The following is a 72,089-nucleotide window of genomic DNA, read 5'->3' as shown; positions in this document are numbered from 1 at the left end:
TCAAAAAGTTCTTCAACTCCAAAGAGATGCTTGAAGTCGCTAAAGCGACTCCTTCCGCCCCTTAAGAGGCAAAAACTGAAAAAAATTGAAAAAAAAAATTGCCCCCACTTTGAGGGGGTGGGAGGGGTGGAACCCGACACCCCACGGTAACGAAATATAAACTTTCGACATGCTGCGGGTATACCGGTTCACCCTGCGAAAGTCCCGTTCCATTATCTCTTATACGAAAAAAGTTATTCTTTGTGGGCAAAGTTGAAAAACAGGGTTTTTTTGATGGATTTTCATGATGAAATGGCACCATTGGCTTTTTTTCGGCCATTTTTTCGCGGTTTTTCCACCGCCACGCCCAAACGGTTTGAGATAATCTCTCGGGACCTTTTGCCCAATCTAAGTCTAGATATTACTGAGGTCCATGAAAAAAAAAATCTGGAATCGGATGAAGCACGACGTCGCTGCGCGCCGTCAAAGTTTGCTTGTCGGCGATTTTTGCCCCCTCTAACCCCCACCTCGTGCCATTTTTCTAAGCAAAGATTATAATTATAATCTTTTTGCTTACGCAAAAAGATTACAATTATTGAATCAATCTTTGCTTGGGTCGAGAAAAAGTATAGGTCCGATGGAATTTTTGTAATTTTCGGCCCGCACAGCAAAGATTAGATATGCGTCAGTCCGTTGGTGCGCGCATAATGTAAAAGAAGTGAACGAAAGAGATCAAAAGCGATCAAAAGCAATTAAAAATAATATAATTATAGCCACATTATAAGAAAGGGCAGCCTGCGGCAGCCTGTAGCAGGGCAAAACAACATTTAATCATGAAAATAACAATAATTTATAGTGATTTAAATGTATTCCAACAAGAAAATACAGTTAAAATAAGAAAAATATTAAAAATTAAAAAAACGCGCAATATTGAAATTCAGCTGGAGCAAAACCGGTTAGGCGTACAAAAAATTTTACTTTACATAAAATTTAGTCAATGTAATTGCCTAAAAAAAAGTATTTCAGCAAGAACTTGATTGGACAACTCCTTCCCCCCTAAAAAGTCCATTAAGTCCTCGGAAACGGCAAAAATCGCCGAAAATCGCGCCTTCGGCGGCAAATAACGGCGAAACGGTTCGCCGGAGGCGAATCCAACATAAGTAAAGAAATGTCCGCCTCAAAAAGTTCTTCAACTCCAAAGAGATGCTTGAAGTCGCTAAAGCGACTCCTTCCCCCTCTTAAGGGGCAAAAACTGAAAAAAATCGAAAAAAAAAATTGCCCCCACTTTGAGGGGGTGGGAGGGGTAGAACCCGACACCCCACGGTAACGAAATATAAACTTTCGACATGCTGCGGGTATACCGGATCACCCTGCGAAAGTCCCGTTCCATTATCTCTTATACAAAAAAAGTTATTCTTCGTGGGCAAAGTTGAAAAACAGGGTTTTTTTGATGGATTTTTTTGAGAATATGGCACCATTGGCTTTTTTTAGGTCATTTTTTCGCGGTTTTCGGCCCGCCACGCCCAAACGGTTTGAGATAATCTCACGGGACCTTTTGCCCAATCTAAGTCTGGATATTACTGAGGTCCATGAAAAAAAAAATCCGGAATCGGATGAAGCACGACGTCGCTACGCGCCGTCAAAGTTTGCTTGTCGGCGATTTTTGCCCCCTCCAACCCCCACCTCGCGCCATTTTTCTAAGCAAAGATTATAATTATAATCTTTTTGCTTTCAGCAAAAAGATTACAATTATTGAATCAATCTTTGCTTGGGTCGAGAAAAAGTATAGGTCCGATGGAATTATGACGTTGTAATTTTCGGCCCGCACAGCAAAGATTATAAGTATTCGTCAGTTATGTCAGTCTGTTGGTGCGCGCATAATGTAATAAAAGCAATCAAAAGTGATCAAAAGCGATAAAAAGTAATAAAAACAATATAATTATAGCCAAATTAGGCTATAAGAAAAGGCAGCCTGCGGCAGCCTGTAGCAGAGCAAAATAACATTTAATCATGACAATAACAATGATTTATAGTGATTTAAATTCATTCAAACAAGAAAATATGAATAAAATAAGAAAAATATTAAAAATTTAAAAATCGCCCAAATTTGAAATTCAGCTGGAGCAAAACCGGTTTGAGGTACAAAAAATTTTACTTTACATGAAATTTAGCTAATGCAATTGCCTACAAAAAAGTACTTCAGCAAGAACTTGATTGGACAACTCCTTCCCCCCCTAAAACTTCATTAAGTCCTCGGGAACGGCAAAAATCGCCGAAAATCACGCCTTTGGCGGCGAATAACGGCCAAACGGTTCGCCGGAGGCGAATCCAACATAAGTAAAGAAATGTCCGCCTCAAAAAGTTCTTCAACTCCAAAGAGATGCATGAAGTCGCTAAAGCGACTCCTTCCCCCTCTTAAGGGGCGAAAACTGAAATTTTTTGAAAAAAAATGACAAGGCCACTTTAAGGGCGTGGGAGGGGTGGAACCCGACACCCCACGGTCACCAAACCAAAAGTTTTGGCGCCCCGCAATGCTGAATTTTCGCCCTGCGAAAGTCCCGTTCCATTATCTCTTGTACGAAAAAAGTTATTCTTTGTGGGGGGTGTTGAAAAACAGGGTTTTTTTGATGGATTTTTTTGACAAAATGGAAGTCCGGTCATTTTTTAGGTCATTTTTTCGCGGTTTTTCCTCCGCCACGCCCAAACGGTTTGAGATAATCTCTCGGGACCAATTGCCCAATCTAAGTCTAGATATTGCTGAGGTCCATGAAAAAAAAAATCCCAGATCGGATGAAGCACGACGTCGCTACGCGCCGTCAAAAATCATCGGTCGGCGATTTTTGCCCCCTCCAACCCTCACCTCGCGCCATTTTTCTAAGCAAAGATTATAATTATAATCTTTTTGCTTTCAGCAAAAAGATTACAATTATTGGATTAATCTTTGCTTGGGTCGAGAAAAAGTATAGGTCCGATGGAAAGTGTTATCTTTTTCGGCCCGCACAGCAAAGATTTTCCAGTCCGTTGGTGCGCGCGTGAGATGAAAAGTGATCAAAAGCAACAAAATCTAAATATTTATAGCCAAATTATAAGAATAGGCAGCCTGCGGCAGCCTGTAGCAGGGCAAAATCACATTTAATTATGAAAAAACAATGATTTATAGTGATTTAAATGGATTCCAACAAGAAAATATAGATAAAATAAGTAAAATATTAAAAATTAAAAAAACGCGTAAAATTGAAATTCAGCTGGAGCAAAACCGGTTTGAGGTAAAAAAAATTTTACTTTACATGAAATTTAGCTAATGCAATTGCCTAAAAAAAAGTATTTCAGCAAGAACTTGATTGGACAACTCCTTCCCCACCTAAATGTCCATTAAATCCTCGGGAACGGCAAAAATCGCCGAAAATCACGCCTTCGGCGGCGAATGACGGCCAAACGGGCCGCCGGAGGCGGATCGAACATAAGTAAAGAAATGTCTGCCTCAAAAAGTTCTACAACTCCAAAGAGATGCATGAAGTCGCTTAAGCGACTCCTTCCCCCTCTTAAGGGGCAAAAACTGAAATTTTTTGAAAAAAAATGACAAGGCCACTTTGGGGGCGTGGGAGGGGTGGAACCCGACACCCCACGGTCACCAAACCAAAACTTTTGCCGCCCCGCAATGCTGAATTTTCGCCCTGCGAAAGTCCCGTTCCATTATCTCTTGTACAAAAAAAGTTATTCTTTGTGGGGGGTGTTGAAAAACAGGGTTTTTTTGATGGATTTTCGTGACAAAATGGTAAGCTGGCCTTTTTTTTGGTCATTTTTTCGCGGTTTTTCTTCCGCCACGCCCAAACGGTTTGAGATAATCTCTCGGGACCTTTTGCCCAATCTAAGTCTAGATATTGCTGAGGTCCATGAAAAAAAAAATCCGGAATCGGATGAAGCACGACGTCGCTACGCGCCGTTGAAAATCGCCGGTCGGCGATTTTTGCCCCCTCTAACCCCCCCCTCGCGCCTTTTTTCTGAGCAAAGATTATAATTATAATCTTTTTGCTTCGCAAAAAGATTACAATTATTGAATTAATCTTTGCTTGGGTCGAGAAAAAGTATAGGTCCGATGGAATTATGACGTTGTAATTTTCGGCCCGCACAGCAAAGATTATAGGTCCGTTGGTGCGCGCATGAGATAAAAAGTGATTAAAAGTAATGAAAACAATATAATTATAGTCAAATTATAAGTAAAGGCAGCCTGCGGCAGCCTGTAGCAGGGCAAAATAATATTTAATCATGAAAATAACAATGATTTATAGTGATTTAAATTCATTAAAACAAGAAAATACAGTTAAAATAAGAAAAATATTAAAAATTAAAAAATCGTCCAAAATTGAAATTCAGCTGGAGCAAAACCGGTTTGAGGTACAAAAAATTTTACTTCACATGAAATTTAGCCAATGTAATTGCCTACAAAAAAGTATTTCAGAAAGAACTTGATTGGACAACTCCTTCCCCCCTTAAATGTCCATTAAGTCCTCGGAAACGGCAAAAATCGCCGAAAATCACGCCTTCGGCGGCGAAAAACGGCCAAACGGTTCGCCGGAGGCGAATGAAACATAAGTGAAGAAATGTCCGCCTCAAAAAGTTCTTCAACTCCAAAGAGATGCTTGAAGTCGCTAAAGCGACTCCTTCCCCCCCTTAAAGGGCAAAAACTGAAAAAAATCGAAAAAAAAAATTGCCCCCACTTTGAGGGGGTGGGAGGGGTGGAACCCGACACCCCAGGGTCACCAAATATAAACTTTCGGCATGCTGCGGGTATACCGGTTCACCCTGCGAAAGTCCCGTTCCATTATCTCTCATACAAAAAAAGTTATTCTTCGTGGGCAAAGTTGAAAAACAGGGTTTTTTTAATGGATTTTTTTGAGAAAATGACAGGCCGGCCTTTTTTTAGGGCATTTTTTCGCGGGTTTTCCTTCGCCACGCCCAAACGGTTTGAGATAATCTCTCGGGACCTTTTGCCCAATCTAAGTCTGGATATTGCTGAGGTGCATGAAAAAAAAAATCCAAAATCGGATGAAGCACGCCGTCGCTACGCGCCGTCAAAGTTTGCTAGTCGGCGATTTTTGCCCCCTCTAACCCCCACCTCGCGCCATTTTTCTAAGCAAAGATTATAATTATAATCTTTTTGCTTACGCAAAAAGATTACAATTATTGAATTAATCTTTGCTTGGGTCGAGAAAAAGTATAGGTCCGATGGAAAGTGTTATCTTTTTCGGCCCGCACAGCAAAGATAAGTATGCGTTGGTCCGTTGGTGCGCGCATAATGTAATAAAAGTGTTTAAAAGCAGTCAAAAGCGATTGAAAGTAATGAAAACAATATAATTATAGCCACATTATAAGAAAGGGCAGCCTGCGGCAGCCTGTAGCAGTGCCAAATAACATTTAATCATGAAAATAACAATGATTTATAGTGATTTAAATGGATTCCAACAAGAAAATATGGATAAAATAAGAAAAATATTAAAAATTAAAAAATCGCCCAATTTTTAAATTCAGCTGGAGCAAAACCGGTTGGAGGTACAAAAAATTTTACTTTACATGAAATTTAGCTAATGCAATTGCCTAAAAAAAAGTATTTCAGCAAGAACTTGATTGGACAACTCCTTCCCCCCTTAAATGTCCATTAAAACCTCGGGAACGGCAAAAATCGCCGAAAATCGCGCCTTCGGCGGCGAATAACGGCGAAACGGTTCGCCGGAGGCGAATCCAACATAAGTAAAGAAATGTCCGCCTCAAAAAGTTCTTCAACTCCAAAGAGATGCATGAAGTCGCTAAAGCGACTCCTTCCCCCCCTTAAGGGGCAAAAACTGAAATTTTTTGAAAAAAAAAATTGCCCCCACTTTGAGGGGGTGGGAGGGGTGGAACCCGACACCCCACGGTAACGAAATATAAACTTTCGACATGCTGCGGGTATACCGGTTCAGCCTGCGAAAGTCCCGTTCCATTATCTCTTACGAGAAAAAAGTTATTCTTCGTGGGCAAAGTTGAAAAACAGGGTTTTTTTGATGGATTTTTTTGATGATATGGCAAGCTGGCCTTTTTTTCGGTCATTTTTTCGCGGTTTTTCCACCGCCACGCCCAAACGGTTTGAGATAACCTCACGGGACCAATTGCCCAATCTAAGTCTAGATATTGCCGAGGTCCATGAAAAAAAAAATCCCAAATCGGATGAAGCACGACGTCGCTGCGCGCCGTCAAAGTTTGCTAGTCGGCGATTTTTGCCCCCTCTAACCCTCACCTCGCGCCATTTTTCTAAGCAAAGATTATAATTATAATCTTTTTGCTTACGCAAAAAGATTACAATTATTGGATTAATCTTTGCTTGGGTCGAGAAAAAGTATAGGTCCGATGGAAAGTGTTTTCTTTTTCGGCCCGCACAGCAAAGATTTTCCAGTCCGTTGGTGCGCGCGTGAGATAAAAAGTAATCAAAAGCAACCAAAACAATATAATTTTAGCCAAATTATAAGAAAAGGCAGCCTGCGGCAGCCTGTAGCAGAGCAAAATAACATTTAATCATGAAAAAAACAATGATTTATAGTGATTTAATTTCATTCAAACAAGAAAATACAGTTAAAATAGGAAAAATATTAAAAATTAAAAAATCGCCCAAATTTAAAATTCAGCTGGAGCAAAACCGGTTGGAGGTACAAAATTTTTTATTTTACATGAAATTTAGCCAATGCAATTGCCTAAGAAAAAGTATTTCAGCAAGAACTTGATTGGACAACTCCTTCCCCCCCTAAATGCCCATTAAAACCTCGGAAACGGAAAAAATCGCCGAAAATCACGCCTTCGGCGGCGAATAACGGCCAAACGGTTCGCCGGAGGCGGATCAAACATAAGTAATGATATGTCCGCCTCAAAAAGTTCTTCAACTCCAAAGAGATGCTTGAAGTCGCTAAAGCGACTCCTTCCCCCCCTTAAGGGGCAAAAACTGAAAAAAATTGAAAAAAAAAATTGCCCCCACTTTGAGGGGGTGGGAGGGGTGGAACCCGACACCCCAGGGTCACCAAATATAAACTTTCGACATGCTGCGGGTATACCGATTCACCCTGCGAAAGTCCTGTTCCATTATCTCTCATACAAAAAAAGTTATTCTTTGTGGGCAAAGTTGAAAAACAGGGTTTTTTTGATGGATTTTCATGATGATTTTGCACGGATGCAAATTTTTAGGCCATTTTTTCGCGGTTTTCGGCCCGCCACGCCCAAACGGTTTGAGATAATCTCACGGGACCTTTTGCCCAATCTAAGTCTGGTTATTACCGAGGTCCATGAAAAAAAAAATCCGGAATCGGATGAAGCACGACGTCGCTACGCGCCGTTGAAAATCGCCGGTCGGCGATTTTTGCCCCCTCTAACCCCCCCCTCGCGCCATTTTTCTAAGCAAAGATTATAATTATAATCTTTTTGCTTTCAGCAAAAAGATTACAATTATTGGATTAATCTTTGCTTGGGTCGAGAAAAAGTATAGGTCCGATGGAAAGTGTTATCTTTTTCGGCCCGCACAGCAAAGATAAGTATGCGTTGGTCCGTTGGTGCGCGCATAATGTAATAATAGTGTTTAAAAGCAGTCAAAAGCAATTGAAAGTAATGAAAACAATATAATTTTAGCCAAATTATAAGTAAAGATTTTCCAGTCCGTTGGTGCGCGCATGAGATAAAAAGTGATCAAAAGTGATGAAAACGATATAATTATAGTCAAATTATAAGTAAAGGCAGCCTGCGGCAGCCTGTAGCAGGACAAAATAACATTTAATCATGAAAAAAACAATGATTTATAGTGATTTAAATTCATTCAAACAAGAAAATACAGTTAAAATAAGAAAATTATTAAAAATTAAAAGATCGCCCAAATTTGAAATTCAGCTGGAGCAAAACCAGTTGGACGTACAAAAAATTTTACTTTACATGAAATTTAGCTAATACAATTGCCTACAAAAAAGTACTTCAGCAAGAACTTGATTGGACAACTCCTTCCCCCCCTAAAAGTCCATTAAAACCTCGGGAACGGCAAAAATCGCCGAAAATCGCGCCTTCGGCGGCAATTAACGGCCAAACGGTTCGCCGGAGGCGAATCAAACATAACTAAAGAAATGTCCGTCTCAAAAAGTTCTTCAAGTGCAAAGAGATGTTTGAAGTCTCTAAAATGACTTCTTCCTGCCCTTTTTAAGGTAAAACCGGTTTTTTTGACATAAATTATAAAAACGCGCAAAATTAAAATTCAGCTGGAGCAAAACCGGTTGGGCGTACAAAAATTTTTACTTTACAAGAAATTTAGCTAATACAATTGCCTAGAAAAAAGTATTTCTTCAAGAACTTGATTGGACAACTCCTTCCGCCCCTAAAAGTCCATTAAGTCCTCGGGAACGGCAAAAATCGCCGAAAATCACGCCTTCGGCGGCAATTAACGGCCAAACGGTTCGCCGGAGGCGAATTCAACATAAGAAAAGAAATGTCCGCCTCAAAAAGTTCTTCAATATCATAGAGATGCTTGAAGTCAATAAAACGACTCCTTCCCTACCTTAAAGGGGAAAAACTGAAAAAACGCGATTTTCAAAAGTATGCCCACTTTGGGGGCGTGGGAGGGGTGGAACCCGACACCCCAAATTCACCAAACCAAAACTTTGGGAGGCCTGGGATGCTGAATTTTCACCCTGCGAAAGTCCCGTGTCATTATCTCTTGTACGAAAAAAGTTATTCTTCGTGGGCTAAAACGAAAACGTGTTTTTTTGATGGATTTTTTCGGTGAAATGGGACCGTTGGCTTTTTTTAGGCCATTTTTTCGCGGTTTTCGGCCCGCCACGCCAAAACGGTTTGAGATAATCTCACGGGACCTTTTGCCCAATCTAAGTCTGGTTATTACTGAGGTGCATGAAAAAAAAAATCCGAAATCGGATGAAGCACGACGTCGCTGCGCGCCGTCAAAAAATCTCAACCTGCTCATTTTGCCCCCTCCAACCCTCACCTCGCGCCATTTTTCTAAGCAAAGATTATAATTATAATCTTTTTGCTTTCAGCAAAAAGATTACAATTATTGGATTAATCTTTGCTTGGGTCGAGAAAAAGTATAGGTCCGATGGAATTTTTGTAATTTTCGGCCCGCACAGCAAAGATTATAAGTATTCGTCAGTTACGTCAGTCCGTTGGTGCGCGCGTAATGTAATAAAAGCAATCAAAAGTGATCCAAAGAGATAAAAAGTAATGAAAACGAAATAATTATAGCCAAATTATAAGCAAAGGCAGCCTGCGGCAGCCTGTAACAGGGCAAAATAACATTTAATCATGAAAAAAAACAATGATTTATAGTGATTTAAATGGATTCCAACAAGGAAATATGGATAAAATAAGAAAAATATTAAAAATTAAAAAATCGCCCAATTTTGAAATTCAGCTGGAGCAAAATCAGTTAAAGGTACAAAATTTTTTACTTTACATGAAATTTAGCCTATGCAATTGCCTACAAAAAAGTACTTCAGCAAGAACTTGATTGGACAACTCCTTCCCCCACTAAATGTCCATTAAAACCTCGGGAACGGCAAAAATCGCCGAAAATCACGCCTTCGGCGGCGAATAACGGCCAAACGGTTCGCCGGAGGCGAATCAAACATAAGTAAAGAAATGTCCGCCTCTAAAAGTTCTTTAATATCAAAGAGATGTTTAAAGTCTCTAAAATGACTCCTTCCTACCCTTTTTAGGGTAAAACCGGTTTTTTTGACAAAAATTATAAAAACGTGAAAAATTGAAATTCAGCTGGAGCAAAACCGGTTGGGCGTACAAAATTTTTTACTTTACATAAAATTTAGCCAATGCAATTGCCTAAAAAAAAGTATTTCAGCAAGATCTTGATTAGACATCTCCTTCCCCCCTTAAATGTCCATTAAAACCTCGGGAACGGCAAAAATCGCCGAAAATCGCGCCTTCGGCGGCTAATAACGGCCAAACGGTTCGCCGGAGGCGAATGAAACATAAGTAAAGAAATGTCCGCCTCAAAAAGTTCATCAACTTCAAAGAGATGTTGGAAGTCGCTAAAGCGACTCCTTCCCCCCCTTAAGGGGGAAAAACCGAAAAAACGCGATTTTCAAAAGTATGCCCACTTCGTGGGGTTGGGGGGCACTGAACCCGTCACCCCAGGGTCACCAAATATAAAGTTTAGTGATGCTGGGATGCTGAATTTTCACCCTGCGAAGGTCCCGTGTCATTATCTCTTACACAAAAAAAGTTATTCTTCGTGGGGTGAAACGAAAACGTGTTTTTTTGATGGATTTTCATGATGATTTTGCACGGATGCTATTTTTTCGGTCATTTTTTCGCGGTTTTTCCTCCGCCACGCCCAAACGGTTTGAGATAACCTCACGGGACCTTTTGCCCAACCTAAGTCTAGATATTGCCGAGGTCCATGAAAAAAAAAATCTCAAATCGGATGAAGCACGACGTCGCTACGCGCCGTCAAAGTTTGCTAGTCGGCGATTTTTGCCCCCTCTAACCCCCACCTCGCGCCATTTTTCTGAGCAAAGATTATAATTATAATCTTTTTGCTTTCAGCAAAAAGATTACAATTATTGAATTAATCTTTGCTTGGGTCGAGAAAAAGTATAGGTCCGATGGAAAGTGTTATCTTTTTCGGCCCGCACAGCAAAGATAAGTATGCGTTGGTCCGTTGGTGCGCGCATAATGTAATAAAAGTGTTTAAAAGCAGTCAAAAGCGATTGAAAGTAATGAAAACAATATAATTATAGCCACATTATAAGAAAGGGCAGCCTGCGGCAGCCTGTAGCAGGGCAAAATAACATTTAATCATGAAAATAACAATGATTTATAGTGATTTAAATTCATTCCAACAAGAAAATATAGATAAAATAAGAAAAATATTAAAAATTAAAAAATCGCCCAATTTTAAAATTCAGCTGGAGCAAAACCAGTTTGACATACAAAAAATTTTACTTTTCATGAAATTTAGCCAATGTAATTGCCTAAAAAAAAGTATTTCAGCAAGAACTTGATTGGACAACTCCTTCCCCCCTTCAATGTCCATTAAAACCTCGGGAACGGCAAAAATCGCCGAAAATCACGCCTTCGGCGGCGAATAACGGCTAAACGGTTCGCCAGAGGCGAATCCAACATTAGTAAAGAAATGTCCGTCTTGAAAAGTTCTTCAACTCCAAAGAGATGTTTGAAGTCTCTAAAACGACTTCTTCCTACCCTTTTTAAGGTAAAACCGGTTTTTTTGACGAAAATCATAAAAACGCGCCAAATTAAAATTCAGCTGGAGCAAAACCGGTTGGACGTACAAAAAATTTTACTTCACATAAAATTTAGCCAATACAATTGCCTAAAAAAAAGTACTTCAGCAAGATTTTGATTGGACAACTCCTTCCCCCCCTAAATGTCCATTAAAACCTTGGGAAGGGCAAAAATCGCCGAAAATCACGCCTTCGGCGACGAATAACGGCCAAACGGTTCGCCGGAGGCGAATCCAACATAAGTAAAGAAATGTCCGGCTCAAAAAGTTCTTCAATATCATAGAGATGCTTGAAGTCGCTAAAGCGACTCCTTCCCCCCCTTAAGGGGGAAAAACCGAAAAAACGCGATTTTCAAAAGTATGCCCACTTCGTGGGGTTGGGGGGCACTGAACCCGTCACCCCAGGGTCACCAAACCAAAACTTTAGGAGGCCTGGAATGCTGAATTTTCACCCTGCGAAGGTCCCATGTCATTATCTCTCATACGAAAAAAGTTATTCTTCGTGGGCTAAAACGAAAACGTGTTTTTTTGATGGATTTTTTTGACAAAATGGCACCATTGGCTTTTTTTAGGCCATTTTTTCGCGGTTTTTCCTCCGCCACGCCCAAACGGTTTGAGATAATCTCTCGGGACCTTTTGCCCAATCTAAGTCTAGATATTGCCGAGGTCCATGAAAAAAAAAATCTAAAATCGGATGATGCACGCCGTCGCTACGCGCCGTCAAAGTTTGCTTGTCGGCGATTTTTGCCCCTACCAACCCCCACCTCGCGCCATTTTTCTAAGCAAAGATTATAATTATAATCTTTTTGCTTTCAGCAAAAAGATTACAATTATTGGATTAATCTTTGCTTGGGTCGAGAAAAAGTATAGGTCCGATGGAAAGTGTTTTCTTTTTCGGCCCGCACAGCAAAGATAAGTATTCGTCAGTATGCGTAGGTCCGTTGGTGCGCGCATAATGAAACAAAAGCAATCAAAAGCGATCGAAAGTAATCAAAACAAAATAATTATAGCCAAATTATAAGAAAAGGCAGCCTGCGGCAGCCTGTAGCAGAGCAAAATAACATTTAATCATGAAAAAAACAATGATTTATAGTGATTTAAACAAATTCCAACAAGAAAATATGGATAAAATAAGAAAAATATTAAAAATTTAAAAATCGCCCAAATTTGAAATTCAACTGGAGCTAAACCGGTTAGAGGTACAAAAAATTTTACTTCACATGAAATTTAGCCAATACAATTGCGAACAAAAAAGTATTTCAGCATTGAATTGATTGGACAACCCCTTCCCCCCCTTAATGTCCATTAAAACCTCGGGAACGGCAAAAATCGCCGAAAATCGCGCCTTCGGCGGCGAATAACGGCCAAACGGTTCGCCGGAGGCGAAACCAACATAAGTAAAGAAATGTCCGCCTCAAAAAGTTATTGAATTCCAAAGAGATGTTGCAAGTCGCTAAAACGACTCCTTCCTACTCTTTTTAAGGTAAAACCGGTTTTTATTACAAAAATTTTAAAAACGCGCAATTTTAAAATTCCGCTGGAGCAAAACCGGTTCGACGTACAAAAAATTTTACTTTACATGAAATTTAGCCAATGCAATTGCCTAAAAAAAAGTATTTCAGCAAGAACTTGATTTGACAACTCCTTCCTCCCCTAAATGTCCATTAAAACCTCGAAAACGGCAAAAATCGCCAAAAATCACGCCTTCGGCGGCAAATAACAGCCAAACGGTTCGCCGGAGGCGAATCCAACATAAGTAAAGAAATGTCCGCCTCAAAAAGTTCTATAATATCATAGAGATGCTTAAAGTCTCTAAAACGACTCCTTCCCCTCCATAAAGGGGAAAAACTGAAAAAACGCGATTTTCAAAAGTATGCCCACTTTGGGGGTGTGGGGGGCACTGAACCCGCACCCCCCGGGTCTCCAAATATAAAGTTTAGGGATGCTGGAATGCTGAATTTTCGCTACGCGAAAGTCCCGTGTCATTATCTCTTATGAGAAAAAAGTTATTCTTTGTGGGCTAAAACGAAAACGTGTTTTTTTGATGGATTTTTTTGAGAATATGGCAAGCTGGCCTTTTTTTCAGTCATTTTTTCGCGGTTTTTCCTCCGCCACGCCCAAACGGATTGAGATAATCTCACGGGACCTTTTGCCCAATCTAAGTCTGGATATTACTGAGGTCCATGAAAAAAAAAATCCAGAATCGGATGAAGCACGACGTCGCTACGCGCCGTCAAAGTTTGCTAGTCGGCGATTTTTGCCCCCTCTAACCCTCACCTCGCGCCATTTTTCTAAGCAAAGATTATAATTATAATCTTTTTGCTTTCAGCAAAAAGATTACAATTATTGGATTAATCTTTGCTTGGGTCGAGAAAAAGTATAGGTCCGATGGAAAGTGTTATCTTTTTCGGCCCGCACAGCAAAGATTTTCCAGTCCGTTGGTGCGCACATGAGATAAAAAGTGATCAAAAGCAACCAAAACAAAATAATTTTAGCCAAATTATAAGAAAGGGCAGCCTGCGGCAGCCTGTACCAGTGCCAAATAACATTTAATCATGAAAATAACAATGATTTATAGTGATTTAAATGTATTCCAACAAGAAAATACAGTTAAAATAGGAAAAATATTAAAAATTAAAAAATCGCCCAAATTTGAAATTCAGCTGGAGCAAAACCGGTTAGGCGTACAAAATTTTTTACTTCACATGAAATTTAGCCAATGCAATTGCCTACAAAAAAGTATTCCAGCAAGAACTTGATTGGACAACTCCTTCCCCCCCTAAATGTCCATTAAAACCTCGGGAACGGCAAAATTCGCCGAAAATCGCGCCTTCGGCGGCGAATAACGGCCAAACGGTTCGCCGGAGGCGAATCCAACATAAGTAAAGAAATGTCCGCCTCAAAAAGTTCTTCAACTCCAAAGAGATACTTGAAGTCGCTAAAGCGACTCCTTCCCCCCCTTAAGGGGCAAAAACTGAAATTTTTTGAAAAAAAAAATTGCCCCCACTTTGAGGGGGTGGGAGGGGTGGAACCCGACACCCCACGGTAACGAAATATAAACTTTCGACATGCTGCGGGTATACCGGTTCACCCTGCGAAAGTCCCGTTCCATTATCTCTTATACAAAAAAAGTTATTCTTCGTGGGCAAAGTTGAAAAACAGGGTTTTTTTGATGGATTTTCACGCTGAAATGGAAGTTTGGTCATTTTTAGGGCCATTTTTTCGCGGTTTTCGGCCCGCCACGCCCAAACGGTTTGAGATAATCTCTCGGGACCTTTTGCCCAATCTAAGTCTAGATATTACCGAGGTCCATGAAAAAAAAAATCCGGAATCGGATGAAGCACGACGTCGCTGCGCGCCGTTGAAAATCGCCGGTCGGCGATTTTTGCCCCCTCTAACCCTCACCTCGCGCCATTTTTCTAAGCAAAGATTATAATTATAATCTTTTTGCTTTCAGCAAAAAGATTACAATTATTGAATTAATCTTTGCTTGGGTCGAGAAAAAGTATAGGTCCGATGGAATTATGACGTTGTAATTTTCGGCCCGCACAGCAAAGATTATAAGTATTCGTCAGTATGCATCAGTCCATTGGTGCGCGCATAATGTAATAAAAGCAATCAAAAGTGATCCAAAGCGATAAAAAGTAATGAAAACAATATAATTATAGCCAAATTAAAAGAAGAGGCAGCCTGCGGCACCTGTACCAGGGCAAAATAACATTTAATCATGAAAATAACAATGAATTACAGTGATTTAAATTCATTCAAACAAGAAAATATAGTTAAAATAAGAAAAATATTAAAAATTTAAAAATCGCCCAATTTTGAAATTCAGCTGGAGCAAAACTGGTTTGACATACAAAAACTTTTACTTCAAATAAAATTTAGCCAATGCAATTGCCTACAAAAAAGTATTTCAGCAAGATCTTGATTGGACAACTCCTTCCCCCCCTAAAAGTTCATTAAGTCCTCGGGAACGGCAAAAATCGCCGAAAATCACGCCTTCGGCGGCGAATAACGGCTAAACGGTTCGCCGGAGGCTAATCCATCATAAGTAAAGAAATGTCTGCCTTAAAAAGTTCTTCAACTTCAAAGAGATGCTTGAAGTCCCTAAAACGACTTCTTCCTACCCTTTTTAAGGTAAAACCAGTTTTTTTGACAAAAATTAAAAAATCGCCCAAAATTGAAATTCCGCTGGAGCAAAACCGGTTGGAGGTACAAAAATTTTTACTTCACATGAAATTTAGTCTATGCAATTGCCTAAAAAAAAGTATTTCAGCAAGATCTTGATTGGACAACTCCTTCCCCCTTTAAATGTCCATTAAAACCTCGAAAACGGCAAAAATCGCCGAAAATCGCGCCTTCGGCGGCGAATAACGGCCAAACGGTTCGCCGGAGGCGAATCAAACATAAGTAAAGAAATGTCTGCCTCAAAAAGTTCTTCAACTCCAAAGAGATGCTTGAAGTCGCTAAAGCGACTCCTTCCCCCCCGTAAGGGGCAAAAACTGAAATTTTTTGAAAAAAAAAATTGCCCCCACTTTGAGGGGGTGGGAGGGGTGGAACCCGACACCCCACGGTAACGAAATATAAACTTTCGACATGCTGCGGGTATACCGGTTCAGCCTGCGAAAGTCCCGTTCCATTATCTCTTACGAGAAAAAAGTTATTCTTTGTGGGCAAAGTTGAAAAACAGGGTTTTTTTGATGGATTTTTTTGAGAATATGGTAAGCTGGCCTTTTTTTAGGGCATTTTTTCGCGGTTTTTCCACCGCCACGCCCAAACGGTTTGAGATAACCTCACGGGACCTTTTGCCCAATCTAAGTCTAGATATTACTGAGGTCCATGAAAAAAAAAATCCGGAATCGGATGAAGCACGACGTCGCTACGCGCCGTCAAAGTTTGCTAGTCGGCGATTTTTGCCCCCTCTAACCCCCACCTCGCGCCATTTTTCTAAGCAAAGATTATAATTATAATCTTTTTGCTTTCAGCAAAAAGATTACAATTATTGGATTAATCTTTGCTTGGGTCGAGAAAAAGTATAGGTCCGATGGAAAGTGTTTTCTTTTTCGGCCCGCACAGCAAAGATTTTCCAGTCCGTTGGTGCGCGCGTGAAATAAAAAGTAATCAAAAGCAACCAAAACAATATGATTTAAACCAAATTATAAGAAAGGGCAGCCTGCGGCAGCCTGTAGCAGGCCAAAATAACATTTAATCATGAAAATAACAATGATTTACAATTAATTCAATTGATTACAACAAGAAAATATGGATAAAATAAGAAAAATATAAAAAATTAAAAAATCGCCCAAATTTGAAATTCAACTGAAGCAAAACCGGTTAGACGTACAAAAAATTTTACTTCACAAGAAATTTAGCCAATGCAATTGCCTAAAAAAAAGTACTTTAGCAAGAACTTGGTTGGACAACCCCTTCCGCCCCTTAATGTCCATTAAAACCTCGGGAACGGCAAAAATCGCCGAAAATCACGCCTTCGGCGGTGAATAACGGCCAAACGGATCGCCAGAGGCGAATCCAACATAAGTAAAGAAATGTCCGTCTCAAAAAGTTCTTCAACTCCAAAGAGATGTTAGAAGTCTCTAAAACGACTTCTTCCTACCTTTTTTAGGGTAAAACCGGTTTTTTTGACAAAAATTATAAAAACGCGCCAAATTAAAATTCAGCTGGAGCAAAACCGGTTGGACGTACAAAAAATTTTTCTTCACATGAAATTTAGCCAATGCAATTGCCTATAAAAAAGTATTTCAGCAAGAACTTGATTGGACAACTCCTTCCCCCCCTACATGTCCATTAAGTCCTCGGAAACGGAAAAAATCGCCGAAAATCGCGCCTGTGGCGGCGAATAACGGCCAAACGGTTCGCCGGAGGCGAATCTAACATAAGTAAAGAAATGTCCGCCTCAAAAAGTTCTTTAATATCATAGAGATGCATGAAGTCGCTAAAACGACTCCTTCCCCCTCTTAAGGGGCGAAAGCTGAAAAAACGCGATTTTCAAAAGTATGCCCACTTCGTGGGGTTGGGGGGCACTGAACCCGCCACCCCAGGGTCACCAAATATAAAGTTTAGGGATGCTGGGATGCTGAATTTTCGCTATGCGAAAGTCCCGTGTCATTATCTCTTACACGAAAAAAGTTATTCTTTGTGGGCTAAAACGAAAACGTGTTTTTTTGATGGATTTTTTCGGTGATTTTGCACGGATGCAAATTTTTAGGCCATTTTTTCGCGGTTTTTCCTCCGCCACGCCCAAACGGTTTGAGATAATCTCACGGGACCTTTTGCCCAATCTAAGTCTGGTTATTACTGAGGCCCATGAAAAAAAAAATCTCAAATCGGATGAAGCACGACGTCGCTGCGCGCCGTCAAAGTTTGCTAGTCGGCGATTTTTGCCCCCTCTAACCCCCACCTCGCGCCATTTTTCTAAGCAAAGATTATAATTATAATCTTTTTGCTTTCAGCAAAAAGATTACAATTATTGGATTAATCTTTGCTTGGGTCGAGAAAAAGTATAGGTCCGATGGAAAGTGTTATCTTTTTCGGCCCGCACAGCAAAGATTTTCCAGTCCGTTGGTGCGCGCGTGAGATAAAAAGTGATCAAAAGTGATGAAAACGATATAATTATAGCTAAATTATAAGAAAAGGCAGCCTGCGGCAGCCTGTAGCAGGGCAAAATAACATTTAATCATGAAAATAACAATGATTTATAGTGATTTAAATTCATTCCAACAAGAAAATATAGATAAAATAAGAAAAATATTAAAAATTAAAAAATCGCCCAAAATTGAAATTCAGCTGGAGCAAAACCGGTTGGGCGTACAAAATTTTTTACTTAACATGAAATTTAGCCAATGCAATTGCCTTCAAAAAATTATTTCAGCAAGAACTTGATTGGACAACTCCTTCCCCCCCTAAATGTCCATTAAAACCTCGGGAACGGCAAAAATCGCCGAAAATCACGCCTTCGGCGGCGAATAACGGCGAAACGGTTCGTCGGAGGCGAATGAAACATAAGTAAAGAAATGTCCGCCTTAAAAAGTTCTTTAAGATCAAAGAGATGTTGGAAGTCGATAAAACGACTCCTTCCTACTCTTTTTAAGGTAAAACCGGTTTTTTTGACAAAAATTAAAAAATCGCGCAAAATTAAAATTCAGCTGGAGCAAAACCGGTTCGACGTACAAAAAATTTTACTTAACATAAAATTTAGCTAATGTAATTTTCCAAAAAAAAGTATTTTAGCAAGATTTTGATTAGACAACTCCTTCCCCCCCTAAATGTCCATTAAAACCTTGGGAACGGCAAAAATCGCCAAAAATCACGCCTTCGGCGGCAAATAACGGCCAAACGGTTCGCCGGAGGCGAATCCAACATAAGTTAAGAAATGTCCGCCTAAAAAAGTTCTTCAACTCCAAAGAGATGCATGAAGTCGATAAAACGACTCCTTCTCCCCCTTTAGGGGGAAAAACTGAAAAAACGCGATTTTCAAAAGTATGCCCACTTTGTGGGGTTGGGGGGCACTGAACCCGTCACCCCAGGGTCACCAAATATAAAGTTTAGGAGGGCTGGGATGCCAAATTTTTAGCCTGCGAAGGTCCCGTGTCATTATCTCTTATGAGAAAAAAGTTATTCTTTGTGGGCTAAAACGAAAACGTGTTTTTTTGATGGATTTTTTTGATGAAATGGCACCATTGGCTTTTTTTCGGCCATTTTTTCGCGGTTTTTCCTCCGCCACGCCCAAACGGTTTGAGATAATCTCTCGGGACCTTTTGCCCAATCTAAGTCTAGATATTACTGAGGTCCATGAAAAAAAAAATCCCGAATCGGATGAAGCACGACGTCGCTACGCGCCGTCAAAGTTTGCTAGTCGGCGATTTTTGCCCCCTCTAACCCCCACCTCGCGCCATTTTTCTAAGCAAAGATTATAATTATAATCTTTTTGCTTTCAGCAAAAAGATTACAATTATTGGATTAATCTTTGCTTGGGTCGAGAAAAAGTATAGGTCCGATGGAAAGTGTTATCTTTTTCGGCCCGCACAGCAAAGATTTTCCAGTCCGTTGGTGCGCGCGTGAGATAAAAAGTGATCAAAAGTAATGAAAACGATATAATTATAGCCAAATTATAAGTAAAGGCAGCCTGCGGCAGCCTGTAGCAGGGCAAAATGACATTTAATGATGAAAAAAAACAATGATTTATAGTGATTTAAATTCATTCAAACAAGAAAATATGGATAAAATAAGAAAAATATTAAAAATTAAAAAAACGTGCAATATTGAAATTCAGCTGGAGCAAAACCGGTTAGACGTACAAAAAATTTTACTTCACAAGAAATTTAGCCAATGCAATTGCCTACAAAAATGTACTTCAGCAAGAACTTGATTGGACAACTCCTTTCCCTCCTAGCTGTCAATTAAAACTCCGAGAACGGCAAAAATCGCCGAAAATCACGCCTTCGGCGGCAAATAACGGCCAAACGGTTCGCCGGAGGCGAATGAAACATAAGTTAAGAAATGTCCGCCTCTAAAAGTTCTTCAACTCCAAAGAGATGTTTGAAGTCTCTTAAACGACTCCTTCCTACCCTTTTTAGGGTAAAACCGGTTTTTTTGACAAAAATTTTAAAAACACGCAAAATTGAAATTCAGCTGGAGCAAAACCGGTTGGTCGTACAAAAAATGTTACTTGACATGAAATTTAGCCAATACAATTGCCTAAAAAAAAGTATTTAAGCATTAACTTGATTGGACAACTCTTTCCCCCCCTAAATGTCCATTAAAACCTCGGAAACGGAAAAAATCACTGAAAATCACGCCTTCGGCGGCGAATAACGGCCAAACGGTTCGCCGGAGGCGAATGAAACATAAATAAAGAAATGTCCGCCTTAAAAAGTTCTTTAATATCATAGAGATGCTTAAAGTCTCTAAAACGACTCCTTCCTACCCTTTTTAGGGTAAAACCGGTTTTTTTGACAAAAATTAAAAAATCGCCCAAATTAGAAATTCAGCTGGAGCAAAACCAGTTGGGCGTACAACATTTTTTACTTCACATGAAATTTAGCCAATACAATTGTCTAAAAAAAAGTATTTCAGCAAAAACTTCATTGGACAACTCTTTCCCGCCCTAAAAGTCCATTAAAACATCAGGAACGGCAAAAATCGCCGAAAATCACGCCTTCGGCGGCGAATAACGGCCAAACGGTTCGCCGGAGGCGAATCAAACATAAGTAAAGAAATGTCCGCCTCAAAAAGTTCTTCAATATCATAGAGATGCTTGAAGTCTCTAAAACGACTCCTTCCCCCCCTTAAGGGGGAAAAACCGAAAAAACGCGATTTTCAAAAGTATGCCCACTTCGGGGGGTTGGGGGACACTGAACCCGTCACCCCAGGGTCACCAAATATAAAGTTTAGGAGGGCTGGGATGCCAAATTTTCACCCTGCGAAAGTCCCGTGTCATTATCTCTTACACAAAAAAAGTTATTCTTTGTGGGCTAAAACGAAAACGTGTTTTTTTGATGGATTTTTTCTCCGAAATGGCACCATTGGCTTTTTTTCGGTCATTTTTTTGCAGTTTTTCCTCCGCCACGCCCAAACGGTTTGAGATAATCTCACGGGACCTTTTGCCCAATCTAAGTCTAGATATTACCGAGGTCCATGAAAAAAAAAATCTCAAATCGGATGAAGCACGACGTCGCTACGCGCCGTCAAAAATTGTCGGTCGGCGATTTTTGCCCCCTCTAACCCTCACCTCGCGCCATTTTTCTAAGCAAAGATTATAATTATAATCTTTTTGCTTACGCAAAAAGATTACAATTATTGAATTAATCTTTGCTTGGGTCGAGAAAAAGTATAGGTCCGATGGAAAGTGTTATCTTTTTCGGCCCGCACAGCAAAGATAAGTATTCGTCAGTATGCGTAGGTCCGTTGGTGCGCGCGTATTGTAATAAAAGCAATAAAAAGGGATCAAAAGCAATCAAAACAATATAATTATTCCCAAATTATAAGAAAAGGCAGCCTGCGGCAGCCTGTAGCAGGGCAAAATAACATTTAATCATGAAAATAACAATGATTTATAGTGATTTAAATTCATTCCAACAAGAAAATATAGATAAAATAAGAGAAATATTAAAAATTAAAAAATCGCCCAAAATTGATATTCTGCTGGAGCCAAACCGGTTAGACTTACAAAATTTTTTATTTCACATAAAATTTAGCCAATACAATTGCCTACAAAAAAGAACTTCAGCAAAAACTTGATTGAACAACTCCTTCCCCCCCTAAATGTCCATTAAAACCTCGGAAACGGCAAAAATCGCCGAAAATCACGCCTTCGGCGGCGAATAACGGCTAAACGGTTCGCCGGAGGCAAATCTTACATAAGTAAAGAAATGTCCGCCTCTAAAAGTTCTTTAAGATCAAAGAGATGTTGGAAGTCGCTAAAACGACTCCTTCCTACTCTTTTTAAGGTAAAACCAGTTTTTTTGACAAAAAATAGAAAAACGCGCAAAATTGAAATTCAAGTAGAGCAAAACCGGTTGGACATACAGAAATTTTTACTTCACATGAAATTTAGCTAATACAATTGCCTACAAAAAAGTATTTCAGCAAGAACTTGATTGGACAACTCCTTCCCCCCCTAACTGTCCATTAAAACCTCGGACACGGCAAAAATCGCCGAAAATCACGCCTTCGGCGGCGAATAACGGCCAAACGGTTCGCCGGAGGCGAATCTTACATAAGTAAAGAAATGTCCGCCTCAAAAAGTTCTTCAATATCATAGAGATGCTTGAAGTCTCTAAAACGACTCCTTCCCCCCCTTAAGGGGGAAAAACCGAAAAAACGCGATTTTCAAAAGTATGCCCACTTCGTGGGGCTGGGGGGCACTGAACCCGTCACCCCAGGGTCACCAAATATAAAGTTTAGGAGGGCTGGGATGCCAAATTTTTAGCCTGCGAAGGTCCCGTGTCATTATCTCTTACGAGAAAAAAGTTATTCTTCGTGGGCTAAAACGAAAACGTGTTTTTTTGATGGATTTTTTCGGTGAAATGGCACCATTGGCTTTTTTTAGGCCATTTTTTCGCGGTTTTTCCTCCGCCACGCCCAAACGGTTTGAGATAATCTCTCGGGACCTTTTGCCCGATCTAAGTCTAGATATTACTGAGGTCCATGAAAAAAAAAATCCGGATTCCGATGAAGCACGACGTCGCTACGCGCCGTTGAAAATCGCCGGTCGGCGATTTTTGCCCCCTCTAACCCCCACCTCGCGCCATTTTTCTAAGCAAAGATTATAATTATAATCTTTTTGCTTACGCAAAAAGATTACAATTATTGAATTAATCTTTGCTTGGGTCGAGAAAAAGTATAGGTCCGATGGAAAGTGTTATCTTTTTCGGCCCGCACAGCAAAGATTTTCCAGTCCGTTGGTGCGCGCGTGAGATGAAAAGTGATCAAAAGCAACAAAATCTAAATATTTATAGCCAAATTATAAGAATAGGCAGCCTGCGGCAGCCTGTAGCAGGGCAAAATCACATTTAATTATGAAAAAACAATGATTTATAGTGATTTAAATGGATTCCAACAAGAAAATATAGATAAAATAAGTAAAATATTAAAAATTAAAAAAACGCGTAAAATTGAAATTCAGCTGGAGCAAAACCGGTTTGAGGTAAAAAAAATTTTACTTTACATGAAATTTAGCTAATGCAATTGCCTAAAAAAAAGTATTTCAGCAAGAACTTGATTGGACAACTCCTTCCCCACCTAAATGTCCATTAAATCCTCGGGAACGGCAAAAATCGCCGAAAATCACGCCTTCGGCGGCGAATGACGGCCAAACGGGCCGCCGGAGGCGGATCGAACATAAGTAAAGAAATGTCTGCCTCAAAAAGTTCTACAACTCCAAAGAGATGCATGAAGTCGCTTAAGCGACTCCTTCCCCCTCTTAAGGGGCAAAAACTGAAATTTTTTGAAAAAAAATGACAAGGCCACTTTGGGGGCGTGGGAGGGGTGGAACCCGACACCCCACGGTCACCAAACCAAAACTTTTGCCGCCCCGCAATGCTGAATTTTCGCCCTGCGAAAGTCCCGTTCCATTATCTCTTGTACAAAAAAAGTTATTCTTTGTGGGGGGTGTTGAAAAACAGGGTTTTTTTGATGGATTTTCGTGACAAAATGGTAAGCTGGCCTTTTTTTTGGTCATTTTTTCGCGGTTTTTCTTCCGCCACGCCCAAACGGTTTGAGATAATCTCTCGGGACCTTTTGCCCAATCTAAGTCTAGATATTGCTGAGGTCCATGAAAAAAAAAATCCGGAATCGGATGAAGCACGACGTCGCTACGCGCCGTTGAAAATCGCCGGTCGGCGATTTTTGCCCCCTCTAACCCCCCCCTCGCGCCTTTTTTCTGAGCAAAGATTATAATTATAATCTTTTTGCTTCGCAAAAAGATTACAATTATTGAATTAATCTTTGCTTGGGTCGAGAAAAAGTATAGGTCCGATGGAATTATGACGTTGTAATTTTCGGCCCGCACAGCAAAGATTATAGGTCCGTTGGTGCGCGCGTGAGATAAAAAGTGATCAAAGTAATGAAAACAATATAATTTTAGCCAAATTATAAGTAAAGGCAGCCTGCGGCAGCCTGTAGCAGGGCAAAATAACATTTAATCACGAAAAAAAACAATGATTTATAGTGATTTAAATTCATTCAAACAAGAAAATACAGTTAAAATAAGAAAAATATTAAAAATAAAAAAATCGCCCAAATTTGAAATTCAGCTGAAGCAAAACCGGTTGGAGATACAAAAATTATTACTGCACATGAAATTTAGCCTATGCAATTGCCTACAAAAAAGTATTTCAGCAAGAACTTGATTGGACAACTCCTTCCCCACCTAACTGTCCATTAAATCCTCGGGAACGGCAAAAATCGCCGAAAATCACGCCTTCGGCGGCGAATAACGGCCAAACGGGCCGCCGGAGGCGGATCAAACATAAGTAAAGAAATGTCCGCCTCAAAAAGTTCTACATCTCCAAATAGATGCATGAAGTCGCTAAAGCGACTCCTTCCCCCTCTTAAGGGGCGAAAACTGAAATTTTTTGAAAAAAAATGACAAGGCCACTTTAAGGGCGTGGGAGGGGTGGAACCCGACACCCCACGGTCACCAAACCAAAAGTTTTGGCGCCCCGCAATGCTGAATTTTCACCCTGCGAAAGTCCCGTTCCATTATCTCTTATACAAAAAAAGTTATTCTTCGTGGGCAAAGTTGAAAAACAGGGTTTTTTTGATGGATTTTTTCGGTGAAATGGAAGTTTGGTCATTTTTAGGGCCATTTTTTCGCGGTTTTCGGCCCGCCACGCCCAAACGGTTTGAGATAATCTCACGGGACCTTTTGCCCAATCTAAGTCTAGATATTGCTGAGGCCCATGAAAAAAAAAATCTAAAATCAGATGAAGCACGACGTCGCTACGCGCCGTCAAAAATCGTCGGTCGGCGTTTTTTGCCCCCTCTAACCCCCACCTCGTGCCATTTTTCTGAGCAAAGATTATAATTATAATCTTTTTGCTTCGCAAAAAGATCACAATTATTGAATTAATCTTTGCTTGGGTCGAGAAAAAGTATAGGTCCGATGGAAAGTGTTATCTTTTTCGGCCCGCACAGCAAAGATTTTCCAGTCCGTTGGTGCGCACATGAGATAAAAAGTGATCAAAAGCAACCAAAACAAAATAATTTTAGCCAAATTATAAGAAAGGGCAGCCTGCGGCAGCCTGTACCAGTGCCAAATAACATTTAATCATGAAAATAACAATGATTTATAGTGATTTAAATGTATTCCAACAAGAAAATACAGTTAAAATAGGAAAAATATTAAAAATTAAAAAATCGCCCAAATTTGAAATTCAGCTGGAGCAAAACCGGTTAGGCGTACAAAATTTTTTACTTCACATGAAATTTAGCCAATGCAATTGCCTACAAAAAAGTATTCCAGCAAGAACTTGATTGGACAACTCCTTCCCCCCCTAAATGTCCATTAAAACCTCGGGAACGGCAAAATTCGCCGAAAATCGCGCCTTCGGCGGCGAATAACGGCCAAACGGTTCGCCGGAGGCGAATCCAACATAAGTAAAGAAATGTCCGCCTCAAAAAGTTCTTCAACTCCAAAGAGATACTTGAAGTCGCTAAAGCGACTCCTTCCCCCCCTTAAGGGGCAAAAACTGAAATTTTTTGAAAAAAAAAATTGCCCCCACTTTGAGGGGGTGGGAGGGGTGGAACCCGACACCCCACGGTAACGAAATATAAACTTTCGACATGCTGCGGGTATACCGGTTCACCCTGCGAAAGTCCCGTTCCATTATCTCTTATACAAAAAAAGTTATTCTTCGTGGGCAAAGTTGAAAAACAGGGTTTTTTTGATGGATTTTCACGCTGAAATGGAAGTTTGGTCATTTTTAGGGCCATTTTTTCGCGGTTTTCGGCCCGCCACGCCCAAACGGTTTGAGATAATCTCTCGGGACCTTTTGCCCAATCTAAGTCTAGATATTACCGAGGTCCATGAAAAAAAAAATCCGGAATCGGATGAAGCACGACGTCGCTGCGCGCCGTTGAAAATCGCCGGTCGGCGATTTTTGCCCCCTCTAACCCTCACCTCGCGCCATTTTTCTAAGCAAAGATTATAATTATAATCTTTTTGCTTTCAGCAAAAAGATTACAATTATTGAATTAATCTTTGCTTGGGTCGAGAAAAAGTATAGGTCCGATGGAAAGTGTTATCTTTTTCGGCCCGCACAGCAAAGATTTTCCAGTCCGTTGGTGCGCGCATGAGATAAAAAGTGATCAAAAGTAATGAAAACGATATAATTATAGTCAAATTATAAGTAAAGGCAGCCTGCGGCAGCCTGTAGCAGGGCAAAATAACATTTAATCATGAAAATAACAATGATTTTTAGTGATTCAAATTCATTCAAACAAGAAAATACAGTTAAAATAGGAAAAATATTAAAAATTAAAAAATCGCCCAAAATTAAAATTCAGCTGGAGCAAAACCGGTTAAAGGTACAAAAAATTTTACTTCACATGAAATTTAGTAAATGCAATTGCCTAAAAAAAAGTACTTTAGCAAGAACTTGATTGGACAATTCCTTCCCCCCCTAAAAGTCCATTAAAATCTCGGGAACGGCAGAAATCGCCGAAAATCACGCCTTCGGCGGCGAATAACGGCCAAACGGTTCGCCGGAGGCGAATCAAACATAAGTAAAGAAATGTCCGCCTCTAAAAGTTCTTTAACTCCAAAGAGATGCTTGAAGTCGCTAAAGCGACTCCTTCTTACCCTTTTTAAGGTAAAACCGGTTTTTCTGACAAAAATTATAAAAACACGCAAAATTGAAATTCAGCTGGAGCAAAACTGGTTGGATGTACAAAAATTTTTAGTTCACATAAAATTTAGCCAATGTAATTGCCTACAAAAAAGTATTTCAGCAAGAACTTGATTGGACAACTCCTTCCCCCCTTAATGTCCATTAAAACCTCGGGAACGGCAAAAATCGCCAAAAATCACGCCTTCGGCGGCGAATAACGGCCAAACGGTTCGCCGGAGGCGAATCAAACATAAGTATAGAAATGTCCGCCTCAAAAAGTTCTTCAACTCCAAAGAGATGCTTGAAGTCGCTAAAGCGACTCCTTCCCCCTCTTAAGGGGCAAAAACTGAAAAAAATCGGAAAAAAAAATTGCCCCCACTTTGAGGGGGTGGGAGGGGTAGAACCCGACACCCCACGGTAACGAAATATAAACTTTCGGCATGCTGCGGGTATACCGGATCACCCTGCGAAAGTCCCGTTCCATTATCTCTTGTACGAAAAAAGTTATTCTTTGTGGGCAAAGTTGAAAAACAGGGTTTTTTTGATGGATTTTTTTGCTGAAATGGTAAGCTGGCCTTTTTTTCGGCCATTTTTTCGCGGTTTTTCCTCCGCCACGCCCAAACGGTTTGAGATAAACTCACGGGACCTTTTGCCCAATCTAAGTCTGGATATTGCCGAGGTCCATGAAAAAAAAAATCCGGAATCGGATGAAGCACGACGTCGCTGCGCGCCGTCAAAGTTTGCTAGTCGGCGATTTTTGCCCCCTCCAACCCTCACCTCGCGCCATTTTTCTAAGCAAAGATTATAATTATAATCTTTTTGCTTTCAGCAAAAAGATTACAATTATTGGATTAATCTTTGCTTGGGTCGAGAAAAAGTATAGGTCCGATGGAAAGTGTTATCTTTTTCGGCCCGCACAGCAAAGATAAGTATGTGCGTCAGTCCGTTGGTGCGCGCGTTATGTAATAAAAGTGTTTCAAAGCAGTCAAAAGCGATTGAAAGTGATCAAACAATATAATTTTAGCCAAAATATAAATAAAGGCAGCCTGCGGCAGCCTGTACCAGAGCAAAATAACATTCAATCATGAAAATAACAATGATTTATAGTGATTCAAATTCATTCAAACAGGAAAATACAGTTAAAATAAGAAAAATATTAGAAATTAAAAAATCGTCCAAAATTGAAATTCAGCTGGGGCAAAACCAGTTGGAGGTACAAAATTTTTTACTTCACATGAAATTTAGCCAATGCAATTGCCTACAAAAAAGAACTTCAGCAAGATTTTGATTGGACAACTCCTTCCCCCCTTAAATGTCCATTAAGTCCTCGGGAACGGCAAAAATCGCCGAAAATCACGCCTTCGGCGGCGAATAACGGCCAAACGGGCCGCCGGAGGCGGATCGAACATAAGTAAAGAAATGTCCGCCTCAAAAAGTTCTACAACTCCAAAGAGATGCATGAAGTTGCTAAAGCGACTCCTTCCCCCCTAAAGGGGGTAAAAGTGAAATTATTTGAAAAAAAATGACAAGGCCACTTTGGGGGCGTGGGAGGGGTGGAACCCGACACCCCACGGTCACCAAACCAAAACTTTTGGCGCCCCGCAATGCTGAATTTTCGCCCTGCGAAAGTCCCGTTCCATTATCTCTTGTACGAAAAAAGTTATTCTTTGTGGGCAAAGTTGAAAAACAGGGTTTTTTTGATGGATTTTTTCGGTGAAATGGCACCATTGGCTTTTTTTCGGCCATTTTTTCGCGGTTTTTCCACCGCCACGCCCAAACGGTTTGAGATAAACTCACGGGACCTTTTGCCCAATCTAAGTCTGGATATTGCCGAGGTCCATGAAAAAAAAAATCCGGAATCGGATGAAGCACGACGTCGCTACGCGCCGTCAAAGTTTGCTAGTCGGCGATTTTTGCCCCCTCTAACCCTCACCTCGCGCCATTTTTCTAAGCAAAGATTATAATTATAATCTTTTTGCTTTCAGCAAAAAGATTACAATTATTGGATTAATCTTTGCTTGGGTCGAGAAAAAGTATAGGTCCGATGGAAAGTGTTATCTTTTTCGGCCCGCACAGCAAAGATTTTCCAGTCCGTTGGTGCGCGAGTGAGATAAAAAGTGATCAAAAGTAATGAAAACGATATAATTATAGTCAAATTATAAGTAAAGGCAGCCTGCGGCAGCCTGTAGCAGGGAAAAATAACATTTAATCATGACAATAACAATGATTTATAGTGATTTAAATTCATTCAAACAAGAAAATATGGATAAAATAAGAGAAATATTAAAAATTAAAAAATCGCATAAATTTGAAATTCAGCTGGAGCAAAACCGGTTAGACGTACAAAAAATTTTACTTAACATAAAATTTAGCCAATTCAATTGCCAACAAAAAAGTATTTCAGCAAGAACTTGATTGGACAACTCCTTCTCCCCCTAAATGTCCATTAAGTCCTCGGAAACGGCAAAAATCGCCGAAAATCACGCCTTCGGCGGCGAATAACGGCCAAACGGTTCGCCGGAGGCGGATCAAACATAAGTAAAGAAATGTCCGCAATAAAAAGTTCTACAACTCCAAAGAGATGCATGAAGTCGCTAAAGCGACTCCTTCCCCCTCTTAAGGGGCGAAAACTGAAATTTTTTGAAAAAAAATGACAAGGCCACTTTGGGGGCGTGGGAGGGGTGGAACCCGACACCCCACGGTCACCAAACCAAAACTTTTGCCGCCCCGCAATGCTGAATTTTCGCCCTGCGAAAGTCCCGTTCCATTATCTCTCATACAAAAAAAGTTATTCTTTGTGGGCAAAGTTGAAAAACAGGGTTTTTTTGATGGATTTTTTTGCTGAAATGGTAAGCTGGCCTTTTTTTCGGTCATTTTTTCGCGGTTTTTCCTTCGCCACGCCCAAACGGTTTGAGATAATCTCACGGGACCTTTTGCCCAATCTAAGTCTAGATATTACTGAGGTCCATGAAAAAAAAAATCCAGAATCGGATGAAGCACGACGTCGCTACGCGCCGTCAAAGTTTGCTTGTCGGCGATTTTTGCCCCCTCTAACCCCCACCTCGTGCCATTTTTCTAAGCAAAGATTATAATTATAATCTTTTTGCTTTCAGCAAAAAGATTACAATTATTGGATTAATCTTTGCTTGGGTCGAGAAAAAGTATAGGTCCGATGGAATTATGACGTTGTAATTTTCGGCCCGCACAGCAAAGATTATAGGTCCGTTGGTGCGCGCGTGAGATAAAAAGTGATCAAAGTAATGAAAACAATATAATTTTAGCCAAATTATAAGTAAAGGCAGCCTGCGGCAGCCTGTAGCAGGGCAAAATAACATTTAATCACGAAAAAAAACAATGATTTATAGTGATTTAAATTCATTCAAACAAGAAAATACAGTTAAAATAAGAAAAATATTAAAAATAAAAAAATCGCCCAAATTTGAAATTCAGCTGAAGCAAAACCGGTTGGAGATACAAAAATTATTACTGCACATGAAATTTAGCCTATGCAATTGCCTACAAAAAAGTATTTCAGCAAGAACTTGATTGGACAACTCCTTCCCCACCTAACTGTCCATTAAATCCTCGGGAACGGCAAAAATCGCCGAAAATCACGCCTTCGGCGGCGAATAACGGCCAAACGGGCCGCCGGAGGCGGATCAAACATAAGTAAAGAAATGTCCGCCTCAAAAAGTTCTACATCTCCAAATAGATGCATGAAGTCGCTAAAGCGACTCCTTCCCCCTCTTAAGGGGCGAAAACTGAAATTTTTTGAAAAAAAATGACAAGGCCACTTTAAGGGCGTGGGAGGGGTGGAACCCGACACCCCACGGTCACCAAACCAAAAGTTTTGGCGCCCCGCAATGCTGAATTTTCACCCTGCGAAAGTCCCGTTCCATTATCTCTTATACAAAAAAAGTTATTCTTCGTGGGCAAAGTTGAAAAACAGGGTTTTTTTGATGGATTTTTTCGGTGAAATGGAAGTTTGGTCATTTTTAGGGCCATTTTTTCGCGGTTTTCGGCCCGCCACGCCCAAACGGTTTGAGATAATCTCACGGGACCTTTTGCCCAATCTAAGTCTAGATATTGCTGAGGCCCATGAAAAAAAAAATCTAAAATCAGATGAAGCACGACGTCGCTACGCGCCGTCAAAAATCGTCGGTCGGCGTTTTTTGCCCCCTCTAACCCCCACCTCGTGCCATTTTTCTGAGCAAAGATTATAATTATAATCTTTTTGCTTCGCAAAAAGATCACAATTATTGAATTAATCTTTGCTTGGGTCGAGAAAAAGTATAGGTCCGATGGAAAGTGTTATCTTTTTCGGCCCGCACAGCAAAGATTTTCCAGTCCGTTGGTGCGCGTGTGAGATAAAAAGTGATCAAAAGCAACCCAAACAATTTAATTTTAGCCAAATTATAAGAAAAGGCAGCCTGCGGCAGCCTGTAGCAGGGCAAAATAACATTTAATTATGAAAAAAACAATAATTTATAGTGATTTAAATGGATTAAAACAAGAAAATATGGATAAAATAAGAAAAATATTAAAAATTAAAAAAACGCATAAAATTGAAATTCAGCTGGAGCAAAACCAGTTTGACATACAAAAAATTTTACTTTACATGAAATTTAGCCAATGTAATTGCCTAAAAAAAAGTATTTCAGCAAGAACTTGATTGGACAACTCCTTCCCCACCTAAATGTCCATTAAATCCTCGGGAACGGCAAAAATCGCCGAAAATCACGCCTTCGGCGGCGAATAACGGCCAAACGGGCCGCCGGAGGCGGATCAAACATAAGTAAAGAAATGTCCGCCTCAAAAAGTTCTACAACTCCAAAGAGATGCATGAAGTCGCTAAAGCGACTCCTTCCCCCTCTTAAGGGGCGAAAACTGAAATTTTTTGAAAAAAAATGACAAGGCCACTTTGGGGGCGTGGGAGGGGTGGAACCCGACACCCCACGGTCACCAAACCAAAAGTTTTGGCGCCCCGCAATGCTGAATTTTCGCCCTGCGAAAGTCCCGTTCCATTATCTCTTTTACAAAAAAAGTTATTCTTTGTGGGCAAAGTTGAAAAACAGGGTTTTTTTGATGGATTTTTTCGGTGATTTTGCACGGATGCAATTTTTTTGGTCATTTTTTCGCGGTTTTTCTTCCGCCACGCCCAAACGGTTTGAGATAATCTCTCGGGACCTTTTGCCCAATCTAAGTCTAGATATTGCTGAGGTCCATGAAAAAAAAAATCCGGAATCGGATGAAGCACGACGTCGCTACGCGCCGTTGAAAATCGCCGGTCGGCGATTTTTGCCCCCTCCAACCCCCACCTCGCGCCATTTTTCTGAGCAAAGATTATAATTATAATCTTTTTGCTTTCAGCAAAAAGATTACAATTATTGGATTAATCTTTGCTTGGGTCGAGAAAAAGTATAGGTCCGATGGAAAGTGTTATCTTTTTCGGCCCGCACAGCAAAGATAAGTATGCGTCAGTATGCGTTGGTCCGTTGGTGCGCGCATAATGAAACAAAAGCAATCAAAAGTGATCAAAAGCAATTGAAAGTAATCAAAACAAAATAATTATAGCCAAATTATGAGAAAAGGCAGCCTGCGGCAGCCTGTAGCAGAGCAAAATAACATTTAATCATGAAAAAACAAATGATTTATAGTGATTTATATTGATTAGAACAAGAAAATATAGATAAAATAAGAGAAATATTAAAAATTAAAAAATCGCCCAATTTTGAAATTCAGCTGGAGCAAAACCGGTTGGAGTTACAAAATTTTTTACTTCACATGAAATTTAGCTTATGCAATTGCCTACAAAAAAGTACTTTAGCAAGAACTTGATTGGACAACTCCTTCCCCCCTTTCACGTCCATTAAGTCCTCGGGAACGGCAAAAATCGCCGAAAATCGCGCCTTCGGCGGCGAATAACGGCCAAACGGTTCGCCGGAGGCGGATTGAACATAAGTAAAGAAATGTCCGCCTCACAAAGTTCTACAACTCCAAAGAGATGCATGAAGTCGCTAAAGCGACTCCTTCCCCCCCTAAAGGGGGTAAAACTGAAATTTTTTGAAAAAAAATGACAAGGCCACTTTAGGGGCGTGGGAGGGGTGGAACCCGACACCCCACGGTCACCAAACCAAAACTTTTGCCGCCCCGCAATGCTGAATTTTTGCCCTGCGAAAGTCCCGTTCCATTATCTCTTATACAAAAAAAGTTATTCTTTGTGGGGTAAGTTGAAAAACAGGGTTTTTTTGATGGATTTTTTCTCCGAAATGACAGGCCGGCCTTTTTTAAGGGCATTTTTTCGCGGTTTTTCCTCCGCCACGCCCAAACGGTTTGAGATAATCTCACGGGACCTTTTGCCCAATCTAAGTCTGGATATTACTGAGGTCCATGAAAAAAAAAATCCGGAATCGGATGAAGCACGACGTCGCTGCGCGCCGTTGAAAATCGCCGGTCGGCGATTTTTGCCCCCTCTAACCCCCACCTCGTGCCATTTTTCTGAGCAAAGATTATAATTATAATCTTTTTGCTTTCAGCAAAAAGATCACAATTATTGGATTAATCTTTGCTTGGGTCGAGAAAAAGTATAGGTCCGATGGAAAGTGTTTTCTTTTTCGGCCCGCACAGCAAAGATTTTCCAGTCCGTTGGTGCGCGCGTGAAATAAAAAGTAATCAAAAGCAACCAAAACAATATGATTTAAACCAAATTATAAGAAAGGGCAGCCTGCGGCAGCCTGTAGCAGGCCAAAATAACATTTAATCATGAAAATAACAATGATTTACAATTAATTCAATTGATTACAACAAGAAAATATGGATAAAATAAGAAAAATATAAAAAATTAAAAAATCGCCCAAATTTGAAATTCAACTGAAGCAAAACCGGTTAGACGTACAAAAAATTTTACTTCACAAGAAATTTAGCCAATGCAATTGCCTAAAAAAAAGTACTTTAGCAAGAACTTGGTTGGACAACCCCTTCCGCCCCTTAATGTCCATTAAAACCTCGGGAACGGCAAAAATCGCCGAAAATCACGCCTTCGGCGGTGAATAACGGCCAAACGGATCGCCAGAGGCGAATCCAACATAAGTAAAGAAATGTCCGTCTCAAAAAGTTCTTCAACTCCAAAGAGATGTTAGAAGTCTCTAAAACGACTTCTTCCTACCTTTTTTAGGGTAAAACCGGTTTTTTTGACAAAAATTATAAAAACGCGCCAAATTAAAATTCAGCTGGAGCAAAACCGGTTGGACGTACAAAAAATTTTTCTTCACATGAAATTTAGCCAATGCAATTGCCTATAAAAAAGTATTTCAGCAAGAACTTGATTGGACAACTCCTTCCCCCCCTACATGTCCATTAAGTCCTCGGAAACGGAAAAAATCGCCGAAAATCGCGCCTGTGGCGGCGAATAACGGCCAAACGGTTCGCCGGAGGCGAATCTAACATAAGTAAAGAAATGTCCGCCTCAAAAAGTTCTTTAATATCATAGAGATGCATGAAGTCGCTAAAACGACTCCTTCCCCCTCTTAAGGGGCGAAAGCTGAAAAAACGCGATTTTCAAAAGTATGCCCACTTCGTGGGGTTGGGGGGCACTGAACCCGCCACCCCAGGGTCACCAAATATAAAGTTTAGGGATGCTGGGATGCTGAATTTTCGCTATGCGAAAGTCCCGTGTCATTATCTCTTACACGAAAAAAGTTATTCTTTGTGGGCTAAAACGAAAACGTGTTTTTTTGATGGATTTTTTCGGTGATTTTGCACGGATGCAAATTTTTAGGCCATTTTTTCGCGGTTTTTCCTCCGCCACGCCCAAACGGTTTGAGATAATCTCACGGGACCTTTTGCCCAATCTAAGTCTGGTTATTACTGAGGCCCATGAAAAAAAAAATCTCAAATCGGATGAAGCACGACGTCGCTGCGCGCCGTCAAAGTTTGCTAGTCGGCGATTTTTGCCCCCTCTAACCCCCACCTCGCGCCATTTTTCTAAGCAAAGATTATAATTATAATCTTTTTGCTTTCAGCAAAAAGATTACAATTATTGGATTAATCTTTGCTTGGGTCGAGAAAAAGTATAGGTCCGATGGAAAGTGTTTTCTTTTTCGGCCCGCACAGCAAAGATTTTCCAGTCCGTTGGTGCGCGCGTGAGATAAAAAGTGATCAAAAGTAATGAAAATGATATAATTATAGCCAAATTATAAATAAAGGCAGCCTGCGGCAGCCTGTACCAGAGCAAAATAACATTTAATCATGAAAATAACAATGATTTATAGTGATTCAAATTCATTCAAACAGGAAAATACAGTTAAAATAGGAAAAATATTAAAAATTAAAAAATCGCCCAAATTTGAAATTCAGCTGGAGCAAAACCGGTTAGGCGTACAAAATTTTTTACTTCACATGAAATTTAGCCAATGCAATTGCCTACAAAAAAGTATTTCTGCAAGAACTTGATTGGACAACTCCTTACCCCCCTAAATGTCCATTAAAATCTCGGGAACGGCAGAAATCGCCGAAAATCACGCCTTCGGCGGCAAATAACGGCCAAACGGTTCGCCGGAGGCGAATCCAACATAAGTAAAGAAATGTCCGCCTCTAAAAGTTCTTTAACTCCAAAGAGATGCTTGAAGTCGCTAAAGCGACTCCTTCTTACCCTTTTTAAGGTAAAACCGGTTTTTCTGACAAAAATTATAAAAACGCGCAAAATTGAAATTCAGCTGGAGCAAAACCGGTTGGGCGTACAAAATTTTTTAGTTCACATAAAATTTAGCCAATGTAATTGCCTACAAAAAAGTATTTCAGCAAGAACTTGATTGGACAACTCCTTCCCCCCTTGAAAGTCCATTAAAACCTCGGAACCGGCAAAAATCGCCGAAAATCGCGCCTTCGGCGGCGAATAACGGCCAAACGGTTCGACGGAGGCGAATCCAACATAAGTAAAGAAATGTCCGCCTCAAAAAGTTCTTCAATATCATAGAGATGTTGGAAGTCGCTAAAGCGACTCCTTCCCCCCCTTAAGGGGGAAAAACCGAAAAAACGCGATTTTCAAAAGTATGCCCACTTCGTGGGGTTGGGGGGCACTGAACCCGTCACCCCAGGGTCACCAAATATAAAGTTTAGGGATGCTGGGATGCTGAATTTTCACCCTGCGAAAGTCCCGTGTCATTATCTCTTGTACGAAAAAAGTTATTCTTCGTGGGCTAAAACGAAAACGTGTTTTTTTGATGGATTTTCATGATGATTTTGCACAGATGCTATTTTTTCGGTCATTTTTTCGCGGTTTTTCCTCCGCCACGCCTAAACGGTTTGAGATAATCTCACGGGACCTTTTGCCCAATCTAAGTCTGGATATTACTGAGGTCCATGAAAAAAAAAATCCGGAATCGGATGAAGCACGACGTCGCTACGCGCCGTTGAAAATCGCTGGTCGGCGATTTTTGCCCCCTCCAACCCTCACCTCGCGCCATTTTTCTAAGCAAAGATTATAATTATAATCTTTTTGCTTTCAGCAAAAAGATTACAATTATTGGATTAATCTTTGCTTGGGTCGAGAAAAAGTATAGGTCCGATGGAAAGTGTTATCTTTTTCGGCCCGCACAGCAAAGATTTTCCAGTCCGTTGGTGCGCGCGTGAGATAAAAAGTGATCAAAAGTAATGAAAACGATATAATTATAGTCAAATTATAAGTAAAGGCAGCCTGCGGCAGCCTGTAGCAGGGCAAAATAACATTTAATCATGAAAATAACAATGATTTATAGTGATTTAAATTGATTAAAAAAAGAAAATATAGATAGAATTAGAAAAATATTAAAAATTAAAAAATCGCCCAAAATTAAAATTCAGCTGGAGCAAAACCAGTTGGAGGTACAAAAAATTTTACTTCACATGAAATTTAGCCAATGTAATTGCCTACAAAAAAGTACTTTAGCAAGAACTTGATTGGACAATTCCTTCCCCTCTAAAAGTCCATTAAAATCTCGGGAACGGCAGAAATCGCCGAAAATCACGCCTTCGGCGGCGAATAACGGCCAAACGGTTCGCCCAAACATAAGTAAAGAAATGTCCGCCTCTAAAAGTTCTTTAACTCCAAACAGATGCTTGAAGTCCCTAAAGCGACTCCTTCTTACCCTTTTTAAGGTAAAACCGGTTTTTCTGAAAAAAATTATAAAAACACGCAAAATTGAAATTCAGCTGGAGCAAAACCAGTTGGATGTACAAAAATTTTTATTTCATATAAAATTTAGCCAATGTAATTGCCTACAAAAAAGTATTTCAGCAAGAACTTAATTGGACAACTCCTTCCCCCCTTAAAAGTCCATTAAAACCTCGGAACCGGCAAAAATCGCCGAAAATCGCGCCTTCGGCGGCGAATAACGGCCAAACGGTTCGCCGGAGGCGAATCAAACATAAGTAAAGAAATGTCCGCCTCAAAAAGTTCTTCAACTCCAAAGAGATGTTGGAAGTCGCTAAAGCGACTCCTTCCCCTCCTTAAAGGGGAAAAACTGAAAAAACGCGATTTTCAAAAGTATGCCCACTTCGTGGGGTTGGGGGGCACTGAACCCGTCACCCCAAGGTCACCAAATATAAAGTTTAGGAGGCCTGGGATGCTGAATTTTCACCCTGCGAAAGTCCCGTGTCATTATCTCTTCTACGAAAAAAGTTATTCTTCGTGGGCTAAAACGAAAACGTGTTTTTTTGATGGATTTTTTTGACAAAATGGAAGTTTGGTCATTTTTAAGGGCATTTTTTCGCGGTTTTTCCTCCGCCACGCCGAAACGGTTAGAGATAATCTCACGGGACCTTTTGCCCAATCTAAGTCTAGATATTGCCGAGGTCCATGAAAAAAAAAAATCAAGATTCGGATGAAGCACGATGTCGCTACGCGCCGTCAAAGTTTGCTTGTCGGCGATTTTTGCCCCCTCTAACCCTCACCTCGCGCCATTTTTCTAAGCAAAGATTATAATTATAATCTTTTTGCTTTCAGCAAAAAGATTACAATTATTGGATTAATCTTTGCTTGGGTCGAGAAAAAGTATAGGTCCGATGGAAAGTGTTATCTTTTTCGGCCCGCACAGCAAAGATAAGTATGCGTAGGTCCGTTGGTGCGCGCATAATGAAACAAAAGCAATCAAAAGTGATCAAAAGCGATCGAAAGTAATCAAAACAAAATAATTATAGCCAAATTATAAGAAAAGGCAGCCTGCGGCAGCCTGTAGCAGAGCAAAATAACATTTAATTATGAAAATAACATTGATTTATAGTGATTTTAATGGATTCAAACAAGAAAATGCAGTTAAAACGAGAAAATTATTAAAAATTTAAAAAATCGCTCAATTTTGAAATTCAGCTGGAGCAAAACTGGTTTGACATTCAAAAAATTTTACTTTACATGAAATTTAGCCAATGCAATTGCCTACAAAAAAGTATTTCAGCAAGAACTTGATTAGGCAACTCCTTCCCCCCCTAAATGTCCATTAAGTCCTCGGAAACGGCAAAAATCGCCGAAAATCACGCCTTCGGCGGCGAATAACGGCCAAACGGTTCGCCGGAGGCGAATCCAACATGAGTAAAGAAATGTCCACCTCAAAAAGTTCTTTAATATCATAGAGATGCTTGAAGTCTCTAAAACGACTCCTTCCTACTCTTTTTAAGGTAAAACCGGTTTTTTTGACAAAAATTAAAAAATCGCCCAAATTAGAAATTCCGCTGGAGCAAAACCGGTTGGAGGTACAAAAATTTTTACTTCACATGAAATTTAGTCTATGCAATTGCCTACAAAAAAGTATTTAAGCAGGAACTTGATTGGACAACTCCTTCCTCCCCTAAATGTCCATCAAAACCTCGGAAACGGCAAAAATCGCCGAAAATCGCGCCTTCGGCGGCGGATAACGGCCAAACGGTTCGCCGGAGGCGAATTCAACATAAGTAAAGAAATGTCCGCCTCAAAAAGTTCTGCAATATCATAGAGATGCTTGAAGTCGATAAAACGACTTCTTCCCCCCCTAAAGAGGGAAAAACTGAAAAAACGCGATTTTCAAAAGTATGCCCACTTCGTGGGGTTGGGGGGCACTGAACCCGTCACCCCAGGGTCACCAAATATAAACTTTAGGAGGCCTGGGATGCTGAATTTTCACCCTGCGAAGGTCCCGTGTCATTATCTCTTATACGAAAAAAGTTATTCTTTGTGGGCTAAAACGAAAACGTGTTTTTTTGATGGATTTTCGTGACAAATTTGCACGGATGCTTTTTTTTCGGTCATTTTTTTGCGGTTTTTCCTCCGCCACGCCCAAACGGTTTGAGATAACCTCATGGGACCTTTTGCCCAATCTAAGTCTAGATATTACTGAGGTCCATGAAAAAAAAAATCCAAAATCGGATGAAGCACGACGTCGCTACGCGCCGTTGAACTTTGCCCGTCGGCGATTTTTGCCCCCTCCAACCCTCACCTCGCGCCATTTTTCTAAGCAAAGATTATAATTATAATCTTTTTGCTTACAGCAAAAAGATTACAATTATTGATTTAATCTTTGCTTGGGTCGAGAAAAAGTATAGGTCCGATGGAAAGTGTTTTCTTTTTCGGCCCGCACAGCAAAGATTTTCCAGTCCGTTGGTGCGCGCATGAGATAAAAAGTGATCAAAAGTAATAAAAACGATATAATTATAGTCAAATTATAAGTAAAGGCAGCCTGCGGCAGCCTGTAGCAGGGCAATATAACATTTAATCATGAAAATAACAATGATTTTTAGTGATTTAAATTGATTAAAAAAAGAAAATATAGATAAAATAAGAAAAATATTAAAAATTAAAAAATCGCTCAAAATTAAAATTCAGCTGGAGCAAAACCGGTTAAAGGTACAAAAAATTTTACTTCACATGAAATTTAGTAAATGCAATTGCCTAAAAAAAAGTACTTTAGCAAGAACTTGATTGGACAATTCCTTCCCCCCCTAAAAGTCCATTAAAATCTCGGGAACAGCAGAAATCGCCGAAAATCACGCCTTCGGTGGCAAATAACGGCCAAACGGTTCGCCGGAGGCGAATCAAACATAAGTAAAGAAATGTCCGCCTCTAAAAGTTCTTTAACTCCAAAGAGATGCTTGAAGTCGCTAAAGCGACTCCTTCTTACCCTTTTTAAGGTAAAACCGGTTTTTCTGACAAAAATTATAAAAACGCGCAAAATTGAAATTCAGCTGGAGCAAAACCGGTTGGATGTACAAAAATTTTTAGTTCACATAAAATTTAGCCAATGTAATTGCCTACAAAAAAGTATTTCAGCAAGAACTTGATTGGACAACTCCTTCCCCCCTTAAAAGTCCATTAAAACCTCAGAACCGGCAAAAATCGCCGAAAATCGCGCCTTCGGCGGCGAATAACGGCCAAACGGTTCGCCGGAGGCGAATCCAACATAAGTAAAGAAATGTCCGCCTCAAAAAGTTCTTTAATATCATTGAGATGCTTGAAGTCGATAAAACGACTCCTTCCCCCCCTTAAGGGGGAAAAACTGAAAAAACGCGATTTTCAAAAGTATGCCCACTTCGTGGGGTTGGGGGGCACTGAACCCGTAACCCCAGGGTCACCAAACCAAAACTTTAGGAGGCCTGGGATGCTGAATTTTCACCCTGCGAAAGTCCCGTTCCATTATCTCTTCTACAAAAAAAGTTATTCTTTGTGGGCTAAAACGAAAACGTGTTTTTTTGATGGATTTTCATGACAAAATGGAAGTTTGGTCATTTTTTAGGCCATTTTTTCGCGGTTTTTCCTCCGCCACGCCCAAACGGTTTGAGATAATCTCTCGGGACCTTTTGCCCAATCTAAGTCTAGATATTGCTGAGGTCCATGAAAAAAAAAATCCAGAATCGGATGAAGCACGACGTCGCTACGCGCCGTTGAAAATCGCCGGTCGGCGATTTTTGCCCCCTCTAACCCTCACCTCGCGCCTTTTTTCTGAGCAAAGATTATAATTATAATCTTTTTGCTTACGCAAAAAGATTACAATTATTGAATTAATCTTTGCTTGGGTCGAGAAAAAGTATAGGTCCGATGGAAAGTGTTATCTTTTTCGGCCCGCACAGCAAAGATTTTCCAGTCCGTTGGTGCGCGCGTGAGATAAAAAGTGATCAAAAGTAATGAAAACGATATAATTATAGTCAAATTATAAGTAAAGGCAGCCTGCGGCAGCCTGTAGCAGGGCAAAATAACATTTAATCATGAAAATAACAATGATTTATAGTGATTTAAATTGATTAAAAAAAGAAAATATAGATAGAATTAGAAAAATATTAAAAATTAAAAAATCGCCCAAAATTAAAATTCAGCTGGAGCAAAACCAGTTGGAGGTACAAAAAATTTTACTTCACATGAAATTTAGCCAATGTAATTGCCTACAAAAAAGTACTTTAGCAAGAACTTGATTGGACAATTCCTTCCCCTCTAAAAGTCCATTAAAATCTCGGGAACGGCAGAAATCGCCGAAAATCACGCCTTCGGCGGCGAATAACGGCCAAACGGTTCGCCCAAACATAAGTAAAGAAATGTCCGCCTCTAAAAGTTCTTTAACTCCAAACAGATGCTTGAAGTCCCTAAAGCGACTCCTTCTTACCCTTTTTAAGGTAAAACCGGTTTTTCTGAAAAAAATTATAAAAACACGCAAAATTGAAATTCAGCTGGAGCAAAACCAGTTGGATGTACAAAAATTTTTATTTCATATAAAATTTAGCCAATGTAATTGCCTACAAAAAAGTATTTCAGCAAGAACTTAATTGGACAACTCCTTCCCCCCTTAAAAGTCCATTAAAACCTCGGAACCGGCAAAAATCGCCGAAAATCGCGCCTTCGGCGGCGAATAACGGCCAAACGGTTCGCCGGAGGCGAATCAAACATAAGTAAAGAAATGTCCGCCTCAAAAAGTTCTTCAACTCCAAAGAGATGTTGGAAGTCGCTAAAGCGACTCCTTCCCCTCCTTAAAGGGGAAAAACTGAAAAAACGCGATTTTCAAAAGTATGCCCACTTCGTGGGGTTGGGGGGCACTGAACCCGTCACCCCAAGGTCACCAAATATAAAGTTTAGGAGGCCTGGGATGCTGAATTTTCACCCTGCGAAAGTCCCGTGTCATTATCTCTTCTACGAAAAAAGTTATTCTTCGTGGGCTAAAACGAAAACGTGTTTTTTTGATGGATTTTTTTGACAAAATGGAAGTTTGGTCATTTTTAAGGGCATTTTTTCGCGGTTTTTCCTCCGCCACGCCGAAACGGTTAGAGATAATCTCACGGGACCTTTTGCCCAATCTAAGTCTAGATATTGCCGAGGTCCATGAAAAAAAAAAATCAAGATTCGGATGAAGCACGATGTCGCTACGCGCCGTCAAAGTTTGCTTGTCGGCGATTTTTGCCCCCTCTAACCCTCACCTCGCGCCATTTTTCTAAGCAAAGATTATAATTATAATCTTTTTGCTTTCAGCAAAAAGATTACAATTATTGGATTAATCTTTGCTTGGGTCGAGAAAAAGTATAGGTCCGATGGAATTATGACGTTGTAATTTTCGGCCCGCACAGCAAAGATTATAGGTCCTTTGGTGCGCGCGTGAGGTAAAAAGTGATCAAAAATAATGAATACAATATAATTTTAGCCAAATTAAAAGAAAAGGCAGCCTGCGGCAGCCTGTACCAGTGCCAAATAACATTTAATCATGAAAATAACATGATTTATAGTGATTCAAATTCATTCAAACAAGAAAATGCAGTTAAAATAAGAAAAATATTAAAAATTAAAAAATCGCCCAAAATTGAAATTCAGCTGGAGCAAAACTGGTTTGACATACAAAAATTTTTACTTTACATGAAATTTAGCCAATACAATTGCCTACAAAAAAGTACTTTAGCAAGAACTTTATTGGACAACTCCTTCTCCCCCTAAATGTCCATTAAAACTCCAAGAACGGCAAAAATCGCCGAAAATCACGCCTTCGGCGGCGAATAACGGCCAAACGGTTCGCCGGAGGCGAATCCAACATAAGTAAAGAAATGTCTGCCTTAAAAAGTTCTTCAACTCCAAAGAGATGTTTGAAGTTCCTAAAACGACTTCTTCCTACCCTTTTTAAGGTAAAACCGGTTTTTTTGACAAAAATTAAAAAATCGCCCAAATTAGAAATTCCGCTGGAGCAAAACCGGTTATGCGTACAAAAAATTTTACTTAACATAAAATTTAGCCAATGCAATTGCCTGTAAAAAAGTATTTCAGCAAGAACTTAATTGGACAACTCCTTCCCCCCCTAAAAGTCCATTAAGTCCTCGGGAACGGAAAAAATCGCCGAAAATCGCGCCTTCGGCGGCGAATAACGGCCAAACGGTTCGCCTGAGGCGGATCAAACATAAGTAAAGAAATGTCCGCCTCTAAAAGTTCTTCAACTCTAAAGAGATGTTGGAAGTCGCTAAAACGACTCCTTCCCCCCCTTAAGGGGGAAAAACCGAAAAAACGCGATTTTCAAAAGTATGCCCACTTCGTGGGGTTGGGGGGCACTGAACCCGTCACCCCAGGGTCACCAAACCAAAACTTTAGGAGGCCTGGAATGCTGAATTTTCACACTGCGAAGGTCCCATGTCATTATCTCTCATACGAAAAAAGTTATTCTTTGTGGGCTAAAACGAAAACGTGTTTTTTTGATGGATTTTCATGATGAAATGGGACCGTTGGCTTTTTTTAGGCCATTTTTTCGCGGTTTTTCCTCCGCCACGCCCAAACGGTTTGAGATAATCGCACGGGACCTTTTGCCCAATCTAAGTCTAGATATTGCTGAGGCCCATGAAAAAAAAAATCTAAAATCGGATGAAGCATGACGTCGCTACGCGCCGTCAAAAATCGTTGGTCGGCGATTTTTGCCCCCTCTAACCCCCCCCTCGCACCTTTTTTCTGAGCAAAGATTATAATTATAATCTTTTTGCTTTCAGCAAAAAGATCACAATTATTGGATTAATCTTTGCTTGGGTCGAGAAAAAGTATAGGTCCGATGGAATTATGACGTTGTAATTTTCGGCCCGCACAGCAAAGATTAGATATTCGTCAGTCCGTTGGTGCGCGCGTAATGTAAAAGAAGTGATCGAAAGAGATCAAAAGCGATCAAAAGTAATTAAAAATAATATAATAATAGCCACATTATAAGAAAGGGCAGCCTGCGGCAGCCTGTAGCAGGGCAAAATAACATCTAAACATGAAATAACAATGATTTTTAGTGATTGAAATTCATTCAAACAAGAAAATATGGATAAAATAAGAAAAATATTAAAAATTAAAAAAACGCATAAAATTGAAATTCAGCTGGAGCATAACCGGTTTGACATACAAAAAATTTTACTTCACATGAAATTTAGCTATTGCAATTGCCTACAAAAAAGTACTTTAGCAAGAACTTGATTGGACAACTCCTTCCCCACATAAATGTCCATTAAATCCTCGGGAATGGCAAAAATCGCCAAAAATCACGCCTTCGGCGGCAAATAACGGCCAAACGGGCCGCCAGAGGCGGATCAAACATAAGTAAAGAAATGTCCGCCTCAAAAAGTTCTACAACTCCAAAGAGATGCTTAAAGTCGCTAAAGCGACTCCTTGCCCCCCTTAAGGGGCAAAAACTGAAATTTTTTGAAAAAAAATGACAAGGCCACTTTGGGGGCGTGGGAGGGGTGGATCCCGACACCCTACGGTCACCAAACCAAAAGTTTTGCCGCCCCGCAATGCTGAATTTTCGCCCTGCGAAAGTCCCGTTCCATTATCTCTTATACGAAAAAAGTTATTCTTTGTGGGCAAAGTTGAAAAACAGGGTTTTTTTAATGGATTTTTTCGGTGAAATGACAGGATTGCCTTTTTTTAGGCCATTTTTTCGCGGTTTTCGGCCCGCCACGCCCAAACGGTTTGAGATAATCTCACGGGACCTTTTGCCCAATCTAAGTCTGGTTATTACCGAGGTCCATGAACAAAAAAATCTCAGATCGGATGTGGCACGACGTCGCTGCGCGCCGTCAAAAAATCTCAACCTGCTCATTTTGCCCCCTCTAACCCTCACCTCGCGCCATTTTTCTAAGCAAAGATTATAATTATAATCTTTTTGCTTTCAGCAAAAAGATTACAATTATTGAATCAATCTTTGCTTGGGTCGAGAAAAAGTATAGGTCCGATGGAAAGTGTTATCTTTTTCGGCCCGCACAGCAAAGATAAGTATGCGTAGGTCCGTTGGTGCGCGCATAATGAAACAAAAGCAATCAAAAGTGATCAAAAGCGATCGAAAGTAATCAAAACAAAATAATTATAGCCAAATTATAAGAAAAGGCAGCCTGCGGCAGCCTGTAGCAGAGCAAAATAACATTTAATTATGAAAATAACATTGATTTATAGTGATTTTAATGGATTCAAACAAGAAAATGCAGTTAAAACGAGAAAATTATTAAAAATTTAAAAAATCGCTCAATTTTGAAATTCAGCTGGAGCAAAACTGGTTTGACATTCAAAAAATTTTACTTTACATGAAATTTAGCCAATGCAATTGCCTACAAAAAAGTATTTCAGCAAGAACTTGATTAGGCAACTCCTTCCCCCCCTAAATGTCCATTAAGTCCTCGGAAACGGCAAAAATCGCCGAAAATCACGCCTTCGGCGGCGAATAACGGCCAAACGGTTCGCCGGAGGCGAATCCAACATGAGTAAAGAAATGTCCACCTCAAAAAGTTCTTTAATATCATAGAGATGCTTGAAGTCTCTAAAACGACTCCTTCCTACTCTTTTTAAGGTAAAACCGGTTTTTTTGACAAAAATTAAAAAATCGCCCAAATTAGAAATTCCGCTGGAGCAAAACCGGTTGGAGGTACAAAAATTTTTACTTCACATGAAATTTAGTCTATGCAATTGCCTACAAAAAAGTATTTAAGCAGGAACTTGATTGGACAACTCCTTCCTCCCCTAAATGTCCATCAAAACCTCGGAAACGGCAAAAATCGCCGAAAATCGCGCCTTCGGCGGCGGATAACGGCCAAACGGTTCGCCGGAGGCGAATTCAACATAAGTAAAGAAATGTCCGCCTCAAAAAGTTCTGCAATATCATAGAGATGCTTGAAGTCGATAAAACGACTTCTTCCCCCCCTAAAGAGGGAAAAACTGAAAAAACGCGATTTTCAAAAGTATGCCCACTTCGTGGGGTTGGGGGGCACTGAACCCGTCACCCCAGGGTCACCAAATATAAACTTTAGGAGGCCTGGGATGCTGAATTTTCACCCTGCGAAGGTCCCGTGTCATTATCTCTTATACAAAAAAGTTATTCTTTGTGGGCTAAAACGAAAACGTGTTTTTTTGATGGATTTTCGTGACAAATTTGCACGGATGCTTTTTTTTCGGTCATTTTTTTGCGGTTTTTCCTCCGCCACGCCCAAACGGTTTGAGATAACCTCATGGGACCTTTTGCCCAATCTAAGTCTAGATATTACTGAGGTCCATGAAAAAAAAAATCCAAAATCGGATGAAGCACGACGTCGCTACGCGCCGTTGAACTTTGCCCGTCGGCGATTTTTGCCCCCTCCAACCCTCACCTCGCGCCATTTTTCTAAGCAAAGATTATAATTATAATCTTTTTGCTTACAGCAAAAAGATTACAATTATTGATTTAATCTTTGCTTGGGTCGAGAAAAAGTATAGGTCCGATGGAAAGTGTTTTCTTTTTCGGCCCGCACAGCAAAGATTTTCCAGTCCGTTGGTGCGCGCGTGAAATAAAAAGTAATCAAAAGCAACCAAAACAATATGATTTAAACCAAATTATAAGAAAGGGCAGCCTGCGGCAGCCTGTAGCAGGCCAAAATAACATTTAATCATGAAAATAACAATGATTTACAATTAATTCAATTGATTACAACAAGAAAATATGGATAAAATAAGAAAAATATAAAAAATTAAAAAATCGCCCAAATTTGAAATTCAACTGAAGCAAAACCGGTTAGACGTACAAAAAATTTTACTTCACAAGAAATTTAGCCAATGCAATTGCCTAAAAAAAAGTACTTTAGCAAGAACTTGGTTGGACAACCCCTTCCGCCCCTTAATGTCCATTAAAACCTCGGGAACGGCAAAAATCGCCGAAAATCACGCCTTCGGCGGTGAATAACGGCCAAACGGATCGCCAGAGGCGAATCCAACATAAGTAAAGAAATGTCCGTCTCAAAAAGTTCTTCAACTCCAAAGAGATGTTAGAAGTCTCTAAAACGACTTCTTCCTACCTTTTTTAGGGTAAAACCGGTTTTTTTGACAAAAATTATAAAAACGCGCCAAATTAAAATTCAGCTGGAGCAAAACCGGTTGGACGTACAAAAAATTTTTCTTCACATGAAATTTAGCCAATGCAATTGCCTATAAAAAAGTATTTCAGCAAGAACTTGATTGGACAACTCCTTCCCCCCCTACATGTCCATTAAGTCCTCGGAAACGGAAAAAATCGCCGAAAATCGCGCCTGTGGCGGCGAATAACGGCCAAACGGTTCGCCGGAGGCGAATCTAACATAAGTAAAGAAATGTCCGCCTCAAAAAGTTCTTTAATATCATAGAGATGCATGAAGTCGCTAAAACGACTCCTTCCCCCTCTTAAGGGGCGAAAGCTGAAAAAACGCGATTTTCAAAAGTATGCCCACTTCGTGGGGTTGGGGGGCACTGAACCCGCCACCCCAGGGTCACCAAATATAAAGTTTAGGGATGCTGGGATGCTGAATTTTCGCTATGCGAAAGTCCCGTGTCATTATCTCTTACACGAAAAAAGTTATTCTTTGTGGGCTAAAACGAAAACGTGTTTTTTTGATGGATTTTTTCGGTGATTTTGCACGGATGCAAATTTTTAGGCCATTTTTTCGCGGTTTTTCCTCCGCCACGCCCAAACGGTTTGAGATAATCTCACGGGACCTTTTGCCCAATCTAAGTCTGGTTATTACTGAGGCCCATGAAAAAAAAAATCTCAAATCGGATGAAGCACGACGTCGCTGCGCGCCGTCAAAGTTTGCTAGTCGGCGATTTTTGCCCCCTCTAACCCCCACCTCGCGCCATTTTTCTAAGCAAAGATTATAATTATAATCTTTTTGCTTTCAGCAAAAAGATTACAATTATTGGATTAATCTTTGCTTGGGTCGAGAAAAAGTATAGGTCCGATGGAAAGTGTTTTCTTTTTCGGCCCGCACAGCAAAGATTTTCCAGTCCGTTGGTGCGCGCGTGAGATAAAAAGGCAGCCTGTAGCAGGGCAAAATAACATTTAATCATAAAAATAACATTGATTTATAGTCATTTCAATGGATTCAAACAAGAAATTATAGATAGAATTAGAAAAATATTAAAAATTAAAAAATCGTCCAAAATTAAAATTCAGCTGGAGCAAAACTGGTTGGAGGTACAAAAAATTTTACTTCACATAAAATTTAGCCAATGCAATAGCCTACAAAAAAGTATTTCAGCAAGAACTTGATTGGACAACTCCTTTCCCCCAGAAATGTCCATTACAACCTCGGGAACGGCAAAAATCGCCGAAAATCACGCCTTCGGCGGCAAAGAACGGCCAAACGGTTCGCCGGAGGCGAATCCAACATAAGTAAAGAAATGTCTGCCTCAAAAAGTTTTTCAACTCCAAAGAGATGTTTGATGTCTCTTAAACGACTCCTTCCTACCCTTTTTAGGGTAAAACCGGTTTTTTTGACAAAAATTATAAAAACGCGCAAAATTGAAATTCAGCTGAAGCAAAATCGGTTGGGCGTACAAAAAATTTTACTTTACATGAAATTTAGCTAATACAATTGCCTACAAAAAAGTATTTCAGCAAGAACTTGATTGGACAACCCCTTCCCCCCTTAAATGTCCATTAAAACCTCGGAAACGGAAAAAATCGCCGAAAATCACGCCTTCGGCGGCGAATAACGGCCAAACGGTTCGCCGGAGGCGAATCCAACATAAGTAAAGAAATGTCCGCCTCAAAAAGTTCTTCAATATCATAGAGATGCTTGAAGTCGATAAAACGACTCCTTCCCCCCCTTAAGGGGGAAAAACTGAAAAAACGCGATTTTCAAAAGTATGCCCACTTCGTGGGGTTGTGGGGCACTGAACCCGTCACCCCAGGGTCACCAAATATAAAGTTTAGGAGGCCTGGGATGCCAAATTCTCACCCTGCGAAAGTCCCGTGTCATTATCTCTTACACAAAAAAAGTTATTCTTCGTGGGCTAAAACGAAAACGTGTTTTTTTGATGGATTTTCGTGACAAATTTGCACGGATGCAAATTTTTAGGCCATTTTTTCGCGGTTTTTCCTCCGCCACGCCCAAACGGTTTGAGATAATCTCACGGGACCTTTTGCCCAATCTAAGTCTAGATATTACTGAGGTCCATGAAAAAAAAAATCCCAAATCGGATGAAGCACGGCGTCGCTACGCGCCGTTGAAAATCGCCGGTCGGCGATTTTTGCCCCCTCTAACCCCCACCTCGCGCCATTTTTCTGAGCAAAGATTATAATTATAATCTTTTTGCTTACGCAAAAAGATTACAATTATTGAATCAATCTTTGCTTGGGTCGAGAAAAAGTATAGGTCCGATGGAATTATGACGTTGTAATTTTCGGCCCGCACAGCAAAGATTTTCCTATTCGTCAGTATGCGTAGGTCCGTTGGTGCGGGCATAATGTAACAAAAGCAATCAAAAGTGATCAAAAGGAATCAAAAGTAATGAAAACAATATAATTATAGCCAAATTTTAAGTAAAGGCAGCCTGCGGCAGCCTGTAGCAGGGCAAAATAACATTTAATCATGAAAATAACAATGATTTATAGTGATTCAAATTCATTCAAACAAGAAAATACAGTTAAAATAGGAAAAATATTAAAAATTAAAAAATCGCCCAAATTTGAAATTCAGCTGGAGCAAAACCGATTTGACATACAAAAATTTTTACTTTACATGAAATTTAGCCAATGCAATTGCCTACAAAAATGTACTTCAGCAAGAACTTGATTGGACAACTCCTTTCCCCCCGAAATGTCCATTACAACCTCGGAAACGGCAAAAATCGCCGAAAATAACGCCTTCGGCGACGAATAACGGCCAAACGGATCGCCGGAGGCAAATCCAACATAAGTAAAGAAATGTCCGCCTCTATGAGTTCTTCAACTCCAAAGAGATGTTTGAAGTCTCTAAAACGACTCCTTCCTACCTTTTTTAGGGTAAAACCGGTTTTTTTGACAAAAATTTTAAAAACGCGCAAAATTGAAATTCAGCTGGAGCAAAACCAGTTGGAGGTACAAAAATTTTTACTTCACATGAAATTTAGCCAATGCAATTGCCTAAATAAAAGTATTTCAGCATGAACTTGATTGGACAACTCCTTCCCCCCCGAAAAGTCCATTAAAACCTCGGCAACGGCAAAAATCGCCGAAAATCACGCCTTCGGCGGCGAATAACGGCGAAACGGTTCGCCGGAGGCGAATCCAACATGAGTAAAGAAATGTCCGCCTCAAAAAGTTCTTTAAGATCAAAGAGATGCTTGAAGTCGATAAAACGACTCTTTCTCCCCCTTAAAGGGGAAAAACTGAAAAAACGTGATTTTCAAAAGTATGCCCACTTCGTGGGGTTGGGGGGCACTGAACCCGTCACCCCAGGGTCATCAAACCAAAACTTTAGGAGGCCTGGGATGCCAAATTTTCACCCTGCGAAGGTCCCATGTCATTATCTCTTACACAAAAAAAGTTATTCTTTGTGGGCTAAAACGAAAACATGTTTTTTTGATGGATTTTTTCTCCGAAATGGAAGTCCGGTCATTTTTTAGGTCATTTTTTTGCGGTTTTTCCTCCGCCACGCCCAAACGGTTTGAGATAATCTCACGGGACCTTTTGCCCAATCTAAGTCTAGATATTACTGAGGTCCATGAAAAAAAAAATCCGGAATCGGATGAAGCACGACGTCGCTACGCGCCGTTGAAAATCGCCGGTCGGCGATTTTTGCCCCCTCTAACCCCCACCTCGCGCCATTTTTCTAAGCAAAGATTATAATTATAATCTTTTTGCTTACGCAAAAAGATTACAATTATTGAATTAATCTTTGCTTGGGTTTATAATTAGATATTAATAGCAGCAATTTACATTACCGCTAAAATTATAGTCCTTATAATAAAGTAACAGGATGTGGGTTTGTCTCTGTGTCTGTTTGTTTGTACCGAATGATCTCGGTAACCGCTGAATCGATCGGGTTCTTCTTAACAGGGTAGCTTCTCATAGGTCCCGGGAAGGTTTATAACTATTTTGGGAAGGGGTACCACCACCCTCAATTTTTTTTACGCAACATAGCTAGGTATCGTAGAGATTTGAAAGTAACATAGATAGGTATCGTAGAGACATGAACCAAAAAAACAAACATTTAAAGTGCCACTAGAGGCCTCTAGGTGCGTAGCCGCTAGTAGATAATATTGTATTCTCAAAAATTCAAGCTTTTGAAAACAATAAAACGAAACCTTGTCAAAGTTGCTTAAAATTAAGATTTCTAGCTATTGTTGTTTATTACACTAGTCTCCAAAGTTTTATAATAACTTTTTTTTATTCGTTGTATTAACAACTTTGGGGACTTATACGTTGAGTGTCCAAACGTTCCAACAACTAATTTTAATCTACAGAAGAAGTAATTTGGTGTTTTATTATTTAGGATATACATTAATTTATCGACCATTGACATATACTTTTAGATCCCTGTATTTTGATAGATGGCTAAAATGATATTGCATGGCTATTGTAATAAAGCAATGCTCTTATATTATGTGAGCACTAAAAAAATCATCAATATTTACGGCTATTGTGATATTAGTAGTTCTATTTAACAATGGATATTATGACAGAGGAAAAATTGTCGTCAATTTAGCTTGCTAACATGGAACTCATTTATTGGTCAATTCTTTCATTAAGTAAAAGGGCTGGGGATGTGTTAAAGTTGTGGATGGGGGAGTTTCATTATTTTAGCTTGCTGCGAGCTTTACTTTATTAGAGAACATGAAAATCTGGTGTGACATTCAAGTAATAGTATATCCATTTATTTAACTGTTTTTTAGTTTGAAAGTGATGATTTACCGTAAAAATCTCTTGTTATGATTTTAAATAATCATAGAAAATAAATTGATGAATTTAGTTCTGAACTATCAAAATTCTGGATGTTGTAGATTCAAAATTTCAATAATTTTTATGAATACTAGCGATACAGTATTACATAGAAAGATTAGAAAATTTAGTGTTCATGTTATATAAATTTTAAGGTAATATTTTATGAAGTATACGATAAACATATAAACATATACTAAATAGTCCAAAATCCAAATGTATTTTATTTTTTTTTGCGCGCTTCACGCATCTCCAAACAATTTTTTGATTATTTTACATATCATCCAATAGCTTTATTTCAAAACTGATGAAAAAAAGCAACAGAAAGCTCAGAACTGATTTCCTTTTCCCATTCACAACTTGCTAAAAAGTATAATTTCTCTTTCAGGGCGTGGCAATTGGAGAGCATTTATTGTTAACCTGAACATCATATGCCTAGCTTCATAAAAAAAAGATGCAAAATTTTTACAAAAAGCTGCGGATTTGTAGAAAGGTTTATGTAATTCCAGATAGATAAACAAAGATGACAACATCCATAAAAGCGAAGCCTTCAATCAGAGAAGGACTAACGGACAATAACTCTCGTAGATTGCCAGAACTTAGTAAGCAGAACATCAATTTGTAAGTCTGAAAAAATTTGTACATAAGTTTGTGGCTTTCAATTTTACGATTTATTTACATACATATATGACTTTCAAGATAATTAAGATATTCAAAACATCTTGGATTTTTATATATATCTTAAACTATTTAAAAATGTTTCAACTTTTTCATGCTGTTTCTAAACCACGACCTATTTCAATCTTGAAGTTTAACGTCACCAATACAGATACTATTAACAATGGATATAGAAAACGTGGATATATTGCCAAGGGAAATCTTGTCATCAATTTAGGTTGCTTATATGGACCTCATCCATTAGGGCGGGGGGGGGGGGGGGGGGATTGGATAATGTGAAGGGAATAGATTGGGGGTATAGTTTTTTCAGCCAGCTGGGAGTATCAAATATTGGAGTACATGAAAATCTGGTGCAACATCCAAGTATTTATATATCAATGCTATTAAGTTATATCTGCAAATTTTAGTTGCACGGATTTTCTCAGGTAGAAAAGGGACATACTATATTTGGAAAGGGTACCACCACCAGACTCCAAAGTGGAATTAAAAAAAACTACAGTCAAAAATATGGGGGAAGATCGATCCCACCGCCCACCTCAAGTGCCCCTAGATGTCTCTAGGGGCGTAGCTACTAGTAGCCTATGAAGTAAAGGTAAAACAATTATTTTTAGAACAATTTTAAGTAAAAAACTATGATATTTATAAACCTGTAAGTAATAAGTATATTTGAATTACAAACATACAGACAATTTTTCCAAAACAAATCAAATTGGGGGGTTGGTTAATGATTTTATTTTGTGGATAAACATAAACATGGCATCATTATTATTATTATCATTAGTTATAGATAAAGCTATGGCTACATCAAAATACTTTTAACTATTGAGAAATAAAAGGACATTCCAAAGATTATTTTTATATACTGTTTAGGGTATAGACTCGTAGAGTGCTGTAAACGCCCTCCTTAAAATTGTAATTAAGAATGCCTGTCTTATCCTTTTACAACCACCTTAAGGGATGCACCCTCTGGCAAAATAATGTGCACGCCAATGTTTTGATCTTCTGGCTTTGACTCTACCTACAGTTGTGATTTTTTTTAATGGTAAAAATAAAAACTGGAGATACTTACAGAGAGCTTTCCCCCAGAAAAAAAAGCCTAAATCATGCCCAATACCAATACAAAGATTTCTTTCTATTCAACCTTTATAATGAGAACCCGATTTGTTAAAATAACCAAAACTTGTTTAAATTAAAAAAAAACAAATTTTACCCAAAGTCCAAGATATCAAAGGATTGTCTTTTAATTATATATAAGTTGCTAATAACTTTCCCAGAGATTTTTTTCTGTAGCTTAAGATTTTGATAACTTCTAAAACGATTGTGTTCTCAATTATATAAAAGCTTCTTATGGGTTCCTGGATGGTTTTAGGCTATTTAATTTTTATATATAATTTTAGTTTTGAGCAATTTTTTTATTTTACTTACTCCTTTCAATACAGAGATTCTAGATGCTAGGAGCGCAGCTGCTATTTAATCTGTTATAGTAGATGTTAATAAACTTAAATTGCAGACTATCCTTTGACCTGTTGTAATAACAACAGGATACCCAATAGTTATAATTATTTTGTTTCCTCAAAGTTTGAAATGTAAGCATATAATTTTAACATCCTTTTTCTCACTCTCTATCTCTCGCCTCCACAACTATTCAGGGATAAAAGAATAGAAAAATTAAACAAAATAGATTTTAAAAAAGACATTAAATAAAAAAAAACTTCAACTTATTTTTTAATTACAAAAGATAACTTTCTAACCTAAACTAACAAAAATGAAACAATACATTTTTTCACAAAGATTGTTTGTGGTCCATATGCGAAATAATTTGACTTTCTTGTATGGTTATTAATTTAAAAATGGAACAATAAATTTACAAAATCAGTTAAAAAGATATTTAAAAATTGTCATATGCATCGGTTTATTGACAAAATATGTCAAAATATTAATAGTTGTTCATCGCATCGTAGTTTAGACATCTCTTAGACATCTTGTTAGCCCTTATGGGGTATTAAATTTATGGTTTTATGTTAATTTTCGTGGGAAATTGTGTTTAATACGATACTATACAAAATTTTAAAGTCTGGCTAAGAACCGGTTCTAACCAAGCTGATATTTAACAATTTTTAGACGATACTGGAAAATCATTTTATGATTTCATTTCTTCTATTTACCTATTCCTTTTTCCCCTGTAGATTCCCGGCCCTCCTTTTCCCGGCTCAAAAACATTCCTTAATCCCCTGACCCTCCTACATCCCAAGCAAACCACCCCCCCTCCTCTGAAAAAGTATAATTTTGACCTCCCATGTCAATTATTTGGCCTATAATCTGTGCACCATTAACAATTTCTCATGGCGCGTATTTTCCTCCCAGAAGATTTTGGATGCTTTCGTGGGAGGTTGTTTGCTTACCTTGCCTGGGGCAGATTCTCTCATAGTTGAAAACAAAGTTTTGGGAATGCTTAATTTTTGTATGGTTAGGGTAGCAAAGTGGTCTACAGGGAACTCCCTACAATAATAGAGCACTGCTAGGTTAGATACGCCGCATGGCTAGAAACTTATTATAGAAAAACAAGAGGGTTGGGTTTCGTTGGTCTTACTACTTACTTTTTAACAAATGTTCCTTTTTGACAACAACAATCTAAAGTTTTTTATCTCCGGATGTTTTAAGGTATTTTAGGGGGTGATAATCAATCCAAATTTTTGGGTTAATTAAGATCAATCTAATTTTTTTTTTTTTTTGGGGGGGGGTATTGGGGTTATCATGTTTAATGCCAGGCAATAGAAATAGAAGAGTAGAAGAATATTCTGAACCCTTTTTTCGTCAAATCTAAGAGTTCCTGGCTTCGCTTTGAGATTGGGACCCAGCTCCGCCAGGAACAGATTATCCTGCTTCAACGCAATCATCCCTTCAGAGCAGGACACTGCTAATCAAAACTTAATTTCTAACTTATTCTACATCGATAGATAAACTATTTGCCTATTAGGTAGCACCGATCAAAACTCTGAAGCATAGCAAAGCGTTGCACTGCATATTGGCGATTGTATTAGCTGTGTGTAATCGTGTCGTTATTAGGATTTAGTAAAGATTTATATTTCTAAAAAATTGTTTTATCTGAAATCATTAGTGAAACATATTAATTCGTGAGATGAATGTTTATTATTTTAACAGTTAATGTAACAATTCATAATATATTACATTTACAAATTAATTCCATCATTTTTACATATTTCTCGAAATTTGAAGATCTCCTGATGGTTACGTTTTAATATCTCAATAACGTAAGACCGATTCATCCCCACCGTTGGTACATGGATGTGTATGTCCCACATTATCTTTGTGATAGTATCCATCTTTTGTCTCCATTGTTGAAATTGTAGTTGTCCCATATCATCCTCATTGTCATAATGTTTGAAGAACTTAGTCTCCATCGCCGCCATGGTGCGTCTTTGTACTCTCCATATTTCCAAGTATAACGGCAACCTGGTTTCATCCAGTTCTAAAGTATAATGAATGTTAATTCAGTTTAATATTCCACAATTTTTTAGAAATATTAGTCTCTCAAAAGTTTAATATTACTTTTATTGCAATTAATAAATTCTTGATCTTTATATTGATATTCTTATTTTATCAGAAAGTTATTTATTCGAAAGACCTTTATTCTATGTCAGTATTAAGTCTGTCCACATATATTATGTATTTATTTTTTACCTATGTTTTCGTCCAAGTCTTCCTCATCCAAAGATATATTCTGCAACATCTCAACACATTGTTCCGAAACCATTTTTAGTCTGAAATGGATATAGGCCATTTAATATGTTGATATTATAAGTTTACACATATTTTTTACAGTTTTAAAAGAGTATCACAATATTTTAATTAGTTTCCAGTTGAGCCAAATCCACCATTTCCTCTCAGTGTGATCCCCAACTCTTGTGTGACCTCCAGATCAGGTATCGCTATACGCTCAAATACAATTTGGCATATCCTCATATTTTTATTTATTATAAAAGGATCATTCCCATTATTTATGACCAAAATTCCTATATTTCCTCTGAAGTCGGGATCAATTATTCCCTGGAAGACATCTATAGCATTAAGATATGCGAATCCTGACCTCGGGGCTATCCTCCCATACATTCCTGGTGGAATCTCCATCATTAAGTCAGTCCATACCATTTCCCTACATCCGGGTTGGATTGTTACATCCCTGGCTGAGTACACATCATATCCCGCCGCCATGGAGGATGCTCTCTTTGGACATTTCGCATCCGTTGATAACATTTTAATCTTAACGATTTCAGTCATTTTTTATTCTGAAAGTAGAATAAATGTGTTTTATTTGAAATTTCTTTTCGTGTTTTAATAAATAAAGCATGAATATTTTTTGTTGCTTCTAAAATATTAATTTTTATTTTGTGAGTTTTAGTATTGTGAAGAAATGAAAAGACTTTATTATCATGCTTTATCTATTAAATTGCACTGGAAATTCCAAATAAAGTTTTACAATTAATATTCATATATATTATATAAAATCTCATATAAAATCCATTTATAAAATATGTTTAAAATGATTTTTAAAATATTTTGCTTGAGTTCGTAAATTTGTTTTTAAATTTCAAATTGAGCGTCAGAAATCTTAGGAATGTTACGGGCTAGATTAAGCCTATACTGATCTGTCCCCCTCAAGTAATACAGGGGTGTCTGGAGGCCACGCCATCTGCCATGGATCATGGTGGCCTCCAGGGAGTTACCGTTTTCAATGTAAGCGGTAACTCCCCCCGCCTTGAAGGAGTTCTCAGTATAGGCTTTTCTAATGCCATACTTTGCTAGAATCTCCTTCATGCCATTCATGGCAGCTCCATAGCTTAAAGACTTATGATACTTGGGTTTTATTATCCCATTACAATTATAGACCATAAAATTTAAATATTTCATTCTACTGCCTTGAGGACCAAAATTAAAGTGAAATTGTTGTGCATACAATCTATATAAAGTTACAGGGCAAAACTTTCCCCCTACTAGGGGCAAATAGGACTTTGTGCCTTGATAGAACTGGTCCTGTTTTGTACGGACAAAATTAATTCGGATATGATCTCCTCTGTCTTCAATATCGGCTTCTGTGAGAAGACTGTAATCGGAATATCTAATAAAATATTTTATTATTTTCCTAATGTCTTAAGATAATGTTAATTTGTTCCGTTTTATAAGTCAATCCTTAATCTATCTAATTTTTTATTCACCTGCTCCATGTGAAGAAGTATGTCACAATCCTCAACAATGCCCGAAACTCCGTTGGGGAAGGATTCTGTCCTCTCGCTTTTGGTTCCCACACAATTGCATTGATTAAAGTCCTCAATTCAGGTTCTCCGAAAGGAACACATTTCTTCGGTGGAGGCTGAATTAATTTAATATTGTTAATCATATGTTATTTAATGTCTAGTTAGGACATGATTGAGTACGATATATCTATTGGCATAAAACACAAGAGAATAATCAGAATAATTAAACGTCTAGTTAGAACATGATTAAGTATGAATTATTTACCGGCATAAAATACCAGAAAATAGAGTTATTCAAATATCTAGTTAGAACACGATTAAGTCCGATATATTTATCGGCATAAAACACAAGAGAATAATAAGAATAATTAAACGTCTAGTTAGAACACGATTAAGTGTGAATTATCAGTCGGCATAAAACACAAAACAATAGAGATATTCAAATGTTTAGTTATTATATTCGTAAAATTAAGTTATTAATTTTAATATCTTACTTTTTTAGCGGCCAACTTGCGCATCATGGCAGAGCACCCAGCCGAAATTGTAGGAGGTATTTGACTCTCAGATCTCCCTAGTGACGTCTCCAGGCTCGCCAAGGCTGGCTTCATCTTCTTGAACCAGGAGAAGCCCTTCTCCTGTAACACTGACCATCCCAGGAATTGTAGTGCTGCTCGACTCGAGAACAGTGGGTATTCAAAGTCTAAAATACGTAGATTTTAACATCCATTCATATAAGTTAATTTCTTGAATGTCTTATTATATTACCGAATTAAGATCTTTAAAGTAGTTTTTTATCGTTCGTTAAATAAAACCCTTTAATCCTATTTTATCTACTCAAAATAAATCCTACATTTAGATTTGAATTTCATGCATTTATCTGTGTTTTATCTAGCTTATTAATGAATTCTAAATCTTACCATTCGCGTGGCAAAATATCCTAAACGGTCCAAGAATCCAATCATAGGCCAGATGAGTTGATTGTGCCAGGTGTCCTGAGAAGATTGTGCGGAAGGCGTCATAATATTGTGGTCTGTCCTCTATTATTTCTCCAACACCCTCTATCTGTGATACGTCAATCCCATGTGGCTGGAATCTACGAGCTCCTATAATATTTAAGTATCAGACTCATTTATTATGTACCGTTTTAATATTTACTGAAATCCCTCATAATTTTATTTATTCATATATTTTGCTATCTTATCTATCCATTTAAGATCTTCTATTTATCATATTTTCCTCTCTATCATATTTTTACCTATTAGGGTACCGACTCCATTTTCCGCTGCTTGGAGCTGCAGATCCTCCATTCCCTCTCTTAGATCATCCTGAGTCTCAATTTCCACCTCATTTTCCACCGTTAGAATCAGTCGTTCTGACATTTTACTATTTGAAAATAAATAAAGATTATATAAAAACTGTGTGAATAGCATTAACTGTTTGAATATTCATATATATATAACTAGGTTATATTGTATAGACTAGGCTCATATTCATACATTTAACAAATAACAATATTTTATCATCTTATTAACTATAATCACTATTATCATTGATTATAGTTGATATTATTTTTATATATTATAAATATTTATAATGAGAATTTATTATTTTATCAACTAAAATCTGGTTATTATAATTTTGATCATAGTTATTAATGATGCATTAGACAAGCAATGAATTTCATAGATTTTTTGAAAATATTATCAACTTCCAAATTGTGATATAAAACAGGTTTACAATCAAAAATATATATTGCTCTAATGAGCTCGTGGTAAGATTTTCCATTGTGTAACAACGGCCACCAAGAAGCCGATGTCCACATAGGACATACCAAAATGAATAACGGCCCCACTGTGGATTCTATTTTCCTTATAGTACGTCCAATTTTTGCTACTGGAGGGCATAAGTAGTAAATTTCACTTTCATTAGGGGTATGAGAAAAGAAGTCTATGGCTAAATTATCATTATCTAAGAATTTGGAAATATATTTTGTACAAATTCTGTTTGAATGATTTGCAAATCCATCCACAGTGGGTTCACAATTGAAATATAAGAAAATAGAATTAATCATAAAACGGGGTATACCCCATAAATCGGTATCAGAGGAGAACCTAGAACCCTCATCTGCCAATAACATACGGCAATGTGACCTACGGGTCCAAATTGGGATGACCGTTATGCCCAGTTGAATCTCCATTTGCTTAACCTTAATTAAACTCTGTTGTGTATTATAGTTTTTACTGCCATGATGGAGAAAATAATAACATAATTGGGAATCTGTTTCCCAGTAAATAATGGGGAACTGAAATTTCCTATCTATTGAAATATTATACTGTAAAAAACTCACTAGAGCTAAAAGCTCTCTATGACCTGAGCTTAATTGTTGTTCATTACTATCAAATTCATAGTTTTGTAACTCTACAATTTCCCCATGAAAAAGGGAAAATGCCCTTTTGTCAGAAGCATCTGTCAATAACAGGTTAGGAATAGGTATAGCTGTGTCCTTAATATTATTAACCATTTTTATAACTTCTTGCTGTGTCACTGTCATAGCTCCTATACGGGCATTACTTATAGCTTTACCATTAAATTTGTCCAAGTTATGGAGAAAAAACTCCATCTCAGGTATTCCCCTAACAAAAGTCACTTTAGTGTTCCAGCCATATAAAATCACTTGACGACCTAACTCATTGTAGGTATTACGAGGGATTACCGCCACGATGGCACCATGTGATTTCTTAAGGCTTTGAATTTTACCTAGCACACTAGCAGCCATTTTAGCTGGAATAGAGCCTTCATGATTGTGTTCAGCCAACATATTTCTCAATGAATTTAGATATTTAGTTTGTTTATCACTCGATGTGAAATACTGCATTCTAATAGAATCGGATATAAATCCTTGGTAAACTATACTTTGTGAAGCTATCAAATGTGATTTTTTGTAGGAAATATTCCAGCCTGCCTGATTGAACAATCTTATCACTATCCTTAATTTCTGCTCGCATTCTACTTTGAACTTTGCAATTACTCTGCCATCGTCTAAATTTTTTGCGAAATTTAATTTCCAATAATAAATTATGTAATTTAATATATATTGATATGATATTACTATAACTTCAAAACAATTTTTTGGAATATTAAATTTCTCCCTACCTATGTATATACTAAAAATGATGCCCAAAATGTGTATAAGAGATTTAATTGGCTTTGTTAACTTATTAATCACTTCAGTAGCTATGCTTATGCCATAGCACATAACGAGAAAGACATAGAATTTCTCTATGCCTTTCTCGTCAATGATTTTAAAAGAGAAATATTTACGATAGTTAGGGTGCAGTCTCACATGAAAATAACAATTCGCCAAATCAAAACTAGTGAAAAAACAATCTTTAAATATTTGATGTTCTGTTTCACTAAGAGTCTCTAGTTTTGATTTTGGCGAATTGATATGTTGATTGATACATCTAAAATTTTCAGATCTTTATTAAAATGTCATAAAAGTTTTAATTTTACCCAAGTTATTTTGTTAATTAAGCTCCTTATTGAAATTATTGCCATAAATATTTACAATTTTTAAAGATCTGTGCCTGCTAACGTCTATACAAGGACGTTTCTTCTTAATATTATTGAAATCATCCTTCTCTACTGAGACTGATAATGGATTTACAAACAATGGTTTGTTCTCCAATTCTATGACTGCCCCTTCATTCTGCCATTTTTTAACAGTCTCCCTCAAATCTGTCATGTGCTCACGGGCACTTTTATTATTTTCTTCTTCATAAGAAGAAGGAGGGTTTTTAACAAAATCTAGTTTTAAGCCATCTCTTAGTAACTCCATAACCCATTGATCTTAAAATATTTTTTATGATTTTTATGTTGTAAATTTAATTACTAATATTAAACTATCTTAAGTTAATCTATTTACTTCAAATATTAACATAAAACCATAAAATCCTGGCCTGGTTGCAGTATATCATGCATAAAGTGAATGCTCGCATTTGAATGTATGGAAAATGGCTCCTCCGGCAAAGAATGACCCCTCTCATCAAGAAATTTTTCAAGTTCATCTGCTGTAAGCTTAGGATTTTCCCATCCTAACTTCGTGACGATTTCGATGAACTCATCTAAAAAATTTTAATTTATCTTATCTTAAGTTCAGCAATTTTTATATTAAGATTTATAATATATTTGTAACCTTACTTTTTATTCCATGTTTTGAGATCTTAATTTCTAGACAAACATCTTATTCTATCTATCTATATGACTTACTTCTATTATTGTTTCCAGGATGTAAAGTCAGTGCTGCTACCCGCCCTTGCTGGGCTCTCTGGGCCTCAAACGCTATGATATCCGCATCCTTACAGACATTATCACGATACCAGTGTCCAACAACATTACATCTGGTACACTTACTAGTCATCCTAAATATTTATTCTTGTAGTTAAACTATCATAATGTTTTATTATGAACCTATGTTTATATCCTCTTATTAATCATTTAAAATATTAGTCTTTGTTTTACAAGTTATAGTGTTACGAAGAATTTAACAGATTTTCCCATAAAATATCTTATAATCTTAATTAGTATATAATAAAAAGTAAAGGTTTTCTCTTTAGTCAAATTGTTATCTTAATTCTATGTTCCAAATATAATTCAAAAGATTTATTTAGAATATTCATAATCCTATTTCTTATAGTTGACAAAAATAAAATTTTTTAAAATAATTATTCATCTTACTTTTGTGCTGCAATATTAGTCCTTTGCAGGGTTGTCGTTCCCGACGTACTCGGTAGCGGCTGCGGTTGCACTTGCTGTAGTGCCGAGGCAAGAATTGCTAATAGATCCTGCTGGGGCGGGTTGTTGACCCTTCCATATCCACGACCTCTATATCCAGAATAACCAGGGTTGTATCGGCCCCGGTTGATATATCCGCCTCTCTGGGCTCCGCCCCGGGCCTTCATCTTATGGTTCTGTAACGTCCTAAATATTTTAGGTTTATATTATTCAATATTCTATTTTATGCATGTAGCATCTATCTTTCTAATTTCTATGTAACTAACCTCAATGACATTTTCTATTCTTATTTTCATCTTTCCTTTTAAATATTGGTCAAATATCTATCCATTTATTATTCAAATTATTACCTAGTCAATTTAGATCCAAGCATACTAAACGTAGTATGATCATTCTGGACCAGATGGCGCACTTGTGGACCAAATTGAAATTCTGCCAAGGCCAGACGGTATTGGTCTCGTGTTTGTAACACAAGACCTCTTACCGCCTGCCGTTGTGACTCCTTGGCAGCCTTCGTAGCATCATCATCTAAATATTAATATTATCAATATTAATTTTAATTCATTTAATCCGTTAATCGTTTATTATAAAGATCATCATAATTCTATATTATCATTCATATTAACTTTGTGTTTTTTAACTCATTTATTCGAGTATAATCGTCTATCTTTAATAATATATTTTAATATTACATTTTTCAAGTTCAACATACCTGTTGCTATCTCTTTAGGTTGTCCTAGCAACGTCATCTCTGCTTGTATCAAAAAATTAGCCGACGCGACTAATTTTTGACGGTCACTCGTCATCGAATAGGCATTACATATCGTAGCCTCACTAACAATCTAAATTAGAAAACTTATCAATTTTATAGTTTCCTTTATATCTATTTATCTCTAAAACAACTTAGTCTATAAGTCTTTTATGTTATTTCTTATCATTTTACTTTTATCAATATTCATATCAATTTTCCAGTCATTTTAATTTCATTCTATCTTTTTTCATCTAATCTATCTTTTACATACCTTTTCTTTTCTAGTTTGAAATGCCTCCTCTGAGAGTTTTTCAATGACAAACCGATCAGTTATGGTATCTAAAAAATTTGAACCATGTTATTTTTAATTGAAAAGTCTTTCAATTTTCATCTCTAACAATTCAACGGTTTTTATATAATCTTTACGGGACTTTTATACCCTTTTCTAATCATATATAAGGAATTACATTTCCATTCTATTATATTTTCCATTTATGAAGCTTAATATTCATATTATCATGAAATTTTCTTTATTGAGGGACTTGATACCCACATTCTTTAAATATTAAGTTATGAAATCTAGTAGTATAGAATAGAAGCTACTTTCAGTGTGATTGCAATTCTTGTTTTTTACTCCCGGGTGGGGGGGTGGGCAATTTTAGTCCTTTATTTGGCAGAGCCTACGCCGAATAGAATTGATCTATGCTAATCACTACTAGAAGTAGCCGCCATCTTGCCGTACCTCATGTACGACAGCTGACAACCCGTCAGGGTTGCCAACATTTCTAAAACAGAGTGACCAAAAATTTTTTGAAATAAATTTTTTGATCAGCAGCGTGGCTGCTGATTTGTAATGCTCGCAGTTTACACAGGAAGATCAGTTCCTGGCTTCGCTTTGAGATTGGGACCCAGCTCCGCCAGGAACAGATTATCCTGCTTCAACGCAATCATCCCTTCAGAGCAGGACACTGCTAATCAAAACTTAATTTCTAACTTATTCTACATCGATAGATAAACTATTTGCCTATTAGGTAGCACCGATCAAAACTCTGAAGCATAGCAAAGCTAAGCTGTTCCAAAAAGAAAACTAAATTGACGATTGATGCTACCCATAGGCTATGTATTTTTACCTTTCTCATGATCATTCTCATCAGCTTTCTTACTGTTTGGCTCCGTGTTATCCCCCATTTTCCGATCGTTAAGATCAAATTTTGAAAGAAAATAGTTGCATTAAAGTTTTTGTAATGGAAAATTCTTTACTATTGGTAAAAGGAAATAACAAACATAAAATATTTCTGGTTCAACAATTCTTTAAACAATTCATTCATAATTCAATTAAATGACTCTTCGATAATATAGGTTAGTTGATAATTTAACTGATCAACATAATGATTTATATATTGCATTTTCCTCTTAAAACGAGTATAATTTGACCCATCATTGGGCTGACAATTGTCTAGTTCATAACAAAGAAAATTGAAAGATTTAATCATCTTTCCCAACATATCTTTGGTATCAATGTGATTCACTAAATCTGGATCACTAGCCAAGTCGTAGTGGCTTTTAAGGACCACTTTTAGAACACACATTCTGTCCGTGCATGCTCTATATTTACTAATCATTAATTGCCTACGTAATTCAGTCATTCTATAGGTCTTATTCTGAAATTGTTTTAGAATTTTAGTAGTTTTCTTATCAAAATATGAAAAATCAGACTTTTATACTATAAAATTATCAAAATATTAAATCTTTATATCACAAATTATAACATATCGTTAAAATATCTTCGAATCAGTCAACTTTTTATCAAAACGATAATTATCAAAATTACTAAATCTTTATATTACAGAATTAAAAAATATCTCAGAATCAGTCAACTTTTATCAAAATTTCCTAAAGAATTATAGAGATTCATATTATTTTTCAAAATGTTAAACTATTTTATAAGAAAGAAATTGTTTCCTGATTATCGGATTAATCATTTGAAATTTGAAATTATTTTTATTAAAGTTTTCTTTTATGAATCATACTTGTAAAGTCAAAATATCTATTGTTTGAAAATTTTAATTTTGCTTTTAATTTTTAGTCTAAAGTTACCATTTATTTTTAAAAAACCGAGTATACTTGAATCTTAATTATAGAAAAATATTTACACCTTACAAACATATTAATGAACATAATCATGATAGAAACATTATTTAAAATTGAATCCTTTACATAAATAATTAATATATCTCAAATATCGATATTCTTATATGACCGTTCATGTGTTATTTGACATTAAAACTTATTATTAAGTACCTAGTATGAATTTTGAAATTATTTGAATATATCTTAATTATTTATGTATTCATACATAATTTAAACTTTACACAACTATTATTGACTTAAATAAAATGATCAAATACAGAGTCTACAACCTTTTCCATTGCCCTAACTCTTCTCCAAATTTCCTGGAGGAACACTTTACAGCGTATCGCCCCTTCTTTGATGTGAGGTTTGAAAAAATTTACCGAATTACTCAGTATTCTGAGATCTTCCAAATAACATGGAATTAAATAGGCAAGATCAGATTCTACGTGAACTGCCCCTTTATGAAAGTCCAATAACACATATCTAAAACCGCGGAGTTTCATCTTAATGAAAAACCACTCCCTCATTAACTTTTCGTACTGAAACCTACGCATCTTATTCTAACTTAACTTATCTGAAATTGTTATATCATTTTAATAACAAGACCTATTTTATTCAGAAAATTTTTTACATTATATTAGTTAATTTATAAGTTCATTGATATTTTGTTTCACTTCAGCTTCAAAATCCACTAAATCACCCCAGAATTCACCAAAAAATGTTTTATAAACAATATAAGAATCCCAAGGTCCCGGTGTAAGCCTTTCAAATCTGAAGCAAAGCTCATCGGCACGTGGAAAAAGTGTCTGGAGAATAAATTGTGCGTCGTATTTGGCGCCTACCGCAAAATGGTAGTGGCCAATCAAATCCCTTATCACGTGAAATAACTTTTTGTCAATAAATTGACGCATGACGTTGAGCTCTGCTCCCTCAATGGGAGTCATAATCAAAATTTAAATATGTATCTGAAATTATTTATAATATTTAACAAAATTTAAAAAATTTTAATAAATTTTACCTATATACCATTCTTTTATATCACTAATATTTATCGGCACAGCTCAATTTTAATTTTAGTCCTTTATTTGGCAGAGCCTACGCCGAATAGAATTGATCTATGCTAATCACTACTAGAAGTAGCCGCCATCTTGCCGTACCTCATGTACGACAGCTGACAACCCGTCAGGGTTGCCAACATTTCTAAAACAGAGTGACCAAAAATTTTTTGAAATAAATTTTTTGATCAGCAGCGTGGCTGCTGATTTGTAATGCTCGCAGTTTACACAGGAAGATCAGAGAACATTCCTAGCAGACAAAAGTATTGTTTACTTTCGACTCAAGCTGATGTGGATTCTTAAAAAATGATAGACTCGCTATTCGATAGTGAGGCAAAATTATTTTTGTGAAAAATCATCCAAAAGCACATTAAAAATCTACAAAAAATTAAACAAAATCATATGTTAATAACCCTCTTAAGATTTTATTTCATTTTTGTAAATTTTTTTATTCGATTTTGGAGGATTTTTCACAAAAATAATTTTGCCTCACCAGCGAGTTGCTAGCCTAACTTTTTTTTTAAGAATCCAACTTTGTTTCAAGCTTTCAAATTGTAAACGAAATTTTTGGGCAATTAATTCTGATACCGCAAAGCTTTCTACTAAGAAAATATACTGTTAACAGCTGACTTTTATGTATGTATGAAATGAAAAAAAACATGCCTTCGTAGGAAAATGTGTACATAATTTCAACCAATGAGATCCAATGTAAATTCCAATGCGATTCTCCTATTGGCTCAATCAGACATTCCCTCTCTTTCTTAGTACCTTTATTTGCCAGGCATCTAAAGCTATAAGACAATGTCCGATAGATTTATGTACATCACCAATGATGATACACAAAATTACCCCTTCTATAAATTACAGTTACTAGTTGAAACGTTTGAATACTGAATGAACCCACTAATCAATATTAAATACCAAAGTTGTTAAGCCAACGAATAGGAAAACGTTGGAGAATAGCCCAATCCCCCTTCTTCCCTAAGCTTAATGTGCATATGCGTGCTCGATTAAAAGCATCCATGCATACAATAATTGTTTAACAAGGCAGTTATAATCCATACCAAACACAAATTAAACATAAAAAGTCTATATCAAGGTAATTTTTTTTTGGAAGGAGCTTAGAAAGATATTTCCAGTATGGATTCTCAGCCATACTGAAAAATCATGTATAGCTTCGAATTGAATACACTATTCCACGAATATTAAAATAAAATTAGAAAATTAATACCAATTTTGTTAGCACGGGCCTTTGGCCCCTCGGGGCTAACGAAACTGCTTTTAATTCTATAAACTTTTATTTTATAATTCGTCGAAAAGCTGTCTATAATACGATACCATAAATAACTTTTCTTTAATGTTTTTCCTTCTAAACTATGACACTTAATTCATTATACAATTTGAATGGTTCATGTTTACAAAAAAAACGATTTTTGCTAAAAGTTTGATATTTGCGACAACATTATGGCCAATATTTCCAATTATCACATACATACAATGTCTTACGTTCATGTAACAACAAAAAACATCAAATTTGACAGGAGAGAAAAGTAACGGGATGATATGTGTTTGTACATTAGGATCTCGATTACCGGATATCCTTAACTGATATTAATATTAGATTGACATTTTTTTGCTTATTTTTTGCAATACATGCAACACGCAAATTTGTTTAATCTTTTCTAACATCATTGTTTTATTACCAAATTGCTCCTTCCAAAAAATATTTTAGTATCTTTTTTTAAATTTATATATTACACAAAGTTGACTCGCCATTAAACATCTGCATATATGATTGAGGGAGGGAGAGAAAAATGACGGTTTAACTCTTAAAAAAAGAATTCTGTCCCCAATATATACTCTACATATTTTACGTAGCAGAATTTTTCTAATTACTATCTGAAAACTTTAGAATTTATCTAAACTAAGATTCTACTTTTTTAGTAGCGAAGCTACTCTATAATTCACTGAGTCTGGCTGTAAGTTCGTCAGTAAGTCCGTCCGTAACGCTATGGGTAAAAAGGTATTTACTCAGCTACTATTAAAACTAGACCTCTGACAATATTCCCAGCATTATGGAGCGCATTTAAGTAAACAATGTCCGACTGCTTTTAAAAAGCGTTTCAGCTGATTTTAACTATTTCACTGATCTCGACATATCTTTGGTGTTTATGGTCCGATGTTCAATTTTTTTTGTAATATTATCAAAATTTAATTCCTGGTCGTTCTAAGGGATTTTGTGATAATAGATGAAAGGAAAAGAATCTTTAATATGTGTGAAATTTTAAAGTTTTTAAAGCAAAATATTCAAACTATTAAATAAGTTTTTTGAACAAACAATTTACATATAATATCATTCAATTAAAAAGTGTCTATATTTATTTCTTCTCCAATTATTTGAAGCACTACTTTATTAAGTGTTTATTGGACATTTAGATGCTTGTTTATGGGGGGGGGGGGGAGTTCTTCAAATCAACAAAAAATAATTAGAGTAAAATAGTATACTAACCTCTAACTCATTCGGTCCGCATTTCTTTCTGTATTTGTAGCTATTATAGAGACAGGATTTTCTCGGGAGCTATTCAAGATAACACTAAACAGCTGAAATTTTTATAGTTATTTATCGCACTGTAATGTAGACGTTTTTATTTCAATATTAGTGGAAAATGGTCTGTAATACGATGCTATACATGATTTTTTTCCTATAACGGAGAACCGGATATTAATCGGTTTTAATGTATCATTAATTCTTCAATTTACTTTGTTTACTATTACATCCATTACGTCCTGGATCTTGGACAAAGTATCTTCGGACAAAGTAGCTTCAGACAAAGTAGCTTCAGACAAAGTAGCTTCAGGACATTTAAGAAAGTAGCTTCCTAAGAAAAATAGTCTCCAATAGTAATAAAGGTCATGGCCGCAGCGCTCGGCCGAGCGCTGCGGCCATGACCTTTATTAACAGTAGAGGATACTTTCCTTAGGAGGATACTTTGCCTGGAAGCTACTTTGTCCTGAAGCTACTTTGCCTTAAAGCTACTTTGTCCTGAAGCTATTTTGTCCGAAGCTACTTTGTCTGAAGCTACTTTGTCCAAGATCCTTACATCCTAGGTTAAAGAAAAAAAGAAGACTCCATCGGCTGCTGATTGAGATAGGCTTCTAAAACTGCAGGTTTTTTCTTTTTTGTTATTTTGCAAGACCACTGACTCGCGTGTGTATATGTGGACAGGATTATAAAAAAGGTAATTTGATGATTATGCCATCTGGACCTATACTACTAACTATTAAAGGACACTACTTAAGACTCTTATTTTGCCTTCCTATTATATAAAGTAACATAGATTGATTAACAAAGTTTATTTAAACATGTTATTTTTATTTGATATGTCCAATACACAGTGTTTCATTGTCTAAATTTAACAAATCTTCAGTTGGTTATATTTATTTGAGTAAGAGATATAAAGCAGTAAGGTTTTTTTTATAGGTATCTTGAGATTTGATGATAACTGAACTGAAAGAGTTCTCTATTCAAGGAAAGTTTTACTAAGACCCAAGGACGGTTTTATGAAGACGATTAGTGATTATATTATAAAGATCTCTATAAGGAGTAACATTTAAAGAAATTAAAGCATTATATCTCAAATAATATAAAGTCACTTAAAAATTAGCCACGTGACGTCATAAAATGAGGGAGATGTGAGTAGAAGTGGGAAAGAAAACCCCTAAAAAAGACGTTAAATTACTGATCTCAAAGAGTGTCCCTTTAAATAAACTGTTATTTTACTGCCAGTTAGCACTACATATAAAAAACCATATGAACGATCGACAAACACGCGCTAGTAGCATTTGGTAGTTTAATAGGGATAATTATGTCCATAGATAGCGTAGCCATTGATGATGATTTTATACTGTGTTGATACTATAGAGTCTAGACTTTGTAGATACTGTAGAGTCTAGACTGTGTAGATACTGTAGAGTCTAGATTGTGTAGATACTGTAGAGTCTAGATTGTGTAGATACTGTAGAGTCTAGACTGTGTAGATACTGTAGTTTCTAGACTGTGTAGAAACTGTAGAGTCTAGACTGTGTAGATACTATAGAGTCTAGACTGTGTAGATACTGTAGAGTCTAGACTGTGTAGATACTGTAGAGTCTAGACTGTGTAGATAATGTAGAGTCTAGACTGGTTAGATTCTGTAGAGTATAGACTGTGTAGATATTGTAGAGTTTAGCCTGTGTAGAAACTGTAGAGTCTAGACTGTGTAGATACTGTAAAGTCTATACTGTGTAAATACTGTAGAGTCTAAACTGTGTAGATTCTATAGAGTCAGTACTGTGTAGATACTATAGAGTCTATACTGTGTAAATACTGTAGAGTCTAGACTGTGTAGATTCTATAGAGTCAGTACTGTGTAGATACTATAGAGTCTATACTGTGTAGATACTGTAGAGTCTAGACTATGTTGATACTGTAGAGTATAGACTGTTTAGAGACAGAACTGTTTAAAAATTCTATTTAATGTACGTACAGACATGCCCTTCTGTATACTAGCTGCGCTACTAAAAAGGCTATATAAAGTATTGATATTTTTAATGCTCATAAAACTCTTGGTTTACAAAAGACGCCACGCGATTAAATATATAAAATTCACTTCATTAAATGTATTTAGTCAATTTTATAGCTTTTGGTAAAATTATACTTTTGAGTACTACTATTAGCAGCTGCGCCACTAGCTTCTTTGGGTTCTGAATTTAAAGGGAGACAAAAATAGCCTAAGACCATAGTAGGGCTCAAATATAAAAAAGAAAAGCCTAAAACCATCCAAAATGAAGCTTCTCTTAAAAGGAAAACTCAATCAATTCAGTAGTTATTGAATATTTTAAAGTTAGCATGTTTTTCAACCTATTTTTAAAAAAAATACACTATTCTAAGACATGAAGTTATATTTCGATTTTAGCAATCATTTTCAATTCATTTTGTCTCTTGTAGAATTAAGTGAATCAAGCAATATTAGCTTGGTCGTTTTAGTTATTGAAATCATAAGTTTCAGACAAAAAACCTTACTACTTTTTATAGAAAGTTCAGTTTTTGGTATATTGATATTTGATGTTGTTTCTAAATAATAAGTTTAGAGCTAGGTACCAATGGAATTTTTATTGTGTATGATTTGAACAGGGATATTTAGGGATAAGACAAATCCGAGACCGTGGCTCAACACGTAGTGCAACCACTCGTCGTTAGGGAGGTGATAGGTTTGAATCTCGGTCCGACGACACCGCGTCATAACTAAAGACGTTAAAAATGGTTCCTGCTGCTGCTATGTCAGGTGTGCGGCTTAAATAGTTAAAGTAGGAGTAATGCCTTTGCCCATAAACAGGCGCAACTCACTTCCATGCACAGTTAGTACTACTCAGACAAAAGTCGTGCAATCAAAGGGTTCGTTTTCTGTTAGATCTTACTTAATCTATTATATAAAATGACTCAAAGTTTCTAAGACAGCTATTTGGAAAGTGTGTTAACAAAAAAAATTGGATACAAGTATAAAATACAATTCCATATCCCCACCCTCCCTGGTTTATAATGAATCCGTTTTCCAATTGATTTAACATCAGATTGTGTGTGGGTGATTTTTCAATAAGTCAATATTATTCTTTTTTAATATAGCGAAACATCTCTATA

General features: G+C 37.8%; 2 protein-coding genes and 1 pseudogene across 2 annotated transcripts; all 3 read right to left on the bottom strand.

Moving 5' to 3' along the window:
- Nucleotides 1-55,537: 55,537 nt before the first annotated feature.
- Nucleotides 55,538-60,075, bottom strand: LOC145333159 (uncharacterized). The gene is made up of 6 exons (XM_080178310.1): nt 58,935-60,075; nt 58,597-58,782; nt 58,174-58,379; nt 57,641-57,795; nt 56,109-57,543; nt 55,538-55,896 (listed from the first exon to the last, which is right to left on the bottom strand). The coding sequence occupies exons 1-5, from the start codon at nt 59,107-59,109 to the stop codon at nt 57,009-57,011; spliced, it is 1,257 nt and encodes a 418-aa protein (XP_080034436.1). The 5' UTR covers nt 59,110-60,075; the 3' UTR covers nt 55,538-55,896; nt 56,109-57,008.
- Nucleotides 56,277-56,681, bottom strand: LOC145333345 (deoxyuridine 5'-triphosphate nucleotidohydrolase pseudogene; annotated as a pseudogene).
- A 151-nt stretch (nt 60,076-60,226) lies between the features above and the next one.
- LOC145333160 (uncharacterized) lies at nt 60,227-65,007 on the bottom strand. The gene is made up of 7 exons (XM_080178311.1): nt 64,355-65,007; nt 63,496-63,563; nt 63,186-63,315; nt 62,824-63,001; nt 62,417-62,659; nt 61,949-62,100; nt 60,227-61,803 (listed from the first exon to the last, which is right to left on the bottom strand). The coding sequence occupies exons 1-7, from the start codon at nt 64,410-64,412 to the stop codon at nt 61,613-61,615; spliced, it is 1,020 nt and encodes a 339-aa protein (XP_080034437.1). The 5' UTR covers nt 64,413-65,007; the 3' UTR covers nt 60,227-61,612.
- Nucleotides 65,008-72,089: the final 7,082 nt, after the last annotated feature.

The sequence above is a fragment of the Acartia tonsa genome, chromosome 12 (assembly GCF_053477335.1).
Source record: "Acartia tonsa isolate MP-2025a chromosome 12, ASM5347733v1, whole genome shotgun sequence".
NCBI classification, from domain to species: Eukaryota; Metazoa; Arthropoda; class Copepoda; order Calanoida; family Acartiidae; genus Acartia; species Acartia tonsa.
Note: the sequence above shows the minus strand (reverse complement) of the source record. Positions and strands in the feature narration are given on the sequence as shown.

Excerpts from the sequence above, each read along its gene's own strand:
- LOC145333159 (XM_080178310.1), bottom strand. The coding sequence starts at position 59,109 with ATGCTATTCACACAGTTTTTATATAATCTTTATTTATTTTCAAATAGT. Across the intron at positions 58,783-58,934 it reads TGGAGTCGGTACCCTAATAG|GAGCTCGTAGATTCCAGCCA; the intron begins GTAAAAATATGA and ends TAAATATTATAG. Across the intron at positions 57,544-57,640 it reads TACTTCTTCACATGGAGCAG|ATATTCCGATTACAGTCTTC; the intron begins GTGAATAAAAAA and ends ATATTTTATTAG.
- LOC145333160 (XM_080178311.1), bottom strand. The coding sequence starts at position 64,412 with ATGGGGGATAACACGGAGCCAAACAGTAAGAAAGCTGATGAGAATGAT. Across the intron at positions 63,316-63,495 it reads TTCAAACTAGAAAAGAAAAG|ATTGTTAGTGAGGCTACGAT; the intron begins GTATGTAAAAGA and ends TTTCTAATTTAG. Across the intron at positions 62,660-62,823 it reads CTTGGATCTAAATTGACTAG|GACGTTACAGAACCATAAGA; the intron begins GTAATAATTTGA and ends TAAAATATTTAG.